Raw genomic sequence first — 62,450 nt, forward strand, 5'->3', positions numbered from 1 at the left:
GAGACCCATGATTACCTTAAAAATTGGAAATAAGAATTTTACTGGCTTATTGGACACAGGGGTGGACATTTCAATCATTATTGATCAAAACTGGCCAGAAACTTGGCCTTGGGTCACTCAGAAACAAAAAATTGTTGGCATTGGGGAAGCACACACAGCCAAGCAGAGCACGCACCCCCTAGCCTGTTGTGATTCAGAAGGAAGAAAGGGAGCTATACAATCTCCAATCATGCCCATCCCTGTTAATCTTTGGGGATGGGACCTATTAGCCCTTCTAATAGGATCTGCAGAGGTCACTCTACAGACCCCTTTCTAACAGTGGCCACTGTTACTATTCTTCCCCTACCCCTGACGTAGCTCTCTCAAGATCCAATTTGAGTAGAACAGTGGCCTCTGAAGGGAGAGAAATTACAAAAAGCCTTTGAATTAGTTGAAGAGCAACTAAAGGCTGGGCATGTAGAACCATCTAACAGTCCTTGGAATCTGCCCATTTTCATCATCCCCAAAAAGTCTGGAAAATGGAGACTTTTGCATGACCTATGTGCTATTAATGCTAATTTGCAATGTATGGGACCCCTTCAACAGGGCCTCCCTTCCCCCATGGTGATTCCTCAAGATTGGCCTATAATCACTATTGACTTAAAGGACTGCTTTTATACAATTCCCCTAGCAGAACAGGACAGAGAAAAAATTTGCATTTACAATACAAGCTATCAATAATGAAAGGACAGCTTGTCTATTTCTTTGGAAAGTGCTTCCTCACGGGATGCTAAACAGTACTTACCATGTGAGTATTATGTAAATCAAGCTTTGCTCCCCAGTAGAAAAGAATTTCCCAATTGTAAGATTATTCATTTTATGAATGATATTTTACCAGCAGCCCCAACAGAGCCAATACTTTTAAATCTATATACCTCTGTAATAAAGAATACACAGCTAAGAGGTTTAATCATTGCACCCAAAAAAGTACAACTTCCTCTCCTTGGAAATATCTTGGGTACATGCTAACTTTCCAGTCAGTAAGACCTCAAAAGGTTAAATTAAATACTAGCAACTTACATACCTTAAATGATTATCAGAAATTACTAGGTAATATCAACTGGCTCTGCCCCACTTTAGGCATTCCTACTTATAAGCTGCAAAACCTGTTTTATATCTTAAAGGGCAATACAGCCCTGGATTCTCACAGATATTTAATCTTTGCAGCAAAAAGGAAAATCGAGGAAATAGGACAAGCCATTTCTCAGACGCAACTAGATCGCATAGACACCCATTTTTCCATCCAGTTGTTTATTTTTCCCACCAAACACTCCCCTACGGGGTTAATAGGATGGATGACCCCAGGACTGCACTTTCTAGAATGGGTTTTTTTTAATTTTTTTTGCTCACATACTGGGACTAAAACACTCTCTCCCTATATTCAATTAATCAGTAAAGTAATATATTCAGACCACAAACAATGCAGTCAGTTGCTAGGTTATGATCTTGATATCCTGATATCATATGATCATCAAATTACTTTTTAAGTAAAAAGTATTTTGAAGCAGTTTTGTCTCTATTGTTAGATCTGCAAATAGCTCTCTCTGATTACACAGGACAAATAGAGCATGTTCTTCCTGCTGATAAACTCCTTCATTTCTTATCCCGTACTCCTGTGATCTTGCTGACAAAAATAGTTCACTCCCCCATACCTAATACTTTAACGCTGTTTACTGATGGTTCGGGTAAACTTGGAAAGGCGGCAGTCTGGTGGAGACCACATAATTCATTCACTCGATCTGGGTTTACTAGCACTCAGAGAGCTGAGATCAGAGCCCTGATATTGGCCTTGGAAACTTTTTCTACTCAGCTCATCAATATAGTTAGCGATTCTGCCTACTCTGTTTATTTATTGCAAAAACCTTGAAACAGCCCTAATTAAGTCCACTCTGGAGCCCACCCTGTGTGCTCTTTTTCTCTGACTTCAGCAATTGCCACATCAATGTACACATCCTATTTTTATTACACACATTTGAGCCCACAGCTCACTGTCTGGCCCATTGGCTTATGGCAATGATCAAGCAGACCTTCGGGTTATGGCATCACTGCTTGACCAAGCCACACAATCACATCAATTTTTCCACCAAAATTGGAGAAACTTATCTAAGCAATTTCAACTTAGCCAGAGACTGGCTAAACAAATTATCCTACAATGCCCAGATTGCCAGCTAACAGGCATGTCCCCTCCTTCAACAGGTGTTAACCCTAGAGGATTAGAACCTAATCAGTTATGGCAAACAGCTGTCACACACATCCCTGAATTTGGAAAATTAAGATATGTACATGTATCCGTTGATGCCAACACTCATCTAATTAGTGCACATGCTCTTCCTGGAGAGTCCACTATATATGTCATTAAACATCTTCTTTTAACTTTTGCATTTATAGGGCGGCCCAGAAAAATTAAAACTGATCATGGTCCAGCTTATGCCAGCTCACAATTTCAACAATTTTGTCACATGTGGAATATCCAACATTCCATAGGCACCCTGTATAACCCCTAAGGACAGGCCATAGTAGAACGTGCCCTCTCCATCCTTAAAAATATGCTCAACAAACAGAAAAGGGGGAGTATGGGTAAAGACCCTGCAACACTATTGGCACAAGCCTTATTTACCCTTAATTTTTAAAATGTAGATGACAAATTTCAATCAGCTATAGAAAAGCACTTTTTACTAAAACCTCTCAAGACATAAAACCTGCAGTTTTATGGAAAGATGTAAATAGTAATGTATGGTGTGGTCCAAATGAATTGTTAACTTGGGGAAGAGGGTATGCTTGTGTCCACACCCTCTCAAGTCCTCTTTGGATTCCAGCATGACACATCAAGCCATACCATGACGTACGTGGCTAGGACCCAACCCAGTACCAGAAATGAAGGAACTAACCCTGCGCAATCCAGGCCCTGGATGATGTGGCTTCCGTGGATGACACAAGCCTGAACATCACTTGGGGGATGCTGAAGAGGACAACTCAGGAGGCTGAAGGAATCCTTCTCCAGACACAGACACCATTCACTCCAGATAATTTGCTCCTTGCTATGTTTTCTGTTGTACATTGCAACTCACATAGGGTATTGATCCTTTATTATTATTATTATTATTATACTTTAAGTTCTAGGGTACCTGTGCACAACGTGCAGGTTTGTTACATAGGTATACATGTGCCATGTTGGTTTGATGCACCCATCAACTCATCATTTACATTAGGTATTTCTCCTAATGCTATCCCTCCCCCAGGCCCCCACGCCCAACAGGTCCTGGTGTGTGATGTTCCCAGCCCCATGTCCCTGTGTTCTTATTGTCCAATTCCCATCTGTGAGTGAGAACAGGTAGTGTTTGGTTTTCTGTCCTTGTGATAGTTTGCTGAGAATGATGGTTTCCAGCTTCATCCATGTCCTGGCAAGGACATGAACTCATCCCTTTTTTATGGTTGCATAGTATTCCATGACATATATGTGCCATATTTTCTTAATCCCGTCTATCATTGATGGACATTTGGGTTGTTTCCAAGTCTTTGCTATTGTGAATAGTGCCACAATAAACATATGTGTACCTGTGTCTTTATAATAGCATGATTTATAATCCTTTGGGTATATACCCAGTAATGGGATCACTAGGTCAAATGGTATTTCTAGTTCTAGATCCTTGAGGAATTGCCACACTGTCTTCCACAATGGTTGAACTAATTTACACTCCTACCAACAATGTAAAAGCATTCCTATTTCTCCATATCCTCTCCAGCACCTGTTGTTTCCTGACTTTTTAATGATTGCCATTCTAATTGGCATGAGATGGTATCTCATCGTGGTTTTGATTTGCATTTATCTGATGACCAGTGATGATGAGCATTTTTTGATGTGTCTGTTGGTTGCATAAATGTCTTCTTTTGAGAAGTGCCTGTTCATATGCTTTGCCCACTTTTTGATGGGGTTGCTTTTTTTTCTTGAAAATTTAAGTTCTTTGTAGATTTTGGATATTAGGCCTTTGTCAGATGGGTAGATTGCAAAATTTTTCTCTCATTCTGTAGGTAGCCTGTTCCCTCTGATGGTAATTTCTTTTGCTGTGCAGAAGCTCTTTAGTTTAATTAGATCCCATTTGTCAATTTTGGCTTTTGTTGCCATTGCTTTCAGTGTTTTAGTCAGGAAGTCGTTGCCCATGTCTATGTCCTGAATGGTATTGCCTAGGTTTTCTTCTAGGGTTTTTAAGGTTTTAGGTCTTACATTTAAGTCTTTAATCCATCGTGAGTTAATTTTTGTGTAAGGTGTAAGGAAGGGATCTAATTTCAGCTTTCTACGTATGGCTAGCCAGTGTTCCCAGCATCATTTATTAAATAGGGAATCCTTTCCCCATTTCTTGTTTTTGTCAGGTTTGTCAAAGATCAGATGGTTGTAGATGTGTGGTGTTATTTCTCAGGCCTCTGTTGTGTTCCATTGGTCTATATATCTGTTTTGGTACCAGTACTGTTTGCTGTTTTGGTTACTGTAGCCTTGTAGTATAGTTTGAAATCAGATAGCGTGATGCCTCCAGCTTTGTTCTTCTTGCTTAGGATTGTCTTGGCAATGTGGGCTCCTTTTTGGTTCCATATGAACTTTAGTTTTTTCCAATTCTGTGAAGAAAGTCATTGGTAGCTTGATGGGGATGGCATTGAATCTATAAATTACCTTGGGCAGTACGGCCATTTTCACAATATTGATTCTTCCTATCCATGAGCATGGAATGTTCTTCCATTTTTTGTGTCCTCTTTTATTTCACTGAGCAGTGGTTTGTAGTTGTCCTTGAAGAGGTCCTTCACATCCCTTATGAGTTGGATTCCTAGGTATTGTACTCTCTTTGTAGTAATTGTGAATGGGAGTTCACTCATGATTTGGCTCTCTGTTTGTCTGTTATTGGTGCATAGGAATGCTTGTGATTTTTGCACTTTGATTTTGTATCCTGAGAGTTTGCTAAAGTTGCTTATCAGCTTAAGGAGATTTTGAGCTGAGACAATGGGGTTTTCTAAACATACAATAATGTTATCTGCAAAGAGGGACAATTTTACTTCCTCTTTTCCTAATTGGATACCCTTTATTTCTTTCCCTTGATTGATTGCCCTGGCCAGAACTTCCAACACTATGTTGAATAGGAGTGGTGAAAGAGGGCATCCCTGTCTTGTGCCAGTTTTCAAGGGGAATGCTACCAGTTTTTGCCCATTCAGTATGATATTGGCTGTGGGTTTGTCATAAATAGCTCTTATTATTTTGAGATATGTTCCATCAATCCCAAGTTTATTGAGAGTTTTTAGCCTGAAGGGCTGTTGAATTTTGTCAAAGGCCTTTTCTGCATCTATTGAGATAATCATGTGCTTTTTGTCATTGGTTCTGTTTACATGATGGATTACGTTTATTGATTTGCATATGTTGAACCAGCCTTACATCCCAGGGATGAAGCCAACTTCATCATGGTGGATAAGCTTTTTGATGTGCTGCTGGATTCCGTTTGCCAGTATTTTATTGAGGATTTTTGCATCGGTGTTCATCAGGGATATTGGTCTAAAATTCTCTTTTTTTGTTGTGTCTCTGCCGGGCTTTGGTATCAGGATGATATTGGCCTCATAAAATGAATGAGGGAGGATACCCTCTTTTTCTACTGATTGGAATAGTTTCAGAAGGAACAGTACCAGCTCCTCTTTGTACCTCTGGTAGAATTTGGCTTGTGAATCCATCTGGTCCTGGACTTTTTTTGGTTGGTAGGCTATTAATTATTGCCTCAATTTCAGAGCCTGTTATTGGTCTATTCAGAGATTCAACTTCTTACTGGTTTAGTCTTGGGAGGGTGTAAGTGTCCAGGAATTTATCCATTTCTTCTAGATTTTCTAGTTTATTTGCATAGAGGTGTTTATAGTATTCTCTGATGGTAGTTTGTATTTCTGTGGGATCAGTGGTGATATTCCCTTTATCATTTTTTATTGGGTCTGTTTGATTCTTCTCTGTTTTCTTCTTTATTAGTCTTGCTAGCAGTCTATTTTGTTGATCTTTTCAAAAAACCAGCTCCTGGATTCATTGATTTTTTGATGGGATTTTGTGTCTCTATCCCCTTCAGTTCTGCTCTGATCTTAGTTATTTCTTGCCTTCTGCTAGCTTTTGAATGTGTTTGCTCTTGCTTCTCTAGTTCTTTTAATTGTGATGTTAGGGTGTCAATTTTAGATCTTTCCTGCTTTTTCTTGTGGGCACTTAGTGCTATAAATTTACCTCTACACACTGCTTTAAATGTGTCCCAGAGATTCTGATACATTGTGTCTTTGTTCTCATTGGTTTCAAAGAACATCTTTATTTCTGCTTTCTTTTCATTATTTACTCAGCAGTCATTCAGGAGCAGGTTGTTCAGTTTCCATGTAGTTGTGCAGTTTTGAGTGAGTTTCTGAATCCTGAGTTCTAATTTGATTACACTGTGGTCTGAGAGAGTTTATTGTGATTTCTGGTATTTTACATTTGCTGAGGAGTGTTTTACTTCCAATTATGTGGTCAATTTTAGAATAAGTGCGATGTGGTGCTGAGAAGAATGTATATTCTGTTGATTTTGGGTGAAGAGTTCTGTAGATGTCTATTAGGTCCATTTGGTGCAGAGCCAAGTTCAAGTCCTGGATATCCTTTTTCCCTTCTGTCTTGTTGACCTGTCTAATATTGACAGTAGGGTGTTAAAGCCTCCCATTATTATTGTGTGGGAGTCTAAGTCTCTTTGTAAGTCTCCAAGGACTTGCTTTATGAATCTGGGTGCTCCTGTATTGGGTGTAAGACAGTTAGCTCTTCTTGTTGAATTGATCCCTTTAACCATTATGTAATGGCCTTCTTTGTCTCTTTTGATCTTTGTTGGTTTAAAGTCTGTCTTATCAGAGACTAAGATTGAAACCCCTGCTTCTTTTTTCTTTTTTCTTTTTTCTTTTTTTTTTTTTCTTGTGCTTTCCATTTGCTTGATAGACCTTCCTCCATCCCTTTATTTTGAGCCTATGTGTGTCTCAGCACATAAGATGGGTTTCCTGAATACAGCAAACTGATGGATCTTGACTCTTTATCTAATTTGCCAGTCTGTGTCTTTTAATTGGGGTATCTTGCCCATTTACATTTAAGGTTAATATTGCTATGTGTGAATTTGATCCTGTCATTATGATGTTAACTGGTTATTTTGCCCTTTAATTGATGCAGTTTCTTTATAGCGTCAATGGTCTTTACAATTTGGCATATTTTTGCAGTGGCTGGTACCAGTTGTTCCTTTCCATGTTTAGTGGTTCCTTTAGCAGCTCTTGTAAAGCAGGCCTGATGGTGACAATATCTCTCAGCATTTGCTTGTCTGTAAAGGCTTTAATTTCTCCTTCACTTAGGAAGCTTAGTTTGGCTGGATATAAAATTCTGGGTTGAAAATGCTTTTCTTTAAGAATGTTGAATATTGGCCCCCACTCTCCTCTGGCTTGTAGGGTTTCTGCCGAGAGATCTGCTGTTATGGGCTTCCCTTTGTGGGTAACTGATGGGCTTCCCTTTGTGGTAACCTTACCTTTCTCTCTGGCTGCCCTTAATATTTTTTCCTTCATTTCAACCTTGGTGAATCTGATAATTATGTGTCTTGGGGTTGCTCTTCTCGTGGATTATCTTTGTGGTGTTCTCTGTATTTCCTGAGTTTGAATGTTGGCCTGCTTTGCTAGGTTGGGGAAGTTCTCCTGGATAATATCCTGAAGAGTGTTTTCTACTTGGTTCCATTTTCCCCATCACTTTCAGGTACAACAAACAAATGTAGATTTGGTCTTGTCACATAGTCCCATATTTCTTGGAGGCTTTTTTCATTTCTTTTTACTCTTTTTTCTCTAATCTTGTCTTCTCACTTTATTTCATTAATTTGATCTTCAATCACTGATATCCTTTCTTATACTTGATTGAATTGGCTATTGAAGCTTATGCATGCATCACGAAGTTCTCATGCTATGGTTTTCAGCTCCATCAGGTCATTTAAAGTCTTCTCTACACTGTTTATTCTAGTTAGCCATTCATCTAGCCTTTTTCATGTTGTTAGCTTCCTTGCGATGGGTTAGAATGTGCTCCTTTAGCCAGAGAAGTTTGTTATTTCTGACCTTCCAAAGCCCACTTCTGTCAACTCATTGAAGTCATTCTCTGTCCAGTTTTATTCCATTGCTGGCGAGGAGCTGCAATCCTTTGGAGGAGAAGAGGCACTCTGGTTTTTGGAATTTTCAGCTTTTCTGCTCTGGTTTCTCTCCATCTTTGTGGTTTTATCTACCTTTGGTCTTTGATGTTGGAAACTACAGGTGGGGTTTTGGTGTGGATGTCCTTTTTGTTGATGTTGATGTTATTTCTTTCTGTTAGTTTTCCTTCTAACAGTCAGGCCCCTCAGCTACAGGTGTGTTGGAGTTTGCTGGAGGTCCACTCCAGACCCTGTTTGCCTGGGTATCACCAGCAGAGGCTGCAGAACAGCAAATATTGTTGACTGATCCTTCCTCTGGAAGCTTTATCCCAGAGGGGCACCCACCTGTATGAGGTGTCTGTTGGCCCCTGTTGGGAAGTGTCTCCCAGTGAGGCTGATTAGGGGTCAGTGACCCACTTAAGGAGGCAGTCTGTCCATTCTCAGAGCTTGAATACCATACTGGAAGAACCACTGCTCTCTTCAGAGCTGTCAGACAGGGACGTTTAAGTCTGCAGAAGTTGTCTGTTGCCTTTTGTTCAGCTATGCCCTGCTCACAGAGGTGGAGCCTACAGAGGCAGTAGGCCTTGCTGAGCTGTGGTAGGCTCTGCCCGGTTCAAGCTTCACAGCTGCTTTGTTTACCTACTTAAGTCTCAGCAATGGCGGATGCCCTTCCGCTGCCAGGCTGCAGCCTCAGGTCGATCTCAGACTGCTGCACTAGCAGTGAGCAAGACTCTGTGGATGTGGGACCCACCAAGCCAGGCACAGGAGGGAATCTCTTGGTCTGACGTTTGCTAAGATCGTGGGAAAAGCACAATATTTGGGCAGGAGTGTACCCTTTTTTTTCCAGGTACAGACTGTCACAGCTTCTCTTGGCTAGGAAAGGGAAATCCCCTGACCTCTTGTGCTTCCCGGGTGAGACAATGCCCCGCCCTGCTTCAGCTTGCCCTCCATGGGCTGCACCCACTGTCCAACCAGTCCCAGTGAGATGAACCAGGCACCTCAGTTGGTAATGCAGAAATCACCTGTCTTCTGCATTGATCTCACTGGGAGCTGCAGACTGGAGCTGTTCCTATTCAGCCATCTTGGAAGTGACCCAGGGTATTGATCCTTTTTATGCTCTCACTTTATCTGCAACCTGTACCTGCTACACTCTATTGGGCTCATATCTTCGATCCACCTTTCTTTCACCCTGTCACCTGGGCAGAGACTCTCTTCCCAACCTTTAATAATGTAACTGCTTGGCTGGAAAGGATAGATTTACTTCCAGTGGGGTCTCTCAATAATGGCACATATTAGACTAAGGTGCCAGATAACACTACATATCACTCCATTATCCTCCCACTGTGTGTAAGTTATAAAGGTTATAACCCTTACTGTGTACCTGCCCAAACACAATTATGGCTACATCATGGCAAAAGAAATGCCTTAAAATCTAAGCTGCATGTAGCCTGAAACTGGGTAATGTAATCAATGCCTCTTTCCCAAACATTCCTTCTTGTGCTAAAGAACAAAGCTGGGAAAGTAATGGATTCCACTTTAGCTGGGAGGTCTGTCATGGAGACGAAGCCCGTAGCCTCCAGCTAGGCAATTATAATACCTTAGCTGGGCGTGGTGGCGCCTGCCTGTAATCACAGTTACTCGGGAGGCTGAGGCAGGAGAATCGTTTGAACCTGGAGGCAGAGGTTGCAGTGAGCTTACATGGACTTCACGCTGCCCTGGAATATGTAGGGGTGTGACAAGATGCACTGGCATTCCAACAGCAACTAAACTGCACTGGGAGTATAAACGTATCTGTGTCACTTCTTTACCATGGAATCAATCAATACATAGTTGGGATGAGGTGAAACAACACCTCTGGGGAACCTTTCATGACAATTTAACAGCAGATGTAAAGCAGCTTAAAACTAAAATTTTAGAATCCTTTCCCACTATAGATCTACACACCCAACAAACAGCCATATGGAAGAGTGTGCAAGATCATCTCTCCTGGTTAGAACCCCGCTCCTGGGGTTCACTCTTTGACTGAAAAAGAATGTTGCTAATTATACTCATGATTGTCTTATGTTATTTGTTAATTCTAGGATACAAAGCCAGAATAAGAGCAATGACTGTCTTGACTGACAGATCTGTTGCTGTGCACATCTGTACACTTCAGTCAACAGAACCTGATGCAAAAAACAGAAAAGGAGGAGATGTGGGGGTTCAGTCAAGATGGTGGGAGAAATTGTAAAATTATAGGATATAGACACAAACCTTCTTGGGATGCCAGAAGGTAATTGCAAAAAACTCAAGATAGAGTTATGGCTGAAAGTTGCATAATCCTTACCTTGAGTTAATTTCTTGGGACATGGATACAAAGGAATGTAGAGTAGTTTATCTAAATAGCTTGTTTACTCTTCTGGTCATAAGGCCAACCTTTCTTCAACTGCGAGTGCATAATTGCTTTCTACTCAGGGCAGGGGAGGGGGGTGGTCATCAACCAGGTCAATTACTCTCTAGTGGTGTTTACTCACGACCTTTGTCATTTAATCTTTATTGAATAAATGCCAGCTTTGCTGGCTGATCAGGGCCATGGCTGCAACTCTTTACAGCACCTTCCTTGGTGTCTGTGTGTGGCCTGGACCCTCAGCCTAACTGACAAGCAAGATATCTGTGTCAGTGTACACCTCTCTTCCATCACTGGGTCAGGGTCTACAGGTCAGACCCCCACAGCCTAGTTAGTAGTTTATCAATTTGTTTATCTTTTCAACTTTTTCTTTTATTGATCCTTTGTATTTTTTAGTGTCAATATTGTATTTTGTTCTGCTCTGATCTTTATTATTTTTCTTCTGCTGATTTGGCATTTTGTGTATTCTTGCTGTTCTATTTTGTTGAAGTGCATTGTTAGATTATCTATTTGAAATTTTTCTACTTTTTTGATGTAGGCGTTTATTGCTATAAACTTTCCTTTTAGCATGCTTTTGCTGTATTCCACAGGTTTGGGTATGTTATATTTCCATTTTTATTTGTTTCAAGAAATTTTTTTATTTCCCTCTTAATTTCTTTCTTTCTTTCTGTTTGTTTGTTTGTTTGTTTGAGGCAAAGTCTCACTCTCTCACTCTGTCACCCAGGCTGGAGTGTAGTGGCATGATCTTGGCTCACTGCAACCTCCACCTTCCTGGTTCAAGCGATTCTCCTGCCTCAGCCTCCTGAGCAGTTGGGACTACAGGCATGCACCACCATACCCAGCTAATTTTTGTATTTTTAGTAGAAACAAGGGTTTCACCATATTGGCCAGGCTGGTCTCAAACTCCTGACTTCATGATCCACCTGCCTCGGTCTCCCAAAGTGCTGGGATTACAGGCGTGAGCCACTATTCTGGCCTCCCTCTTAATTTCTTTATTTACCCAGTTGTCATTCAGGAACACATTGTTTAATTTCCATGTATTTGTATAGTTTTCAAAGTTTCTCTTGGTATTGATTTCTAGTTTTATTCCATTGTGGTATGAGGAGATACTTGATATAATTTCAATTTTTAAAAATTTGTTGAGGCTTGTTCTGTGGCCTAATGTATAGTCTTTCCTGGAGAATGTTCATGTGCTGATGAGAAGATTGTGTATTCTACAGTTGTTCATAAAATATCCTATAAATGTCTGTTTGGTCTATTTGATCTAAAGATCATTTTATGTCTAGTATTTCTTTGTTGATTTTCTGTCTAGATGATCTGACTACTGCTGAGAGTGGGGTGTTGAAGTCCCCCAGTAATATTTTATTGGAATTTATCTCTCTTTTGAGATCTAGTAATATTTGTTTTATAAATCTGAATACTCTAGTGAGTGTATGTGTATATATATATATATAATTGTTATATTCTCTTTCTGGATTGATCCCCTTATCATTATGTAATGACCTTCTTTGTCCTATTTTACTGTTTTTGCCTTAAAGTCTGTTTTATCTGATATAAGTATAGCTACTTCTGCTTTTTTTTTTACTGCATAGAATATCTTTTTCTATCCCTTTATTTTCCGTGTGTATGAGTCCTTGCAGGTAAAATGCATTTCTTGTAGGCAGCATATAGTTGGATCATATTTTTTCACCCATTCATCCAGTCTTTCTTTTCTTTCTTCTTGTCTCTCTCTCTCTTTCTTTCTGTTTCTTTCTTTTTCTTTCTTCCTTCCTTCCTTCTTTCCTTCCTCCCTCCCTCCCTTCCTTCCTTCTTCTTTTCTTTTCTTTTGTTGATGGAGTCTCACTCTGTCACCAGGCTGGAGTGCAGTGGCATGATCTTGGCTCACTGCAACCTCCGCCTCCCAGGTTCAAGTGATTCTCCTGCCTCAACCTCCCAAGTAGCTGGGATGATAGACATGCACTACCACACCCAGCTAGTTTTTGTATTTTTTACTAGAGATGGGGTTTCACCATGTTGGCCAGGATGGTCTTGATCTCTTGACCTTGTGATCAACCGCCTCAGCCTCCCAAAGCACTGGGATTTTCTTTCTTGCTTGCTTTCTTTCTTTCTTTCTTTCTTTCTTTCTTTCTTTCTTTCTTTCTCCTTCCTTCCTTCCTTCCTTCCTTTTCCTTCTCTTTCCTTCCTTCCTTCCTTCCTTGCTCCCTTCCCTTCCCTTCCTTTCTTTTTTTCTTTTTTTAGACCCAGTTTCACTCTGTCACCCAGGCTGGAGTGCACTGGCATGATCTTGGCTCACTGCAACCTCCACCTTCCAGGTTCAAGTGATTCTTATCCCTCAGCCTCCTAAGTAGCTGGGATTACAGATCCATACCACCACACCTGGCTAATTTTTTTTGTATTTTTAGTAGAGACAAAGTTTTGCTATGTTGGCTAGGCTGGTCTCAAACTCCTCACCTCAAGCAATCTCCCAAACCTTGGCCTCTCAAAGCACTGAGATTAAGGCATGAGCCACTGCATCTGGCCCAGTCTGTATCTTTTAAGTGGAGAATTTTAAAATTCATTTACAAAAAAAAAAAAAAAAAAAAATTTCATTTACATTCAAAGTAATTATTGATACATGAGGTTTTGTTTCTGTTATATTGTTAATTGTTTCTTCATTGTTTTGTATATTCTTTATTCTTTTTTTCTCTTACTGTTTTTCATCATGTTTTTTCAGTAGTCACACCATTTGTCTGGTTTCTTATCCTCATTTGTGTGTTTGCTTAACACTGAGTTCTATATTTTCATGTGTTTTTCATGATGGTAAATGTCATCTATTCATTTCCAGGTTTAGAAGTCTCTTGTGCGTTTCTTGTAGGGTCAGTCTAATAAATAATGAATTTCTTCAACTTTTTCTTCTCAGGGAAAGACTTTATTTCTTATTCATTTATGAAGGATAATTTTCTGGGTATAGTACACTTACTGGCAGTTTTATTGTCTCAGCACTTTGAATATAACATACCATTTTTCTTCTATCCTGTAAGGTTTCTACTGGGAAATCCACTGTTAGTCTGATAGAGGTAACTTTGTAAATGACTGAATGCTTTTCTCTTGCTGTTTTTAGAATTCTCTCTTTGTCTTTGACTTTAAACAGTTTGAATATAATGTGTTGGAAAGAAGACTTTTTGCATTATGTCTGTATTGGTATTTTTTGGGTATATCTGGATGTCTAAATCTCTTGATAGACATGAGAAATTTTCACCTATTATTTTGTTAAATAGGATTCCTAACCCTTTTGTTCTTTGTTTGCCCTCTGGGACACTGATATTTCAAATATTTAATCATTTTATGGTGTTTCATATGTCATGAAGGTTTTGCTCTTCTTTTTTTAAAAAAAATTTTATTATTTATTTGCTTTTTTAAAGACAGGGTGTCTCTCTGTCACCCAGGCTAGAGTGCAGTGGTGCAATCTCAGCTCACTGCAATCTCTGCCTCCTAGTCTCAAGAGATCCTCCCACCTCAGCCTTCTGAGTAGCTGGGACTACAGGCACACATCATGGTGCCTGACCAATATTTGAATTTTCTGTAGAGATGAGGTCTCGCTGTGTTGCCCAGGCTGGTCTCAAAGTCCAGAGCTCAAGCGATTCCAAAGTGCTGGGATTACAGGTGTGAGCCACTGCACCCTGGCCTGCTTTGCTCATTGTTAAAAGTCTTTTTTTTCATTATTTTTGACTGACTGGGTTATTTAAAGAGACATTTCTTCAATCTCTGAGGTTCTTCCTCTTCTTGGTCTAGTTGATTGTTAAGGCTTTCACATGCATTTTGTATTTCATTCAAGGACTTCTTCAGTTCCAGAATTTATCTTTGATTCTTTTTTATGTTATCTATCTCTTTGGTAAATTTCTCATTTACATCTTCAATTGCTTTTCTGATTTATTTATTCTGTTTCTTGGAGTTCTCTTATATCTCACTGAGCTTTGTTAGTATCACAATTTTGAATTATCTTTCTGGGATTTTGTGAATTTTTTTTATTGTACTCTGCTTCTGGAGAATTATTGTGTTTCGTTGAAGGTGTCATATTTCCTTGCTTTTTCATGCTTCCTGTGTCCTTACGTTTATATTTGTACATCTCGTGTAATAGTCACTTTTTCCAATTTTTTGAGTTTGTTTTCACTGGGGGGAAAAGCTATTCTCCCACATCAGCCTCCTGAGTAGTTGGGATCACAGGCACATACCACCACACCTGACTTATTATTATTATTATTGTAGAAATGGGATCTCACCATATTACCCAGGCTGATCTCAAACTTCTGAACTCAAGTGATTCTCCCACCTCAGCCTACTAAAGTGCTGGGATTACAGGCAGGAGCCACCATGCTGGACCAGATCAGTTCTTTGAGGAAACCTGGAGAATCAAATCTGAGTTAAGTCAGAGTTTGTCTCAAGGAAAGGAAACAGCTGGCAACTTGAAATGGAATGGCTTGATGACAGGTTAGAACCTGTGAAGTAGAAGTAACTCAGAAGCGCTCCTCAGGGAGTAAATAGCTCTTTCTCTTAACAGTTTCCAGCTCAGTAGAATTTAGAAAGGCTTCTAAGAGGCCAACCAGTCTTTTTGATCCAACATTAAATTGTAAAAACGGATATAGAAGCCAAATTTCACAGTAGATCTAACAAAGTAGCTAATGGGTACTATGCTTCTGAGAACCTGAACAGGCCTCTGAGAGCTGTAACTAGAAGAAAAGTAAAGACTCCAGACTCCAGCACCAAGCAGACTTGCCTTGGCAATTTACAACCTGAATCTCTAAGGAGAAACTATTTTAGCACACACCAAAACTATTCCCATGTGCTGACAGGTATGAAGACTTGTACTTATGTACTGTTTTATTCTTTTCTAACTCATTTCCATGCACTATTTCTATTTTTTTCTCCTTAGTTTTACCTTGCATGAGTTTGCTCACTTTTTATGCATACCTGTTTAGACTTGTACTTATATACTGTATTATTCTTTTCTAACTCGTTTCCATGCACTATTTCTATTTTTTCTCCTTAGTTTTACCTTGCAAGAGTTTGCTCATTTTTTATTCATACCTGTTTATCAATCCTAAAATACTAAAAGGATCCAGGCAGGGCAGCTCTAATTGGTGGCTGCATGGGTGCTACTTCCTGTGAGGCAGCAATTCTAACCCTAGTTGGCATACACTTCAGATTTTCTCAACAGCAGAGGCCATGACCTTCCCAAGAACCCACTTCAACCCTCAGTTTTCTTACGTCTATGTCCACGTGACATCTCTGATAACATTTTCCCACTATGATACAGAACTATTCTCTTGACAGCATGCCACTTCTCTTTTCAGAATTCAAGGATACAATATCTCTGTTTAATACCTCTCCCTTCTCTGCAACTCATTCAGGACAATCTCAGTACTTCTATTACCTGGCACAAGTGAGAATGCCTCACACTCAAATTAAGCAGAAGTAATAATTCTTGTCATCACAACTTTCTCCAGACCTGCTCCATCAGCATTTTACTCTCACTCTTAGAGCTTAGCTTCAACCATCAAACAGACAGTTGAGTGTTCAATAGCCCCTTTCTGGAACAGATTTTTTTAGTTGACTGTATTCTAACCCTGAGCAATGGAGCCCCTGGCTAAGAGAGAGAAGGTAAAGCAGAGAAGGAAGTGCTACAATGCTGCCTTTTTGGAGAGGAAATGGAGACAAATAGTTTTTATGGGGGCTAACACACAGCCTCCACTGTCCCACAATAAGAGCAACTGAGCTTAAATACTAAAAAAAAAAAAAAAAAGGCTTTTCTATGTGAGCTGAAAACAGAAAGAGAGAGCAAAAGTGAGGACGGACTGGAGTAATCTTGCTTGGAGTTCTCTCACCCTAAGGAAGAACCTTCTGTTCCTCTGTCATACACAAGTGCTTAGGGCTTACATAAGTCCCGTCTGCACTTTACTAGGAGCAGATCATCCTACTCAAGACAATAAAAAAGGAATCAATCATGTATCTTGCATATTTAGAGATATGTGAGTACACTTTTTTCATAAATAAAGCAACACACCCTTGCCTAACTTCCTAGGACCTCCATAATTGAGGTATAGTTATTTGGAGTCAGAGATTCTTAAACCAATCCTGGTTCTGATTTTTTCACTTCACCAGATCAAACTTGACCAGATTCTTTAATAGTTCAAAAATCACAACCCTTTGAACTATTGTACTCTTGGTTTCCATTTTCCTTTATACTACTGTGCAGGTGGTACAGATTTTTCTTAAAAATCTATGTCTGACAAACAGCTAAATCAGGAATGAACTTCCATTCACAATTGCTTCAAAGAGAATAAAATATCTAGGAATTCAACTTACAAGGGATGTAAAGGACCTCTTCAAGGAGAACTACAAACCACTGCTCAGTGAAATAAAAGAGGATACAAACAAATGGAAGAACATACCATGCTCATGGATAGGAAGAATCAATATCGTGAAAATGGCCATACTGCCCAAGATAATTTATAGATTCAATGCCATCCCCATCAAGCTATCAATGACTTCCTTCACAGAATTGGAAAACACTGCTTTAAAGTTCATATGGAACCAAAAAAGAGCCCGCATTGCCAAGACAATCCTAAGTCAAAAGAACAAAGCTGGAGGCATCATGCTACCTGACTTCAAACTATACTACAAGGCTACAGTAACCAAAACAGTATGGTACTAGTACCAAAACAGAGATACAGACCAACGGAACAGAACAGAGTCCTCAGAAATAATACCACACATCTACAGCCATCTGATCTTTGACAAACCTGACAAAAACAAGAAATGGGGAAAAGATTCCCTGTTTAATAAATGGTGCTGGGAAAATTGGCTAGCCATAAGTAGAAAGCTGAAACTGGATCCTTTCCTTACTCCTTGAATTAATTCAAGATGGATTAGAGACTTAAATGTTAGACCTAATACCATAAAAACCCTAGAAGAAAACCTAGGTAATATCATTCAGGACATAGGCATGTGCAAGGACTTCATGTTTAAAACACCAAAAGCAACAGCAACGAAAGCCAAAATTGACAAATGGGATCTCATTAAACTAAAGAGCTTCTGCACAGCAAAAGAAACTACCATCAGAGTGAACAGACAACCTACAGAATGGGAAAAAGTTTTTGCAATCTACTCATCTGATGAAGAGCTAATATCCAGAACCTACAAAGAACTCAAACAAATTTACAAGAAAAAAACAAACTTTTTGATGGGGTTCATCAAAAAGTGGGCAAAGGATATGAACAGACATTTCTCAAAAGAAGACATGCGTACAGCCATCAGACACATGAAAAAATGCTCATCCTCACTGGCTATCAGAGAAATGCAAATCAAAACCACAGTGAGATACCATCTCACACCAGTTAGAATGGCAATCGTTAAAAAGTCAGGAAACAACAGGTGCTGGAGAGGATGTGGAGAAATAGCAACACTTTTACACTGTTGGTGGGATTGTAAACTACTTCAACCATTGTGGAAAACAGTATGGCGATTCCTCAAGGATCTAGAACTAGAAATACCATATGACCCAGCCATCCCATTACTGGGGATATACCCAAAAGATTATAAATCATGCTGCTATAAAGACACATGCACACGTATGTTTATTGCGGCACTATTCACAATAGCAAAGACTTGGAATCAACCCAAATGTCCATCAGTAACAGATTGGATTAAGAAAATGTGGCACATATACACCATGGAATACTACGCAGCCATAAAAAGGGATGAGTTTGTGTCCTTTGTAGGGGCATGGATGCAGCTGGAAACCATCATTCTCAGCAATCTATCGCAAGAACAGAAAACCAAACACTGCATGTTCTCATTCATAGGTGGGAATTGAACAGTGAGATCGCTTGGACTCGAGAAGGGGAATATCACACACCGGGGCCTATTATGGGGAGGGGGGAGGGGGGAGGGATGGCACTGGGAGTTATACCTGATGTAAATGAGGAGTTGATGGGTGCTGACAAGTTGATGGGTGCAGCACACCAACATGGCACAAGTATACATGTGTAACAAACCTGCACGTTGTGCACATGTACCCTAGAACTTAAAGTATATATATAAAAAAAAAAATCTATGTCTGAGTGTGCAGAGCTTCAGCTAAAGTCCAAGCAGGGAATGGGAGATCTATCACCTTCCTTATTACAGAAATATTACTGATATTAATGCAGCCTAATGTTATGTTAAGTCCTTTGACAGGTATTTCAAACTATTGGATCTTATTAAATTGGTGCCAAAACAGATAGTTACAAGTGAGATGGAGAGACAGGACATTCTCTTCCCATATCCCTCTCTTCCTTACCCTATTTACCCCAAAATGCTGAGGCAAGAAATAATGCATACTCCTTTGTGCACTGCTCCTCCATTTCCCATTCTTAAATGGAGACATACTTACGGCATAATCTTCAGCCATTTGCTCATCTCTCTACACTCGTTCTCCTGCAGATCTCAGTCACTCTCATGGCATCAATCATTATGTCACAGAAAACCCGTTAGTGTACAGTCTCTGGCTTCATGTTAGTATATGTCCTGGGTGCGTCCATCTGGATGTTCCATCATTACCTCAAACTCGGTCCTTAATTTCTCTGTTAAAAACATCTCTTCCCTGCAAACCATGCTTTGTGTTCAGCATGCTCATCTGTCATCCAGCTTAAGAAGGATATCTTCTGGCCATTATTTGATTTTTGTACGAAAACAAAAGCTTTGTTATAGAAATCAGCATACTATTTTTTTTCAATCTGGAGAGAAGATATTCGGGTGACTGAAAGTATGGTCGGGTGTTAGATATAGATGTGCAAATGCTTTCTTGCTGTCCTGTCGGTCTCAGTACATTCACTTTATAGCTGCTGGCAATATCGAAGATTCTTTTTTTGTTTGTGTAAACTCTAATTTCTACCAAGGTGTCATGGATTTTTAAAATTAGTATTTCATTACAAATGTCTCAGCATTGGTTAATTTTTGCCAGGACCATTATTAATTAAGCAAATAAATTCAACAGCCATTTGGGAAGAAAAAGAAGGCCATCTTCTTTTTTCAATAATGTATTATGTAGTCATAGTCAATAGTTTCATTTATATAGAATGCATAGAAACTGTTCACACAATATCCAGCATTTTGTATTTTTCCAGTAGGGAACATTTCTTCACTGAATTCCACTTTCACATTAGATAATTTAATAGTTTTATGGAGGAAGTAAAATGCTCCCCCCAAAATTGAAAAATTCAGTTGCTGGCTTTCATGAACACACCTTATCAGGTGAAGTAATTCCCTTTTATTCCTAGTTTTCTAGGACTCTTTATCATGAATGAGCAAATGCTTTTTTTCTGCATCCATTTACATAAGTATAAAATTTTTCTTTTGTATTCTGTTAAGATGTGGAATCACATTGATTTTTTTGCATGTTAAACATGCCTTCCATTCCTGGCATAAACTCTTATGATCATGTTATATCATCCTTTTTAATATATTGTCAAATTCAATTTTATAATATTTTGTTAAACATTTTTGTGGCTATGTTTGTGATGTATGCATATCTTTAGTTTCCTTTTCTTTTAATGTCATTGTTTGGTGTTAGTATACTGGACTTGTAAATTATTGGGATGTGTTTTCTTCTGCTGTTTTATTGAAAGAGTTTGTATTGAGTTGGTATGGTTTCTTCCTGAAATGTATAATAGAATTAATCAGTGAAGCCATCTGACCTGGAAACCATTTGGCCTTCTCTGTGAGAAGGATTTTTAAAATTACAAACTTAATTTCTTTCATTGATTCAGATTCTTCTTGATTTAGTTTTGGTAATTTGAATCATTCAAGAAATGTTTCTATTTCATGTTGCTAAAATAAAAATTTTAGACAAATTGAATTTAACGGAGTTTATTTAGCAAAGAACAATTCATGAATTAGACAGCCCTCAGGACCCAGAAAGACTCAGAGAGCTCTATCCAGCAACATGAGAAGGCAGTGTTTATAGATAAAAACAGGAAGTGATACTCAAAAACAGCCAATTGGTTACAGCTCAGTGTTTGCCTTATATGGGCATGGTGTGATGAGGCATTTGCCTTATGGGGGACATAGTATGATCACTTGGCAGCCTGTGATTGGCTGAGACTCAGCTATTTATTACAACACTCTTAAGTTAGACTGTAGTTTGTTTGCATAATGCCATTATGTTAGGTGAGTTTGCTATGTAGGAACTCAAGATATGGAGAAAGATTTACACCACATTTAATTTAATTTAACAATATAAATTGTCAAATTTATTGTCATTTTTGTTTATTGGCATTTTCATAGTATTTTGTCATAATACTTTTAATGTCTGTATGATTTGTTGTGATGTACCCACTTCCATTCCTGATATTGGGGATTTGAGTCTTATCTCTTTTTCTTGATCCATCTAGCTAGAGATTCATTAATGTATTGAGCCTTTTTGAAAACCAGCAATTGACTGTTTATTTTCTTTACTGCTTGTCCATTTTATTGCATTTATTTCTGCTCTTATTAATCTTGGGATTAATTTGATCTTTTTTTCCTAGCTTCTAAAGATGGGAGCATAGATAATTGATTTTAGAGTTTTCTTCCTTTCCAATTATGTAAAGTTATAAATTATTCTCTAATTACTGTATCATACTAATTTTGATATAGTATGCTTTCATATTCATTCAGTTCAAAATATTTTCTAATTTGCCTTCTGACTCTTTTAAAATCCAGGTGATATTCAGTAGTATACTTTTAAATTTCTAGGTATTTGGGACTTTCAAGGTATTTTTCTGTTATTGGTTGCTAATTTAATACTATTGTGGTCCAAGAATGTATTCTGTATGATTTCAACAGAGACATGTATTTATTTATTTAGATATTTGTTTATATGTGTTTATGACCCAATGTATAGTCTGTCATGTGGAATATTCTTGAGCATTTGAAAATAATGTGTATTCTGCCACTATTGTGTGAAATATTCTATAGATCTTGATTAGATCACACTGGTTTATTGATAATGTTATTTAAATCTTCTGTGTCCTCACTGAGTTTTTTCCTAAATATTTTATTGTTTACTGAGTGCTAGAATACTAAAATATAATTGTGAATCTGTCTATTTCTGCTTTTATTTCTATCATTTTTGGTTTAGTGTGATTTAAGACACATTTTCTAAGAACGTACACATTTAGGGTTGTTATATGTTGGTAATAAAATGATCCTTTTATCATTATGAACTATCCTTCTTTCTCCTTGGTAATATTTCTTATTGTGAGTTCTATATTTCTGATATTAATACAGCCACCAACATTTCCATGGTTGGCATTATTTTCCTTCTCCCGTTCTTCGTTTGTTTGTTTGTTTGTTTTTCTTGTAAGTTCTGAGATACATGTACAGAATGTGCAGGTTTGTTACATAGGTATACATATGCCATGCTGCACCTATCAACCCGTCATCTAGGTTTTAAGCCCTGCATACATTCGGTATGTGTCCTAATGTTCTCCCTTTCCTCGCCCCCAATCTCCCGACAGGCTCCGGTGTTGATGTTCCCCTCCCTGTGTCCGCGTGTTTTCATTGTTCAACTCTCACTTATGAATGAGAATGTGCGGTGTTTGGTTTTCTGTTCCTGTGTTAGTTTGCTGTGAATGATGGCTTCCAGCTTTATCCATGTCCCTGCAAAGGACGTGAACTCATTCTTTTTTATGGCTGCAAAGTATTCCATGGTGTATATGTATTCTCTCATTCTTTTACTTTTTACCTGTTTTTGCCTTCATATTTAAAGAGGGCATTATGTAGACAGCATAAAGTTGGCCTATTCATTTTTTGTGCATTCTGACAATCTTTGCCTTTTACAATGTTTAGACCATATGCATTTAATTCAATTATTAGTATGGTTGTTTTTTTTTTTATCAGACAACAATTTTTAATGGTAGAATCTAATCCTTCCTCTTTAAGTTCTAATAGGAACAATGTAGTTGATGGCAATTTTCTTTTTTTTTTTTTTATTATACTTTAAGTTCTAGGGTACATGTGAACAACGTGCAGGTTGGTTACATATGTATACTAGTATGATTGTTTTAAACTCTACCATCTTACAGTTTGTTTTCTCTTTGTCTTATCAGATTTTCCCATTTTTATTTTGAATTAATTATGCTTAGTATTCTATTTTATCTTCTCCATTGGCCTCTTAGCTATACCTCTTTTTTTTTTTCAGTAATTGTCAGGAGTTTAAAATATTCATCTTAATACATTCTACCTTCAAATAATAACATACCACTTCACATGTAAAAGAAACTTACAACATTATACTTCCATTTCTCCCATCTATTATTTGTGCCATTGTCATCATGTTTTACTTCTGGGTATGTTATAAAGCCCCAAATAATTTTTACTTTAAACAATTATCTTTTTTAACTTAAAAAATCTAGAAAACGTGTTTTTATATTTATCCGCATTTTTACCATCTCATGCTCTTTTCATCTTAATATCCAATGAACACTCATAAAGAAACAAAATCCTTGCTCAATTAAGATATTTTTCTTCATAATCACAACTGTTCTCAAATCTTTGAAAGCTCTGGTAATGATGATTTAAGTTCTCCCACATGGAATGACTATGGCTGGTAAAAATTGCAATGAATGAGGGAATTTTTAAATTTTATTTCTTGGCTCTTAGTTTATCATGTAGAAAATATCCTCCATGAGATATTGCTATAATTACAATCCAGCCTTGGGAAGGGAGCTCAGGGACTGTGAATGGAATCCAAATCTGCCTGAAATCTTGATCCAGACAGACTTAATCTCTTCCCTCAGAGATTTCAAACACTGCAGTCTTCAAACTACATCCAAGAAAATCTTCATCCAAGTAAAATTTCCCCCAAATATCCTTTCTCTACCCCACCCTATCCTGTAGTTAGGGAAGAACCCAGGGCTGAATCACTATCCTCAGACCTTGCCATTCAGGTGGGATCAGAACCTTTAGTAACTTCATCTGCAACAGAGCTTGAAACCACACTTTCAAGAAATAGTATTCACATGTGACCTGTTCCTAGACTTCCAGTAAGAATGACTCAGAGTCTCCCAGCTCTAAAATACTGAAGTATTTATTGGTCTTAGGGTATTCTCGGGAAGGTGACAGTGAAGGATGCTTCAAAGGAGAACAAAGGATAAAAGGCTCAGTGAAGGGATAGTGTCCATATCAGTGCTACCAAAGTGTCAACATTTATTCATTACCTTCCATTTGTTGGAAACTTTACTAAGGAATGACTGTTTTAAGGCAACAGATAAGGAGAGAGCTTGAAGGGTCAGCAATTCAGTCAGCCACTGGGGTAGCAAACACATGAAGTGAGAAGAAAAGCTGATATGGAGTTTGTAGGGCAGCTGGAGTTCAGATCTCTCCTAAGTCCTCTTCTGTTCAGGTATTTTGTCACCTGCAGCAACACACACAGTTACTGTCATTCCTGGGTTCACTACTGAAGCCCAGACCCATCTTCCCCACTCCCTTTATACCTGATCTTCCCATTTCTCTGCCCTGTTCAGGTCCCGGGGAGAAGGTGGTCATCCCTGCACATGCCCTGGTCCTCCAGGTGAACAGCGCATAGGAGCCAAGGAGTTCCCTAAAGTCATCAAATTTCACCCTCAACCCTCAGCTGACTTTGAGGCCATCCTACATGCTTCTTGTCTCCAAAGTATCCTGACAAGGGTAAGGGCCACATTACTGAGGGCAGAGAAGAAGCTTAACCCTGCAATGAGACTTGGAAGGGACAAACATCCAAACCATATCAATGAAGGCAATGAAGGAGGGATACTTGCTCATATTGTGTAAACTGCTCTTTGAAAGGATTTCAAAACCAAGATAAATTTTCTAAAATGATCTCTGTTGAACATCTGACAGCAGCACTTCCTCCTTCCTGGAATTCTTTAATTCCTTGGCTTATGTGACAACATATTCTAATTATTCTGCCTCTCTGCTTCTCCATTTTTGTTAAATACTCTTCTTTTGATATTTTGTTAATCATGTATCTTTGCATTAATTTTGCTTTTTCAAGATATTTCATTAAAATATGATTCACTTTTATTACTGAGTTCTTTTGGTATCCCCCAAATTTTGCACCTAAGTCAAGTGCATCCCTTACATCACCCTAGTCCCAGCCCTCCTTTCCATACTTCCTCTTAACATCTGACATTCTCCATTCACTTTATTCTGTTATAAATCATTATAGATATAATTATAAATTGAGTGAACAAAGAAAAATAAGGAAGAGTTTCTCCTACTGGATACTAACACACACTAGAATGTCGTAGTAATCAAAATACTAGGACACTGGTACAAGAAGAGACAAACAGAACAGTGGAACAAGATGGAACCCAAACAGAGGCCCGTCTGTAATGGGAGCTTTCAGTACCGCAAAGGACATGCCATAAACTTATGGAGAAAAGGTGAACTATTTAGTAGTTGTGGGAACACTGGCCCTTTATGTAGAGAAAAATAAAACATGCTCCCCATCAAACGCAAAGATGAATCCTAGATGAATTAAAGTAATAAATGTGAAATTTAAAACTACAGGAGATATTTTAAGAGTATCTTTGATATCTCAGTACAGGGAAGACTTCTTTTTAAAAAGACACGCAGGCAGGGCACAGTGGTTCACACCTGTAATCCCAGCACTCTGGGAGGCTGAGGCGGGTAGATCACAAAGTCAGGAGATGGAGACCATCCTGGCCAACATGATAAGACCCCACCTATACTAAAAATATAAAAATTAGCTGGACATGGAGGTACATGCCTGTAATCCCAGCTACTTGGGAGGCTGAGGAAGGAGAATCTCTTGAACCAGGGAGTCAGAGGTTGCAGTGAGCTGAGTTTATGCCACTGCCCTCCAGCCTGGTGACAGAGCAAGATTCCATCAAAAGAAAGAAAAAGAAAGAAAGAAAGAAAGAAAGAAAGAAAGAAAGAAAAGAAAAGACAAACAAAACAAAACAAAACAAAACAAAAAACAGTTGATGGACTTGATTACAAAATACTAAGGATTTCTCTTCAATAAAGGAAACCAAGGAGAAAGTTGCCAGAAGTCCGATTAGGGGAAAACATTTGCAACGCCTACAACTGACAAGGGACTACTAGCAGAACTATATGAGGATCTCCTGCAAATCAATAAGAAAAATATAGAAGCCCACAGTATGGGCAAATAATTTGAACAGGCAATTTATAGAAAAGGAACCCCCAAGTGGCTAATCAGTCCCAATTATAGCCCCAATTATAAGTAATTAAAGAAGTGCAAAATAAAACAGCATATTTCTATATGCACATGAAATTGGCAAAAGTTAGAAAACTGGATTATGTCTGGTGTTGATGTACATTTGGGAGTTGCAGGATATTTCAGGTACTGACAAAGGAAGTACAGATGAGTATAGCCATTCTGATGAGCAGATGAGCAGTACTTAGTCAAATTAAGGAGCTGCATCTCCATGGACCCAGCAACCCCTTTCTAGGATACATACATTCCAGGAATGCAGATCAGGTCCACATGCATATGCAGGTCCATGTGAGATACAATCATCGCTTGCAATAATGGAGATCCAGGGATAATCCAGGAGCAATATAGATACGTGGATTGATATGATTTGGATATTTGTCCCTTCCTAGTCTCATGTTGAAAATTGATTCCCAGTGTTGCAGCTGGGGCCTGGTGGGAGGTATTTGAATCATGAGAGAGACTCCCTCATGAATAGCTTGGTTCCCTCTCTAGGGTAATGAGTGAGTTCTCACTCTATTAGTGCACATGAAACCTGGTTGTTAAAAAGAGCCTGGCACCTCTTTCTCTCTCTCTTTCTCCTTCTCTGACCATGTGATGCACCGGCTCCCCTTGCCTTCCACCATGAGTAAAAGCTTCCTGAATCCCCCAACAGAAGCAGATGCCGGTGCCATGTTTCTCGTACAGCCTGCAGATCTGTGAGCCAATTAAAGCTCTTTTCTTCATAAAGTAGGTAACTTCAGGTATTCCTTTATAGCAATGCAAAATGGACTAATGCATGGACTTATAGAGCAAAACATTATGGAAGATTTGGAAGAAACAAACTGGATGTACAAAATTAGATCTATAATTTAATGTCATTTTGGCTAATTAAAATACATGTACACTGAACACTAATACATATTATATAGGATCTATGCAAATGAAAGGAAACAGCAAATTCATTAAAATGTTTGCCTATGAGGTCGGGGTAAGAGGTTAGATATGGGAGTAACGACTGGGGATAAAAGGGACCAAATAAATCGAGAGAGATTGAGAGCTCGGAGGCACCAATGATGATAGTATAATGAACTGAGAAGTCCTTAACCTTTTGTACCTGATGTCCAGCATGAATAACAACAATAATAATGAATTAGATGTGGTCATCTGCATGGAAGTTCACTATCTAATGCTAAGAGAATTCCCAAAACACTTACAAATATAAAACATGGTGAGTGTTATGAAAAATAGAAAATATAAGATCTCAGGAGGGGCATTTTTTGTGTGGCATTGCCATGGAATGAGTCCAAGTAAAGACAGTAAATAGTACAGGTACCCACCACACTGTGTTGTAATTATGTATAGAAATATAGCTCTGCCTCCATTAATAGACAATGGACTCTTGGAGAATTTGAACTTGGTCTTTTCCTTCACAAAATAGGGTATATAGTATAGTGGATAAACAGTCTTGGATCTAGACTTTCTGGATTGGAAGCTAGCCCTACTACTTCATAGCTGTGGGAACTTGATCAAGGTGCTTAAGGTCTCTGTGTATGTAAAAAGATAGAAGTATCTCTCATGTGAAATGGTGAAAATAATAGTACCTACCTCAAAGACTATTTGTGAGAATAAAGTGAGTTAATAAACGTAAATGCTCAGAATAGCGCCTGAGCATATTAACTACTGTTAGTTATCAATGTTGTTGTTGTTATGCGGCTGAATGCTTTTAACCCATTAGAAGATCAATGAACAATTATCGGATTGAATTTTTCCTCCCTTCCTTACATTCTACAAATCCTAGACCCTCCTCTTTACATTCCCACCTTTACAGTACTTCACAGGGGCCCCTGGGCCCGGGGGTCACGGCCAGATCGCAGAGACTTTATGATGAGGATGGTGCCCACGATGATGCCCACTAGGCCCAGCACCAGGCCCAGGGCACAGAGCACAGTCTCCGTTGTCTCAGGCATCTGGATTGGCTCTTGGGCCTCTGGGGGAAGAATGAAGAGATAGGGTCAGGAGGTGCAGTGAGGGTGGTTCTGGTGTGGGATGGGTGTGGGAATTGAAGGTTATGGACAGTTAATTGGACATTAGGATGAGGAGAGGACTGAGACCTGGCCAGTGGGGAAAGCTGGTGCAGAGGACACCAGGTCGTTGGAATAGAGGATGCCAGAAGATTATGGAGAGAAAAGGAGCTGCATACCCCAGTGTTTGAGGAGCGGCTGGTCCAAGCCCCAGTGCTCCACCCTGCAGTCATAGTAGTCCTCGGCTGAGGGCACAAAGGTCAGGTAATGGAACTTGTGGAAGCTGTAATCTGTTCTGGGCAGGAAGAGGCTCTCAGCGACACCCTCAGTGACCGGCTCCCCATTGCACAGCCACGTGACGTTGAGCACTGGAGGGAAGAACTTGTCAATGTGGCAGATGAGGGTGTTGGGTTGGCCCAGCTCCACAGGCTCCTTGGGAAACACGGTCACCTCAGGGGGATCTGGGAGGAGAGAGCACCAGGTTAGGCCCCTCTTCTGGGATGAATCACAAAGGCTCCACCTCTGGGTGGTCCTCTACCTCAGCCTTAGATTTTATGGCAGCTCTGAATCACAGAGAGGGGTATCACACCACTGACCAGCCTCACTCTGCTCACCTTTCTCTCTCCTGAGAAGAGAGGATGCAAGCCCTTGCTGTAGTGGGATCAGCCCATGGCCACTAGGGGAAGAGGATCACACAGCAGGGGGCACTTAGGCTTCCTAGTCTAAGGGTGGCAGAGAAGCCCTCTCATCCCTTCCAGTTGGGCTACAGAGGAAGAGGCAAAGATAGGCAATACCATTGGCGGCCTGAGTGTAGTTGGAACGCTGGATCGTGATATTCAAGTTGTGGTTCAATATAGCAATGTTAGCCAGCCCGCCCTGAGCCTCAAAGGAAAAGGCTCGGCCAAACTCCTCCAGATGCCAGACGGTCTCCTTCTTGTCCAGATCCACATAGAACTGCTCATCTTCATCAAACTCAAACATATACTCCCCTGTTGGTCTATGTGTCTGTACAAACATGGCATAAGTTGATACATGGTCCGCTGCATAAAGAAAGTAGAGAAAAACATGACAAAATGTCAGTATGAATATGCAAGTGGTGAAAGCTCAAGAATGAATAAAGACTTAGGAATATAAAAAGGAAGAAGGTAAGAGGTCAAAGGCAGGACATATGGGGAAGAGAGACCAACACCATTAAGGAAATAATACAGAGCAGTTGAGTAGTTATAAAAAGAAAGGAGCGAAGAACAAAATGAAGTTTATCATTGATAAGTCAAGCTGCTTCCTGGTCTTTGAAAGTCTGGGCATCCTGACCCTACACAATAGCAATCGTAACAATGACAGCTAACATTTGTTGAGCACTTACTTGCGCCAGGCATCCTTCTAAATACTTTACATATTTCACTCGTTGAATTATCACAATAACCCTATGAAGCAAATACATAGCATACTATTTTACAGGTAAGGAAATGCAGAGAGGTTATATATTAATAACTTGCCAAGGTCATACAGCTACTGGTGGAACTAGTAGATTTTTTCTACCCTTAAGGTCTTAATTCTTCTAAGACACAGATGTAAAATTGTTTTTCGAGTCATGGGGTGGGGAAGTGGACATTTTATTTTTCTTATTGCAGAAAGAGAGAAAAAATAGAAAATTGGGAGGACAAAGAAAATATCCTTCAAATTTTCGTGTTCTTGACAGTTTTAAAGTTTCTGTCTTAGTTTATGAGCATGAAACTAGAATGTACAGCTTTGTTGATAATATTTTTCACTTGGGGCATATAAATTCAAAAGTACAGTACAGTTATTTTGGCATTTGTTCCAAACTTTTTGTTTCCTTTTAAAAAATATTTTAACATTTATTTTATGTTCAGGGAGGGGTACATGTGCAGGTTTGTTGTACAGGTAAAGTCATGACTCAGGGGTTTAGTGTGCAGATTATTTCCTTACCCAGGTACTAAGCATTCTAAACTTTTCTCACATTTATATTTTGATTTATGTTTTAGAGGCCAACTAGAAATTATTGCTGAGTTGGAAATACCTGTAGGATTTAATTTATTTTGTTTCTTAATCTGTATTAGTTTGCAAGAAGTAGCAAAGATAAGAGGATAAATGCAATTATCATCATGAAAGAAAACAATGAATGTATATGTGAAAGTCTGGGTTTAGAATGATAAATGCATGAGAGCGAGAAGGTACTACAGGGCTCATTGGCTCTCACCTCCCAACTCACGAATTTCCCTGTGAGTTTGCAGCCCTGACATGTGGGGACCCAGTCTGTGCTTGGCCACTTACAGTGACAGGGAGAATGACTCTGAGTCTCAGAGGAAAAGGCTCAGCCAAACTCCTCCAGACGGTCTCCTTCTTGTCCAGATCCACACAGAACATCTCATCCTCATCAAACTCAAAAATAAACTCCCTTGTTGGTCTATGTCTCTGTACATGTATGTACAATGACTCTCTGTCACTGTAATTGTAAGTGTCTGGAGGATAGGGTCTGTGTCTTATTTTTCACTGAGAATGACTCCCTGTCACTGTAAGTGGCCAAGCACAGAGTGGTATTTCAAACTAAACAAATTAAATTAAATCCTATAGGTATTTCACAAGGAAACTTAGCTTCCTTCTCAGTTTAAAGGACTCAAAGGACTCATCAGGAAAAAGAGGGTAAACTAAAAAGACACAACGTCCTCTAGCAATTATTGGGAACTCATCTTCCTAATACGTGAATGTTCCTTATAGTTTTAAAAATGCTTTTTAAAAAACACTTTCACAAGTTCTGCAGTCTAAAGATCAACCAGATATTAAACAGATTATTTTACTTAAAAATATCATTTCCATTTAGACAAAAATGTGTATTAAAAGACTACTATATGTCAAACACTGTTAGATGCTAAATATTCAAATAAAAATAACACATAGGTCCTGTTCTGCAGACTCGTACAATTCACAGAAGGAAACACAAGAGACAAGGCAATAGCAGGTTCAGAAGGATAAGTGCAGATATGTGGGTATACACAAGATGCGATCAAACAGCACATCAGGGAAAGGCTTCCTGGGGAACAGATGGCTTCAATGTAGGCATTCAGAAAACAGGGCAAAAGCCACTTCTCACAGGGAAGACAGCCTGACCGGGAGAAGATACTGAGTTCACTGTGGGGCTATTGCAGTAGACGATCTGGAAGTCATCTAAGGAGAAATAATACATAGACATTTGTGGATGATGGGTGGTCTCAGGAGAGGAGTTTAGGCCAGAGAACTGACAGTCATTAGAGGCAGGTGCAGGTTAGATGAGATTTTCCAGGAAGAGTGCCAAAAGTCAGAACTGCAGAGATCTCAGGGTACAATGAGAGAACATGATAATTAAGAGGTGATTTAAAGGATGATAAGGAGGATCCAGGGAAACAGGAGAAAAATAAGGACAGGGTAGTTCATCAGAAATAAGTGGATTACAGTGCAAATATTATCAGTAACTCAAGTCAGAGGCACTGAGAAGAACCCACTGGATTTGACCTTCTGCAGAGGTTCCTGATGGCCAAGATGAGAGGGTCCTAAGGGATGTACCGGAGGCAAGTCAGAAGCTTAGCTCCAAGTGTGAGGACACAAAGGAAGTGTCTCTAGGGTAGGATGTAGACTGAAGTCACGGTTGTTTTTTATCAGTTGATTTTCACTTATGTTTTTAAGGTAAAGGACATGTTTAAATGTTAAGAGACAAGGAACCACTGGGGGCAGGGAAGCCCTGAAGAGACAGCTGAGCTAATTAGGAATTTCTAGGAAGAATCCTAAAAAGTATTCAAATCTATGAAGAGATGCCCATTGTGGTGTTTATTGTAACATAACATTAGAAATAACCCAGGTGACCATGAACAGGGCAATAGATATTTCTGGTCTCCACAGCCTCACCTCCTGTTTATTCCACACATCTTAAATAAAACTGTCTGAGGCCAGTGTGCATCTTGTATGTTATGGATTCTAACCTTCCCCATCACTAGGTTTTGGGATGACAGCATCATACACAGGCTTGATGTCATTCTCCCTGATGTCAGCTACAGGAAGAAAGAGCATTCACCACGGCCCATCTCTGGCTGAGTCCTTGCAGCTATCCAAAGTCTAGGCCTCCCTTGCAGTCCTGGACCTCTCAGAACCCGAATCACAAGGCTATCAAGACCATGCAACACTGCTGTCTTGAGAGAGGAAAGCTTGTGACCACCCACAAAGACCCAGGAAGAGCCGTAGGGTCCTAGGAGAGATGGAGGATACAGGAAAACTCAGCACTTTCTCTCCTAATGCAGAGCCCATAGCTCGGAGTTCCTGTGAAGCAGCCACAAAAGACAGAGGTTGGGGATCCCAGAGAGATAGGAGGGGTGTGGGGCCCTGCAGGGCCCTGGTAGAAGTTCACTGTGTGCAGGAATCTGGGGGAGGCAGTGTATGACCCTCAGAGCTGGGTCTGGACTTCAAACTTGGCTCATTGATCTGCTGTGTAACCTTGGAAAACGTATTCATCTTTTTGAGCTTCAGTTTTTTCAAAATAATTTCTAAATGAAGGGAATAATATCTTCATTGAAGTTTCCTGTGAGATATAAATGGGGAAAGAAACTATGCAGGCGTGTCATAAATTCTGGCTGCTATTGCTGTTATTATTATGAGGGCCAGAGGGAACACAGACTATCATGAGGGTCAGACAGATCAATGAGCCCCTAAAATCTCTGATTCCTGAAGCAACAATTGATGTGAGCCTCCCCACCACTCACCCCGACGCTCTTGTGTCCTCCTGAGCACTCACCCTTGATGGCCCCAGCTCCTCGGAGACTCAGCAGCAAAGCCAAGGAGAGGGTTCTCAAGATAACAGCTCTGGTCTGGAACATTCTGTCTTCAGGGCGCATGTTATAGGGTCTATAATTGATGACCGCGAGCACAGGAACAGTGATAATGAACTAAGCCGGGTGGAGGCAGATGAGACTCTGAAACTGTGGGCTTCTAGCACTGGAAATGGTCAAAATGGGTGGAGAGGAGTCAGCATGGCTGGGCTTCACCAATCAGAGAAATCATAGAGCTGACATTCTCTGTTGCTGGGTAAAGAGGATGCTGGAAGGTGCTGGGGAAGAGATGGGAGAATTTTAGGTACCAGCGTGGTCAAGAGAGCTCCAGTTCACAGTTCGTTTTCAGAGTTAGAGAAAGAGATGTGGAAAGATAAGTCACACCTTCTTCTGATGGCAAATGTTTTCCATTATGTTCCTTCTCCCCACCCCCACCCCCATCCCAGGCAGTCAGATGATCTTTGATGGTTTTTGGTCACTATATTTTAAATCATGTTTTATGTTACGTTGTCAAGTTTACAAAAATATTCTGCTGATAATTAAGAATGAATGCTCTATCTAATAAAATATGTAATTAATCTTTCTTTCAGGTCCACCTCCCTGAGATATCTACTTTTAATTTAATCATTTCTGCAGAAGTGTTATAATTTCTATTTAGTGGTTTTAATTAACTCGAATGAAGTTGATCTTTAAGTATTTATCTATTCCTGGTTACCTTTGTTAGTGAAATTTCTAGATAACTTTTATTATTCAGATATCTTAGTATTTGACTTTTCCTGGTGTTTAAACAGGTATTTATCTTTAAATTACTAGTCATGTTATTTCATTTTCATATAAGAATACCCAGGACAGCATTACCTATGGTAACAATGTACACCCATATTTTGATCTTGTTTTTGAGAAGGGTTTCTCTAATGCTTTTCTGTTACAGGTAATGTTCATTTTTTTATTTTATATTGTCTTTACCATATTTAAGAAAATACTTTTCTAGTCTCATTTTAAATATTTCAATTTTGAGCTATTTCTTCGACGCTCATAGAGAAGATCACAAAACATTTACTATTTAATGTAATGATGAAGTACATAAATTACATTAATATTTTATCTTATTTGTGGTAGCCTTACCTTGCATAAATAACAATTACTAACAGATTAGCACATGAGAGATGCTGTTATTAGTGCTTTGCACGCTTTACCTCATTTAAACCTCACATTACACCTGAGGGAGGTATTATTAATGTCTACTGTAAAAATAAATTACCTGAGACATCATCGAGGAATTAAGTATCTGTCTAATTATGGCAGATAAATGACAAGGAGAAGAGTCCCATCCAGGCAATTACTAAAAACCTGAGCTTTTCTCCACAATCCTTTCCTGGCCCCTCAATCCTACTGGACACCTTCTACTACATAATTATTTTCTTCTCTTGCATTTTACATGCTAGCCTTCTATTTACATTTTAATTTCGATTTAAAGAAATTATGCCAATTTGATTCTTTTTTGAAATTAGAATTGGTGGTCCAACAGGATCACATTTACAAGTGTCTAAAGTAAGAAGTAATGTTCTTTGGAAGTTTGTAAAAATATTCACTATAAACAAAATAGAATCAGATGCTTTGAAGGAGGTGGGGTCTTTGATGATTCTTTTTTCACTTTCTTCCTTATTTGCTAGTCAATTTATATTCTCTATGGGCTTTATTTTTCCAAAGCAATTTCAGACCTATCAATCTCATTTGATCTTAAGAGTTTTGCTATAAGGCAGGTTCTATCATCTCCATATTGAAGACAAGGAATCGAAGTCCAAAAGAGGCGGTGTCCTTAAAGCTGCATACTTACATGGTAGGGTGAGTGGTGTGTTCATGCTCCCGGTGTAAGGTCCCTAGACTGAGCCCTGCTAACCCTGATGAGAGTCCTGTGGAAGAACCTGGTATCTCCTGCACATCGCAGGACTCACAGACCTCTGGGAGAAAGTAAATATAAATGGGTGCTAATCTTAAACACACCTTTGGACAAAGACAAGACAGACAGACTCCAGGCCTCATTTGAGTTCTGGGATGGATACTCTAATCCCTCTAAACCATGCCACTGACTGACCTTTTACACACTGAGATAGCGTTTCTTCCACAACAGACCATGTCCTGTGGGTGTGTGAGGTGTGGCAGAATTGGGGAAATGATAATCCCCGTAGATGGCCAGCAGAATATTTGAGATCAGCGTCAGAGCAAAGAAAACACATCATCTCCCCCAATCTCATGACTTACTTGACTGCTTAAAATGGGTGTCACCATCCTCCGTCTGTCATCTTAACTGCATCACAGGTTTTATATTTTCAGACCTTTCACACTAACCGTCTGCCCGGTGAGTGATGACTCATACAAAGCTCAGTGCCCATTGGTTATTTTCTCAGACTCTGTCCAATCCCAGGGTCACAGAAGACTACTTGGGTTCATGGTCTCTAATATTTCAGACAGGAGCTCCCTTTAGTGAGTCCTTCTTTTCCTGACTGCAGCTCTTTTCATTTTGCCATCCTTTTCCAGCTCCATGATGGTTCTGCAGGTTTCTGGGGCCCCCCAGACAGTGGGTCTGATGGCGTTACTGATGGTGCTGCTCACATCTGTGGTCCAGGGCAGGGCCACTCCAGGTAAGAGCAGAGCTGCCATTCCTGGAGGGTCTGGCTCAGGGAACAATTCCTAGGGGACTTTCTCTTTAAGGGATCAAATTCTGAGACAGGCTGCAGGGGCTCCCGCCCTAAGGCAGTGTCCTCCCTTCCCAGCTAGAGAAAGAGGTTCATCCCCTATAGGATAGCTTGCTACCCTACAGGCCTATTCTCTCTCCAAGGACATGGGTACAGCAAACAGAGAGAGGTGCCCAGTGGTCAGTATGCTTGTCTTTGGGAAAATGGGGCCAAGAGATCCAGGATAAACTTGATGGACAATGTTTACAGAGAGAGAGGTTGGCAAGTGCAGGCTCCTGGGCGTGCTCACATCTGCATCCAGCCTGGAGGGGACTCAGGCAGAGAGCCCTAAGCTGGAGTGTCCAGGCTCTGAGGATCATTGAGGATTCAGTGCTCATGAAGAATGCCTCTCATTCCCCAGGGTGGAGCAGGAGCCCACACCCTTTGGACAATGAAGGCAAGATGGGAGGGAGGGTTGGGGACAGGTTCTAGCCCCTGAAGGCATTCTCATTAAAGGTACTTCTCCCAGCCTCCCCAGAACTTGGTGAGAGTACTAGAGTGGGTTGAGACTTGTAGGAAGAATGAGATGAGGTTGTGTGGGTGCATGACAGGGATTGAGTGCAGGTTATCAGACAGCCGAGAAAGCAGTAACCGAGTGAAAAATATCTTCTTCCTGCCGCCTCCCTGTGGCTGGTGTGATATTATGGCATCTATGATCCATTGCTTTTATCTCAGGATACTCTCAGGATATTTCTAGTCCAAATTTACACCAACACTCTGAGAGGAAGGACTGCAAAGTAGGTACCTTAGTTTTCCACTGACTTCCACCTTTCCTGCTTAGATCCTTCCTCCTAGACCCCTCCACACCCCTCCTAGGACACACCTAGAAGGTACTGACATCATGTCACCTCCTCATCTTTCAGGGTAGCAAGGTTGGAATCTCCTGAATACAGCCCCTCAAACCCTAAAACCTCTTATCTATTACCTTGGGTTCATTGTCCGGGAAGGGGAGGAGAACTTGAACTTGTAGTCACAGAGGGGTGCTGAGAACTAACCAGCAGGACGGCTCAGCCCTGGGAACTGCAGAGGGGTGAGGCTGGGGAGAGAGGAGGTTGGAGCAGCGCTGGTGACACTGAACAGTGTCCAGCAGAAGGTGAGGGGATGCGGCACCCCCATCCCATAGGCAGAGCTGTTATGTGGGATGAGGGACAGTGTTGGGAGCCACCAAGGTAACCCAGAGGTGGAGGAACAGAGAGCAGAAGGGGGCATGTGATGCTGGGCAGTGAACGGGAGGAGGGGCAAAGGCTGGGTTGAGGTTTGTAGGGGGAATGAGATGAGGCAGCAGAGCCATGTGACAGGGACTGAGGGTGTGTTACCGGAGCTCCCTGCGTAGAATGAATGTTCAATCAAAACCTGCTGGAGGGAGAGCTGGAGCCATAGGGGAGTGGGTAGAGAGGGCAGGGCCGATTCCACAATGCCCTGCATGCTCTTACAACTCCACACACATCCCAAACTTCAAACAGGGCACAAGACAAAAGGCCCGAGGAGCCAAGCTGTGGCTTAAAGAGGCTGGGGGAGGAAAGCTTGGCTGAGACAATCCATAGGGAGCTAGAGGTTTTTACTATCTCCTGTTCTGAGTGAGAGATGAATTCATTCAGATCAGTGGTTTCAAACTGTGCTCTGGGCAACTCAATTGTTAAGAAACAGGATAAAGTTTCTTATATACAAAAAAAAAAAAAAAAACCACGAAAGTTTCAAATTATATCATAAAACCCCTCATCGCTTATGTCTACTTGGCAGGTAAAATTCCATTTCAAAAGTTAAATGTATTTTTAAAATTACCTAAGACTGGGTAAATAAAAAAAGAATTAAATGTTGCAAAGAAAAAATTCAAAATTCTTATTCTTGAGTGAAAAAATGTTCTCTTACTGGTGAATGAAGAGGAGAAACAAAGACTAACAAATGAAAATGGGAGAATCCACACTCAGAGCAGGGCAACTGAACAGGGAGGGGCGGGTGGATGGCAGAGGAGGAGGAATCTGGGCTCAAGGAGCTGGGGGGCGCTGGGCCTGGAAGTTTATGGGGCTGGGGCCCAAGGCACCAGGAGAAGAGGCAGGTCAGGATATCTGAGTCAAGGCCTGGGATCTTGCCTTAGCAATGACACTGGAGACTAAAGGTGGACTCTGTGGTGCCCCTGAGCCCAGCCCCACTCCATCTCCACTGTCCTCTGCAACCAGCTGTGCAGCTTCTGTGAGGGGTGATGTTAATAAACTGGAGAAGTTAATTTGTGGAGCATGAAACAGATGAGCAGAACAATCACAGTACCTTAATTTCCCCAATGTGCCCAAGAACAGAGCAGGCCTGAAGAGACTCAAACAGAAACAAACATGTGCCGCGTCACTGATACTTCTGTGTAGACACACACCTGCCAGACACTGCTCATGGCGCTCCCTAGGAAGAACAGCATGTGGGAAAGGCTGCCAACATTCTTTATGTAAAAATTACATCAATGCTCTCTTCCTTGGCGCTGCCTATGCAGCTGGCAGCCATCTCTTCCTCCGCATCATGGCCTCCCTCAGACTCCTCATGAAGCCCAAGATCCTCAAAAAGAGCATCAAGAAGTTCATGCAGCGCCACTCAGACTGAAATTTCAAAATTAAGTGTAACTGGCAGAAACCCAGAGGTCTTAACAACAGGGTTCATAGAAGGTTCAGGGGCCAGATCTTGATGCCCAACATTGCATATGGGATCAACAACAACAACAAAAAAACACATGCTGCCCAGTGGCTTCCAGAAGTTTCTGGTCCACAACATCAAGGAGCTGAAAGTGCTGCTGATGTGCCACAAATCTTACTGTGCTGAGATCACTCACAAAGTTTCCTCCAAGAACTGCACAGCCATCGTGGAAAGAGTCGCCCAGCCAGCCATCAGAATCACCAACCCCAATGCCAGGGTGCACAGCAAAGAAAATGAGTACAAAGTTCACGTCCACATTTTGTGTTTAAATAAAACCATAAAAACTGCCAAAAAATTACATCAATGCCTCTAAACCCAAAGGACTCCAGCCCCACAGGTCTCTGGTTGTTGTGGTGATTTTCATTGTTTAAAATATTTTCCACATCTTTTGACACCAAGTCTTTCTGCAGCCATGTTTGCAAATTAACTTTCAGGCTACAGTCTTTCTTATACCAAAGTTGAAGAAAGTTTTAAGAAATATATTTCTACATTTCCTAAATGCAAAACAACAGGAGCAGGTTGAGGAATTCTCAAGAAACTGGTAGAGAATAGAGAGTGCCTAGCTGTGGAAAAGAGAAAGAAGGAAGGGAGGGCTTCCTGGAGGAGGTGGCATTTGAACCAGGACTGATATCAGGATGGAAATGTCAGGCAGGGAGTTGAGTAGGGGGAGCAGCTCCGCCCTCCACGTCCCCAGCGCCTCCCGCCCCTGGTTTTTCTCCCAGCGACCTCACGTGAAACATCTCCCCCTCCTCCTCCAGCCGCCAGCAGAAGGGACTGCCTTCCCCTCAGTGTTCGCCCCTCCCTAGTGATCACTCAGTCCCCCTGAGCAGTGAGTCTCATTCTTTTCAGTAAATTCTCTCTCTGCGTGGTGAGAAAACAGGCCTGGAGAGGCTCTGCGACCTGCCTAGGACCACAGAACTCGGTACTAGGAAAACTCCTATTTTAAAATCCAGCCCTGAGTGGGAAGATTTGGGAAGCATCGTTAATATTGAGAGAGAGGGGGAGAAAGAGGATTAGGTGAGAGTGGCGCCCCCGCTCATGTCCGCCCCCTCCCCGCAGAGAATTACCTGTTCCAGGGACGGCAGGAATGCTACGCGTTTAACGGGACACAGCGCTACCTGGAAAGATACATCTACAACCGGGAAGAGCACGTGCGCTTCGACAGCGACGTGGGGGAGTTCCGGGCGGTGACAGAGCTGGGGCGGCCTGATGCGGAATACTGGAACAGCCAGAAGGACAAACTGGAGGAGATGCGGGCAGTGGTGGACACGATGTGCAGACACAACTACGAGCTGGATGAGGCCGTGACCCTGAAGCGCCGAGGTGAGTAAGGGCTTTGGGCCCGGGGTCCCAGGGCAGGCATGGGGGCCCGAGCCCAGGGCGCAGAAGCAGCCGGGCCGGCCTAAGGGACCTTAGTGCCAGGCGGAAAGGGGACTTTGGGCTGGGGATTCATGGGGGAGCCCATCCAGAGCATGTCAGGGGAGGGAGCGTGCGGACCTGGACTGGGCTGAGCATGGAGTGAGGAGGATGGGAGCAGAGAGACCCCCTGGACTTCATCAGGCCTGGCAGCTGACTGCATGTGGGGTGAGAAGAAAGGAGGCCACAGGAGAGCGTGCAGGGGTGTGGTGTGGAGATGGAGGTGGAGATGGCACAGCAGGCCATGCAGAGAAGAAACCTGCAGGGAGACGGCTGGGTTTGAGGTGCTTGAGGGGCCAGATGGATGGTCTGATGGTCAGGTAGACAGAAGGGTCTGCAGCCAGGGAGGAGACTGGGCTACATGAGACCACCCAGGGAGAGGGAACCCCGGGGAAGAGCTGGATCCCAGGAACTGGACAGTTGTGATTTGGCCAACACAGAAAAGTCTGTGAAAGAGACGAAAACCAAAAACAAACAAAAAAACCAAGTGCAGTGTGAGGAGAGGCCCGCAGAGAAGAGTCCTGGAAGCTGAGGGGAGGGGACCTCAGCAGCACAGTGGACAGAGGTGCCAGTGACTTGGAAAGGTCAGAAAACAGAAGATGGAAAGTGGGTTTGGAAACCAGGGACACCTGGGGAGAGCAGGTTGACTGCAGCGGTGGGAGCTGGAATGGGAGGGGGTGGATGAGGCTGAGATGGATTTTATTTGTCTTGGGCTCCCCATGGCTGGCACAGGGCAGTGTCTGAGCTCATTCATCTTTTCCTTCAGGAAGTCTGGGTGTAAAGGGATGGAGAGAGGTGAGGTGTGTGCAGTCAGAGGATTTCTCAAGGATGAGACAGGAGGGCCTTGGAGCTTTGGCTTCCTCCTGTGAACTTGTGGAGTGGGGAGCCTGGTGCACCAACCTGAGGGACCTGAGAGAGCAGCATCAGGGTGTGGGGTTGAGCCCTGGGACCTTTTCCTAGAGAGAGGAAAAAATGAAGGGAGGAGGAGGAGGAAGCTGGGAAGATCACACCTTTGATCCCCTTGTTCCTGGAAAGTGGAAGGAAGTGCACCTGCTAGGAGTGAGAAAATGGACACACTGGGTGGGGATGAGGTGAGTGACATGAGTTTAGGCAAGTTGCTGAGGTAATAGTTGAGAGAGGTGCCCAAAGAAAACTAATGCAATTGGCGAAAACTGTTACTAAGACTTTGTAGAGGCACAAATCAGCTACGTGGCAGCATTTTCTTTCACAGTAATCAGCTGCCAGATTGCAGAGAGCCCTGATGCCAGCCTAAGGAGTGTGGGTTTCTCTTCTAGGCCCACAGGTCCCCAACCTCACTCCTCCAAAGACTCTCCCGGAGATCCTCTGTGATGCACAGATCCCCAGACTCACTGCCCCCAGAGTCAGGTTCCCTGGGTGGGGAGGTCTGGAGGTCAATGTTTGTAATCAGCTGCCTAGAAGTTCCCATGTAGCCATATAAGTATTGTCAGAATACTGAAGATATTTGAAAGATGAAAAAGAGAAGGTTGGAGCCGTGTCTTCAGAACACTACTAAGGGTGTTAGGTAGAGGAGGGACGAGAGGCAGGGAGATGAGGTAGGAAACTGCTAATATTGTCTGGGAAATTGCTATGAAGGCATGAATTAGAACAGGGAAAACACAGAGGCAGGGGAGAGGTGGGAAAAGGAGGAAAGGAGCTGTGACAATTCCAATGTGGATGCCCACCCAAATCTAGAGGTAATTGAGCAAATGTTTTCTGGGCATTAGAGAAGGCAACTGTAACAAACAGGAATCATTGCCTTGGTGAAATGTATTTGAACTGGGTCAGAAATGAGGCCATTGGGTATAAAGCCTTAGCTCTAGCGCCCCCTGGAGGTCTCTGATGTGCTCCAGGCTGACCAGCTCCTGACAAAGAATACTGAGCAAGATGCCTCTCAAGGAAAGTTCTGATACCTTAAAACAGACACCCAAGTATTCCCCCTGATTTCATGGTTCCCAGGAGCTCTGTGGGGAAGAAATTGTACGTAATTCACAACTGAGATTTAGACATGGGTTGAATAGTCTAATGGATGTTGAGTTTACAGAGGTGATGAAGAGGTGCACCTGAAATAAACTCACATTGAGGGAAGAGGCTGGCAATGTGGATCAGTCTGTAAACAAGGCAAAAATACAATAGGGAGTGAAGGTTGTGGGTCAGTTCAAGACTGCTTTACACCTGGCCCAGCCCCATGTCAGGGTATTTGTGTTCTCCAGAAGTAGAAAGGAAAGAACTGAGTGATTAGGGACCTAGAAGACTAATTTGAAACACTCCTCTTGATGAGCTGTTCTCTAGGGGATTCCTCTGAATGAGCTGTTCTCTATTGGATTTCCCTAAATGAGCCGTTCTCTAGGCGCACTTGACCCTTTTCTGTGTTTGTTTTTTGTTTTGTATTTGTGTTTGTTTTTGAGACAGGTTCTCACACTGTCTCCCAGGCTGGAGTGCTGTGGCACCATCATGGCTCACTGCAGCCTCAACCTCCTGGGCTTAAGTGATCCTCCTGCCTCAACCTGCCATGTAGCTAGAACTACAGATACATGTACCACCGTGTCCAGCTAAATTTTTTTCTTTTTAGAGATGGGTTCTCACTATGTTGCCCAGGCTGGTCTCGAAACCCTGGGCTCAAGTGCTCCTCACGCTGCAGCCTCCCAAAGTGCTAAGATTATAGGCATGACCACCCTGCCTGGCCTTTTCTGCCTTCTGAGGAGGAAAAAGGTACTGGTGGCAGAGATCCAAAGAAAAGTTGCAGGTGGCAGTTGTGGAAATTGACCTGAGAACAACAGAACAAGCTGGGGCACAAATCCAGAAATGCAGAGGGAGGCAACACCTGGTCATCTGTGAAACCTTCACGGGACCTGAAGACACAGCACAGAGGAGGAACTCGGAAAGGACGGGATTTCTACTACTCAAGCATGTAGGGGCTAAGGATATTACATAAATGTGAAGATTTTGAATATTTGTAGGTGAGGTCAAAAAAATATATAGGTTATTTACAGAATAAGACATATCAAGCTCTCTTCATTTTCTTTGAATTTTCATGAAATAAAGTTATTAGATTAACAGGCCACCATAATTCCATTGTCTGTATATCTTAATTTCAAGATATTATTTGAGTAAATTTTGCATCCTTTGTATCAAGACAGAACTTTGAAAAGATAGGTAATTTCACAGTTGGTTAAATATTCTTCGCCCGAATTACTTTGGTTAAAATTTCTCCTAAATGCACTACAGAGTGCAAACTGTCTCCCTGCCATTCCCCTATATACTTACTAATTATTATTTTATTCAAGATCATGCATGCTCTACTTGAAGGTCTGTTTCTATCTTTTCAGTGCTACCCCTACCCACTACACTAATCACATTATTCCTATTTTCAACATCTAGGATCAATTACATAGTGAACATGCCTAAGAAATAATGATCTGGCCAGAAGCAGTGGCTCAGGCCTGTAATCCCAGCACTTTGAGAGGCCAAGTGGGCGGATCCCTTGAGGTCAGGAGTTGGTCAAGTGCTCCTAGAGAACCAGCCTGACCAACATGGAGAAACCTTGTCTCTATTAATGTTACAAAAATTAACCAGGTATGGTGGCAGGCACCTATAATCCCAGGTATTTGGGAGGCTGAGGAAGGAGAATTGCTTGAACCCAGGAGCTGGAGGTTGCAGTGAGCCAATATTGTGCCACTGCACTCCAGACTGGGCAAGAGAGCAAGACTCCATCTCAGCAAAAACAAAGAATGAAAGAAAGAAAGAGCAAGATTATGCCTCAAAAAAAGGAAGGAAGGAAGGAAGGAAGGAAGGAAGGAAGGAAGGAAAGAAAGGACAATCTCAAACGCTATTTCATTATTTTTCTTCTCCACTCCTAGTCCAGCCGAGGGTAAACATCGCCCCCTCCAAGAAGGGGCCCTTACAGCACCACAACCTGCTCGTCTGCCACGTGACAGATTTCTACCCAGGCAGCATTCAAGTCCGATGGTTCCTGAATGGACAGGAGGAAACAGCTGGGGTCGTGTCCACCAACCTGATCCGTAATGGAGACTGGACCTTCCAGATCCTGGTGATGCTGGAAATGACCCCCCAGCAGGGAGACGTCTACACCTGCCAAGTGGAGCACCCCAGCCTGGACAGTCCTGTCACTGTGGAGTGGAGTGAGTTAGTCTCTGATGACCCTCTAGACCCCACCTCTGAAGAGCAGGGACTCTCTGGCTCTGGGGTCCACTCATCTTGTCTTCTGCGTCTATACCCTGGGGCCATGTCCAACCCCATCTTTCTTCTGTACGGGCTCCTGAGCGTAGTTTCAAGCTGGGGCAATGGAGACTTGCCTGACCCTGGCCTAGGGGTCCTAAGGATTCATAGTTCCTCTCCTTGTCAGAGAATCTAGGGACACAGACACCTTTCTGAACTGACCTCACACATAGGAACGGATCTCTTCCTTCAGCATTTTAGCCTCTTCTCAGGCATTTTGAGAGGCAACTTCCAGAATCAGCATTTGCCACCTTGTTGAGGTCACACCCTCTGTTCCAGACATGAGGGCGGCTCTTTCTGAATTTCCTCTTAAGCAAGCTTTCCCCCCAACACTGTCCTCATCCTGATATGCTGCATCAGGCTCCAGAATTTCAGACAGGACATGAATAGGGGCGCAGCTGGTGAAGGTGACACTAAACCTGGGTCTGTCCTTCCCAGAGGCACAGTCTGATTCTGCCCGGAGTAAGACGCTGACGGGAGCCGGGGGCTTCGTGCTGGGGCTCATCATCTGTGGAGTGGGCATCTTCATGCACAGGAGGAGCAAGAAAGGTGAGAAGGCCTGCAGGGTGAGCGGGACTTACCTTCCCTGGCATATTCACACTTACTCCATGATGAGGGGTTCAGACAGAAAAGAAATGCCAGAAAGCTCTAGAGGCCATTGAAATCAGATAGTCGGGGAACAAACATGACCTAAAGCGAGAGAGGTATCCCAGGCTAGGATCTTAATGCAGCCAGATGCATGAGGTCCCAAGTACTCAGGCTCTTGCGAGGCATCCATTGAGTGATGGCCAATGGAAGTTGGTGGGATGGAAATGTTTCTCAAATTATCTGAGGTGGTTTCAATGGCTGAATATATAACCTTTCCTCTTTCATTTCAGTTCAACGAGGATCTGTATGAACAGGTAATATTCCTGCTTTGATTTCCTTGTGGGGTGGGTTGCAGGAGGATATGAGTCCTTTCTGTGCAATGTGGCACTGAGGCTCCTCTAGGAAGAGAATCTCAGGCCTGAACCCCTCTTTCAACCTCAGCTCTCGGGTGAGTGGGGAAAGAGCATTGCTTGGCTCCATTGCTGAAGGAAGCAGAGATCAACTCTGTTCTTTATCAGCCTGAGACAGCCTCTCACCTTAATTTTTCTCTCTTGGACTTAAAGGAAGGAGGCCTGCAACCTGGGATAACTTGTCCTTTACCCCCACAGGGTTCCTGACCTCACCGAAAAGACTAATGTGCCTTAGAACAAGCATTTGCTGTTTCATTAGCACCTGGTTCCAGGACAGACCTCCAGCTTCCGAAGAGGATACTGCTGCCAAGAAGTTGCTCTGAAGTCAGTTTCTATCATTTTGCTCTTTGATCCAAAGTACTGTTTCTCTCATTGGGCCTCCAACCATGTTCCCTTCTTCTTAGCACCACAAATAATCAAAATCCAACATGAGTGTTTGTTTTCCTTTAAAAATATGCACCAAATCATCTCTCGTCACTTTTCTCTGAGGGTTTTAGTAAACAGTAGAAGTTAATAAAGAAGTTCATTTTGGTTTATATGTAGGAAAGAAGAGAACCATGAAAATGGGGATGTGTTAACTATTGTATAATGAGGCCTGTTAGACATGGCACTCTTCTGAATTGACTGTATTTCAGTGAGCTGCCCCCAAATCAAGTTTAGTGCCTTCATCCATTTAGGTCTCTGACCTCTATTCTTAGCTATTCCATGGTGAGCAGACTGCAAATCTGCCTGATAGGACCCATATTCACACAGCACTAATTCAACATATACCTTACTAAGAGGATGTTTTATCATTACTATTAAGAAGTTAAATTAATATCAGAATTTAAAATTATAAATTTTCTAAATCTAATACACTTTAATCATTTTCTTTGCATGCCATCACAACTACTACTTAACCAAATATGACTTGGCCTTTCGAATGCATCCAGTAGACGTCATTTGTCGTCTAAGTTTGCATTCATCCACCAGCCTAGGCCTCCTGTCTTCATTTTCATACAGACAGAAATGCCTCTGCACTAGGGAAAGAGCAAAGAAATACGTGTAGCACTTTTCTTCAAACACTGGCCTTTTTGTTTTTTTTTTTTTTTTAACAATCCAACATTGTTATGTGTTTTGCGTCTCATATTGACACCTTTCAGTCAAGGTAGAGGACATGTTTGTTGTAAACTTTCTTTTTTGTGTAGAGGATGGATTCTTTACTCCTGATACACATAAGCAGTGCACAGCAGCTCTCTGATACGTCCAGTTGATGCCTTCAATCTCCCTGGCTTCTTACAAGCATCTTCTGGGCCTTGTGTGTCCCTGGGCGCCTGTCCCTGGTCAATTCGCAAAAACTACTGTGCTCCTCTTGCCCACCTCCCCTTGCAAATAATATCCACCATATGGGGACCAGCTGCCTCCAATTCCAAGAAAGGTGGGGCTGAAGGTACAGACTTGGGCTTCACTGGCACAGATATAAGTAAATATAGCTGGAGTCTACAGAGAGGATGGACTAAGTGAGGGAGTCAGGAAAGAGAAGCCACCCATAAGGATAACAAATTATGTCTCATAATCCTCTTAACCTAGGGAATAGGACACAATCATTTTTTCTTTTTAAAACATCCTTATCCCTGCTCAGCCTCGTTTCCTCAAAAACTATAAAGGAAAATGCTACTGACTTGTTTCTGTGTAGTAATTTCAGCTGTCACATAATGGGGTAATGAGGCCAGTATATAGTAAATAAATGAGGACCCTTTATCTGTCTTATTTTCACTTTGGCTTCACAGGAAACTTGTGAGAAACCTTTGCAGCAGAAAATTAATATGATTTTAATCCAGGGATTCAACGATGGAAGGAGGTCATGAGAATAGCAGAAAGTCTTCAAATTGAGATGACTATGAAATCCTCAGACCCAGAGCACATAAATTCTACCCTCAGAGCCACGAGCAGTCAACATTCCAAACCATATCCCATCAGAGTCATTCTGTTCCATGCTTGTCACCTGTACCCACGTTACAGGTTAGGGAGTACCCAGAGTGGAGTGAACAATCTCTGGACTAACACCCGGCAGGATCAGAAACTGAGGGATCTGCACCCACATTGCAGGAACAGGATATGTGCTCTTAGGGAACTGACGGTATAAGGAGATAAGGAAAGGCCCTGCAGTCACAGAAAGAAGGCATCAGACATGTCTCACTGTGACATATGCAGGTGTTTATGAAACTCTGGGATTTCTAAGGAAGAATACAGTGCAGAGAAAGGTCCCAGAGGAGACAAGAGCTGAGAGACCATCCAAATTGGGAACCACCTTGTCACTAGACTTCAAATTTTCAATATTTATAGTGTTTTCTAAGAGTCAGGCCCTTTGCTGAGTGCTATGTGCAGCAGGATCAAAGGCAGCCAGGAGGTAGAGAAGTCTTGAGGTACATCAGTCACTGGGGCTGAAGAGCAGCGATTCAAAGGAAAGCTGGGACTGGAGCTCTAAAGGAGAGATGAAGCTGGTGACTCCCGTGTGTCAGCCTCTGACTCAGAAAGATGAAATGCAGTAGAACACACCCCGTGGGCTTACTCCCAGCTGAGTGTTGTATCCCCCACCGCTTTCCACCTGGTCCCTTCATTTTCTACCCCTCACAGTCCCCTAAGGAGAAGGTGGTCCACCCAACAGATGATGCACCCCCAGATGGTGATCAAGGGGGACCCTAAGGAGAAGTCATTTCATCCTCCCTTTGTGCCCATTTGTCAAGTAGCAGTGAGGCTGAGCCGGGGGATGGTGAAAGTGGAAGGAGGTGGGAGTTGGGCATGGGCTGTGAAGATGCTCTTTAAAGGGATTCTAATAACCACTTGCTACCAGGTCAGTGAACACTTATCACAGTTGATGCCTTTTGAGCACATCACATTGTAAACTGTCCTTGAAAGTCCTGTGCACTTGGCTTATGGGATGAAACATCCTTCTAGTTCTCCTGTCCCTCAGGTTCTTTGAAGTCTCATTGAGCACCTTCCCTTCAACTCCTTTTACACAGTAAGAATAGGATCAGCTGTGCTAAAGTAACAAATACCCAGACATCCAGGTTTGGCTCATGCTACACGTCCAAAGTAAGTTGTCCGGGAAGCTCTGCTCATCATCTTACTCAGGAAGCCAGACTGACAGGCTTTCTCCTGCACCTCTGCTCCCAGAACCTCCCCAGAAGAATGAAGGGAACCTAAGAAATCATTCACTGGCTCTTAATGATCCCTCCTAGAAAGAACACACTTCTCACATCTCATTTTCCAATGTAAATCACATGGCTGCAACTAACTTCAAGTGAGTGGGAATCCTTGAAAGTGGAAAATATTTAAGAAGTACCTATTAAATAAATAATAAAATACTTCTACAAGAGATATTTATGGAAGACCTACTGTGTACCAGGAGCAATGCTAGGCATTATGGATATCAGTAGCCTTTGGCTCCTGAAAAGTTTACAAACTACCTCCTGGCCTAAGGAGAGGCACATGGATACTGGCAACAGTCTATTTCTTCACCCAGGTGCTAGTTACATGAGTGCTTGTGGTGATAATCATTCAACGTACGTTCTATTGGTTTGTGTGTTTCTTCCAAATGTCCCCTAGCTCACAATAAAAGGGCTTAAATAGAGAAGTAAAGGAGAATTTGGAAATTTGAAGCAAAAGCAAGAAGCCAACGAATCAAGCACAAATACTGAGTTTTGATAAAGATTGGAATAAGAAACATAATAAATGAGATAATAAATAGGACTTTTGCAACTGAAGTGTAATTAATAAGCAAAAAGTCAGGCTGAGAAACTGCCCCAAGGAAAATATGATGGAGCAAACAATAGAAAATGTAAAGGAAAAGTGAAGAGAAATGAAGGATAGAAACAGACATCTGACATCTTGATAATTAGACATCTAGAAAGTCAGGGAAATAGTGGAGGGAGAGGAAATAACTGAAAACATAATGTTTAGTCTTTATAGAAAGATGAAATAAGTTCATTCAAAATGCTGCATAGAATGTCAGACTATTTGTTAAACAATTTTGTTAGAGCGAAATGACTGAAAACAAACAAGATAATTATGTGAATTAAGAGGATGGAAAAGTAGAAAAACAGAAAAAAGAATATACACGTAAACAATAAGGACAAAAGCTGAATTCAATGAAATATAAAAATAGAGAAGACAAACAAAATCAAATTTTGAGGCAATGAAAACTTAATGAGACCTCTGGCAAGACTCCTAAGGAAAATACAGGAGATTCAGAATGAAAAGGGGAAATGACTATTTGTACACACATTTTAATAGGCAAAAATCTTACAACCAACGCTATACGTATAAATTTGAAAATTTAGATAAAATGGATACATTTCTAGAAAGATATAAAGGTCAAAACGACAGGAAGAAATAGAAAACTAAAATAGAGTAGAGAACATCAAAGAAATTGTCATGGGAAGCAAAGAATCGCCTTCCAAAAGGCCCTGTCCTGATCATATTGCCGTCAGGGGCATCCTCCCACATTTCCAGACGCAGATTATGCCTCTTACATGTGTGATTCTAGAAAACAGAATGGAACAGCATTTTTGAGATCATTTTATGAGGTTGGTTCATTCGTATTTCCAGAGCCAGTCACTGAATCTAACACTACATTATAAAAACAATCAGTTTTGACCAATTTAGATTTATTCTAGGAATGCAATGATCCTTCAGTGTCAGAAAATATATAACGTGGTTAACACATTAGTGGACTCCACAAAATTCATATTAATTTAAACTGAATTCAGCTCAAGACATAGACAGAATTTAATCAATTTCATGACGTGTTAAAGATAGTGAACCAAAAATCTATAGCTTATATATTTCAAAGAAATGAGGTGGATTCCCTGTGAGATTGTGCAAAAGATAGGATGTCCTTCGTTGCTGGAAATGTTTAACGTGGCATTGGGAGTTCTGAACATCCCTCTGCGGGCAGAAGAAAATTAAGGCTGTGTAAAATGGAGGAAGACAGATTGTGGGTGCAGATGAAATAATCTAATACTGGACAAGACTGCAGCCACTGTTGGTCCAAAGCCTGAGTTTAAATCCAAGCTTTGCACTTTGAAGTTGTGTGGCCTTCACCTCCCCCCGTGTCTGATTCCCCCTCTGTAACATGAAATAAATAAGAACCAACCTCCACATGTAAATAAGTGAACACATGAGAAGCACTTAGAATAGTGCCTGGAACACAGTAAGCAACCCAACGAATGTCATTTCTCATTACATTTGTTAGTGTTTTCATCCAGCCCAATGACACTAAAACATCAGTGCTCAAAGAGCCCCTGGTGAAGTGTTTCTCTTTCCCATTCTTCACCCCTAACTTTTTATCTCGTCTATTCCACTGTGTCCCTAATGCACCTCTAGGATGACTCACAGGAGCCCCTGGACCCAGGGATGCTGTCAGATCGCTTGGTCTTTGAGACGATGGTGCCATTGAGGATCCCCGCCAGGCCCACCAGCAGGCCCAGGGCACAGACCAGCATCTCCATGGTCTCAGGCACCTGGATTAGTTCCCGGACCTCTGGGCCACCAAGGGAAGACAGAGTAATAAGGTACAGAGAGCAGAGGCTGGCCTTGGGTGTGGGAGGTGTTGGGTATTTGAAATTATGAGATGGTGAAATTTGGATAAAGTGACCATAAAACATAGGATTGAGGAAAGCAGGTGCTGAGGGGTGATGGGTCCAGGAAATAAAGGTGGTGCCAATGCCGTGATGGCAGAGGGAGGGCACCCCATACCCCAGTGCCTGAGGAGAGGCTGGTGCAGGTGCCAGTGCTCCCCCTGGAGGTCACAGGTGTCCTCGGCCGTGGGAAGGAGGATCGGGTAGTGGAACCTGTGGAAACTGAGCTTCTTGCTGGGCAGGAAGATGGTCTCTGCAATACCCTCAATGACTGACTCCATTGTGCAGCCACGTGATGTTCAGCGGCGGCAGGAAGAACTTATCAACATGGCAGATGAGGGTGTGGGGCTGGCCCAGCGCCACAGGCTCCTTAGGAAAGACAGTCACATCGGGGGGTTCCAAAAGGGGATAGAACCCAATGAGCCTACCGCCATTGACTGAGTCTCAAAGGTTCCACCACCCCAAGCCCTATATTCACCAGATTAGGGGCCACCTCTCCCAGGCCCATCCTCCTGCTCCCCCAGGGATCCTGGGCAGGGTCACAGCTTCTCATGCTCCTGACCTGGGCCCCTCAGCCCAGTCTTTCTCTTGAGTAAGAAGAAAACACCTCCCCCTCTGCTGTCCTAAGAACCCAGCTGTGTGGACCCAACACTGCTCGCTCTCAGGGAAGGGGCTCATTCATGAGTGGGCAGCATGGCCTCTAGTTCTCTGTGTGGCAGAGAGGCCCTCCTATCCCTCCAGTTGGACTGTAGAGGAACAGGCAGCTATAGGCAGTGCCATTTGTGGCCGAGGCCTGTTTGGACCATTGAACCGGGTGTTCAAGTGCTTCCTTGCCATGACGATGCCAGCAATACGCCTCTGAGCGCCACAGTCAAAGGTGTGAATAAACTCTGGTAGATGCCAGACCATCTCCTTCTCATCCAGGTTCACATAGAACTGCTCCTCCTCATCAAACTCAAACATATACTCTCCAGAGGGTCTGTGTGTCTGCACAAACTCTGCATATGTTGACACATGGTCTGCTGCATGAAGGAGAAGAAGATGGAGAATGGATGAATATGAAAGAAGCTATACAGAATGCAGGAAGCAAACAGGTAACAGGAAGGTTATTGGGAACATGAAGGAATAACACAGAAAATGAGAAATGCAAAATGAAAGAAAAGAAAAGAAGTGAGAAGAAACAAAGACAGAAATGACCCATGGATGATATAGGTTGTTTCTCTTGTCCCCGAAGACTTAACATCCATCTATGATAATGATAATATTGAAGACAATAAGATAATATTTATTGGGCACTTACTATGTGCTAAACTTACTCATTGAGTCTTCACACCACCATGTAGAAGAAATTATTTTCCATAGTAGGGAACTGACCCCAGAGGTAAAGTAAGTTGTCCAAGTCACACAACTCCTGGTAGAAACAATATTGAGTAGTCCTCCTGCCCCACTCCCACAGGATCTCAGAAACCCTACAAGACAATACATTAAAAATTACTGATCTAGCCATAAAGCAAGGCAGGGAAGTGGAAGGATGGAATAAATATTTCAGAGTGGAAAAAAATCGTGAAGGACATGAAAATACCTCCAGAGTTCTAGTGGCATTTATTGACTTCAAGTTACATTCTTACTTTTAGAAGAAAAATGGTTCCTTATATAATTTTATCCACAACACTTACATCTTAGGCTGAGTAAATTTAAAAGTATTATCATTCACATAACATTCACAAAATTGTCTTGTGGAGTGTAGTTTCACCTGGAAATACAAGTTGTTGCATTTGAAACACCTATGGGATAGTATCTTAGCTTTACCTGATACGTAAGAAGCAGCAACTGGTTGATAACAAAAAGTGAATTATTATTACAGTGAAAAAGTAAAGATGAGAGAGTTTGGGGTTCAGCCGGAAGAGGAAGTGAAGCAAAATGACACTGCATGGTTGATGGTCCCTAAGAGAGGATTTCCCCTCCCCGACCAACACGGGGAGAACCAGTCCTCTACTTAGATGCATAGAGTGACAGCAGGTTCAGTGTCGCACACAGATGGTGAGGGTCCCCCACTGAGTTTAGGGTCTGAGAATTACTCACCTACAGAAATGAAGCCCAAAGGGAAAAAAAATACATGGTGTATAGACTGGGCTACACAGATGTAATTGGTTCAGCTTAGGCTACTTTATATTTATTATATTCACAAAATCTGAAAACTAAAAGTTGGCACATTTTGAAGCAAATTCCACACTTCAAATATTAATTTTCATTCAGTTAAATAAATGCTTATTGTGAACTTTCACTCTCCAGGTAATAAGGATGTAACTCTAAAGATAGGGACTTTGTCCTCAATCTACTTGAAATTCAAGAACAAAAGAGACAAAGAAAAGATGATTGCTTCATGTGTGGTTTGATCACCACTGAGTATCACAAGGTATACCAAGAGCTACTTAGGAACAAAGTTAAAATACGATTTAGGAAAGGTTCCTAGGGACAGTGTTCACCTGCAGATAGCAAAACAGAGAAAGGGGAAATGGCTTTCCAGCAGGAGAAGCAGGCTCAGGAGCAGAGAGGCATAAAGCTGCAAGGAGAACTGCAGTTCTTCAGTGTGACTGAAGCCAGGGGAGATGTGGACCGGGCTGCACTGTAACCTGCCTTGTGTGCTGATGGCAGGTGTTTGCATTTTATCCACAGGACACGGGGGAAACTGTGAAGGATCTTAAGCAGGAGAGTAACATGGTCAGATTTGTGTTTATATGGGGCACCGATAGGAAGGATGGGCTGGAGGAGGCTGGACTCAAGGAAAGACCAGTAGGACTTTTAAGCCCTCTGGTGGGAAGTAATGAGGGCGTAGGCCGGGGCAGGAACATGGGGTGAAGAGGACAGCAGATGGGTTTGATGGCAGTAATGACATGAGAGGCCATAGGAATCACTAAATCATCTGCCAGAAGTAGGGATATGAAGAAGTCTAGAATAACCAGGCAACGTGGAGAATTGTGGCATCAGTGACTGCAAAGGTGATAATGAAGTGATTGAGAGAAGATAAAATTTTCTGTTTGGGACATACTGAATTTTAACTTCTAGGGAAACAAATGTAGTTGATTTGAAGGCAGTGAAATAAATGGATGGGTGTCATGCTACACTAGGTTAGTGACATAAACTGGAAGGAGGCTCATGGTGGGTGAAGTTCTAATTTTGGGTCAGGTTACTCAAGAAAAGTACACAAAGTCAAGATAGCAGGGATCTGAGTGTGTGCTCCTGCATCCAGACAAATACAGACATGAAGACAGAGGCTGAAAAGGAGAGGACTAGAAAGTGGTAGGAAAACAGAGAGGAAGTGGATTCATAAAAGACAACAGACAAGAGAAAACTTCCAGGAAAGAGGCGAGGATGCATCTCAAATACACTAATGACACACATAAGACAGAAACAGAAGAGTGACCACTGGCTTGAGTTGTATAAAAGTCATTAGTTGCCACCATGAGAGCAGCATCAGAGATGAGGGAAAGAAAAAGGGAGAAGTGCATTGGGTTGAGGACTGAATGAAACGGGAGAAAATCGATAATAGGCTGGGCACAGTGGCCCATACCTGTCATCTCAGTGATTTGAGAGGCCAAGACAGGAGGATCACTTGAGGCCAGGAGTTTGAAACCAGCCTAGGAAACATAGTGAGAGTCCATCTCAAAGAAAACAATTTTTGATTCCCTGCCTTCCATGAGCAACACAGCAAACATAAGCTCTGCAGATGTGCTCAGACTTGAGCCTGACTCACTGAAGAGAGTCTGGTGCTGCCAGGCCTCAGACACCAGATTATAATCAGCCTCTTCCCAGATCCTGCATAAGTGAGGCCCACTCTGTGGGGCAAACAGTGCCCAGGGGTGGTACAGGCCCTACAGAGATCACAGACTGTTCACCTGACAAGAAATATCTTGAGGAACTCACTTCACAGATCCCTCAAGAAAGGAACCACTGCAGGAGAATATGCAGAAAACCGAAGGAATTCATAGATCCTTTTAAAGTGAGGGGCCACTGCAAATTCCACCAGACAGATGAAAAACTGTGCGTTTCCAAAGAATGAGAGGGGAAAAACCTGCCTCCGAACACATATCCCCACTGGGGAACCCGAAAATCCAGTTTACAGGAAAAGGATTTAACTTTACCTAGACCTGAAACAGACTTAGCATGAAAAATAAAAGTAGGCCAGGCGCGGTGGCTCACGCCTGTAATCCCAGCACTTTGGGAGGCCAAGGCGGGCGGATCACGAGGTGTCAGAGATCGAGACCATCTTGACTAACACCGTGAAACCCCGTCTCTACTAAAAAGACAAAAAAGTTAGCCAGGCATGGTGGCAGGCGCCTGTAGTCCCAGCTATTTGGGAGGCTGAGGCAGGAGAATGGCATAAACCTGGGAATCTGAGCTTGCAGTAAGCCGAGATCGCCCCACTGCACTCCAGCCTCAGTGACAGAGTGAGACTCTGTCTCAAACAAAAAAAAAAAAAAGTAGATGCAGCAGTGGGAAGAGTCTTGTAGGTATGCCCAGTCTTTAGCTCAAACCTAGGGATGCCATCCCTGACTATATATCACAAGGGCCCTGGAGGAAGGCAGATGGCAAAATTTGGAAAGGGTCACAGTGTGAAAGAAGCATCCAACTGAAATTTGTTATAATTTTGACTGGGCACAAATCCTCTGGAGCAGAATCTGGGGGCGAACAGGAACTGCTGGAGAAAGAGCAGAAGTTACTGCCAACATTGTGGGCAGAGAGGGAGGCACATGGCCTGAGAGCTGTGCTTGCTTTCTAAGCAGGAAACTTACAGCCTGGAGTGAGGTCTGAGTCCCTCCTGAAGGCTGCCTGGAGATAAACTCAATGCTGTTAGTGTGGCACAGCAGGAGCAAGACCTGCCTCGCCCACTGCATGGGAGCTGGTTGAAGCCTATTGCTACCAGCTTTCCCCCACTTCTCTGGTGACAAAGGCAGCCATAATTCCCTCTGGAACATAATTCCATTGGCTGGAGAAAAACCTCCCACCCCATCCCTCACAGTGGCTGCAGCAAGCCCCGCCCAAGGAGAGTCTGAACTCAGACCTGCCTAACCCTGCCCACACCTGAGGGCATTTCTCTACCCACCTGGTAGCCAATCACAGAAGATGTAAACTCTTGGGAGCTTTATGACACCGCCCATTGCCTGAGAAACCGAATGTTTATCTTGGCCAGCTTAGGGCAAGCTTATATCCCCCTTCTACTATTGTAGCTGGTGCTCTCTTGAAAGCACCACATCCCGGCTGGAGGCCAAACAACTCAGGACATTACAACAACTCATGACAGAATAACTGCTCCAAGAAAGGAGAAAACAGTTAATTCCACTCTCTGAAAAATCCTGACTAACCAGTGGTTCTCGGTCTGTCCACATGATAACTGCACTGCTAGCATAACCAGCATTTGAGAAAGCCACCACACTAAGTCTATCTACAACCAAGGACTCTCACAGAGTCTACTTCACTCCCCTACCACCTCCACACTAGACCCCAGCAATGGATCCAAACTAAGAAGAAATCTCTGAATTGCTAGATAGAGAATTCAGAAGGTTGATTTTAAGCTACTCAAAAAGATACCAGAGAAAGGTGAAAAACAACTTAAAGAAAAATTTTAAAAACACAGGATATGGATTAAAAATGCTCCAGGGACATAGATATCATAAAGAAGAAACAATCCAACTTCTGGAAATGAAAGACACACTTAGAGCAACACAAATGCACTGGAAAGTTTCAACAATAGGATCAAACAAGTAGAAGAAAGAACTTCGTAGCTCAAACAGCAAGACTTTCAAATTAGCCCAGTCCAAAACAAAGAAAAAAGAATTTTAATAAATAAAGCCTCCAAGAAATTTGGGATTATGTTAAATCGCCTAAGAATAATTGGCATTCTTGAGGAAGAACAAAAATCTAAAAGTTTGGAAAACGTATTTGAGGGAATAATCGAGGAAAACTTCCCTGGCCTCGCTAGAGATCTACACAACCAAATACAAGAAGCTCAAAGACCACCTGGGAAATGTATCACAAAAAGATTATCTCCCAGGCACATAGTCATCAGGTTATCTAAAGTCAAGACAAAGGAAAGAATCTTAAGAGCTGTGAGGCAAAGACATCAGGTAACCTATAAAGGAAAACCTATCAGATTAACAGCAGCCTATAAACCAGAAAGGATTGGGGTCCTATCTTTAGCCTCCTCAAACAAAATAATTTTCTGGCAAGATTTTTGTATCCAGCAAAACTAAGCTTCATAAATGAAGGAGAGATACAGTCTTTTTCAGACAAATGCTGAGACTGCACTACTACCAAGCCAGCACTACACGAAATGCTAAAAGGAGTTCTAAGTCTTCAAACAAAACCCCAAAATACAGCAAAATAGAACCTCCTCAAAGCATAAATCTCACAGGGCCTATAAAACAATAATGGAAAGAAAAAAAATAAGGAATTCAGGCAACAATTAGCACAAGAAATAGAACAGTACCTCCCATCTCCCTATTAACATTGAATATAAATGGCCTAAACTCTCCACTTAAAAGATACAGAATGGCAGAAAGGATAAAAATTCACCAGTCAAGTATCCGCAGTCTTCAAGAGTCATCTAATGCGTAAGGACTCACAAAAACTTAAGGTAAAGGAGTGGACAAAGATATTCCATACAAATGGAAAACAAAAGCAAGCAGGAGTAGCTATTCTTATATCCGTCAAAACAGACTTTAAAGCAACAACAGTTAAAAAATTCAAAGAGGGACATTATATAATGATAAAAGGATAAGTCCAACAGGAAAATATCACAATCCTGAACATATATGCACCTAACATGGGAGCTTCCGAATTTATAAAACAATTATACTAGACATGAGAAATGAGATAGACAGCAACACAATAATAGTGGGGACTTCAATACTCCACTGACAGCGCTAGAAAGTCATCAAGACAGAAAGTCAACAATGAAACAATGGACTTAAATTACACTAGAAGAAATAACAGATATTTACAGAACATTCTACTCAACAACTGTAGAATATACATTATTCTCATCAGCACATGAAACATTCTCCAAGATAGACCACATAGTAGACCTCAAAACAGGTCTCAATAAATTTAAGATAATCAAAATTATATCAAGTACCCTCTCAGACCACAGTGGAATAAAATTGGAAATTAACTCCAAAAGAAACCCTCAAAATTATACAAATACATGGAAATTAAATAATCTGCTCCTGAATGATCTTCGGGTCAACAATGAAATCAAGATGCAAAATTCTTTGAAGTGAAGGATAATAGTGACACAACTTGTGAAAACCACTCAGACACAGTAAAAGCAGTTCATAGCATTAAATGCCTGCGTCAAAAAGTCTAAAAGAGCACAAATACAAAATGTAAAGTCACACCTCAAGGAACTAGAAAAACAAGAACAAACCAAACCCAAACCCAGCAGAAGAAAAGAAATAACAAAGAGAGGAGAAATAAATGAAATTGAAACAAAAAAAAAATACAAAAGATAAATGAAACATGAAGCTGATTATTTGAAATGATAAACAAAATCGATAGACTATTAGTGAGATTAACCAAGAAGAGAGAGGATCCAAATAACCTCAATTAGAAACAAAATGGAAGAAAATACCACTGATATTACAGAAATATAAAATATCATTCAAAGTTACTATGAACACCTTCACACACACAAACTCAAAAACCTAGAGGAGATAAACTCCCGGAAATATACAACCCTCCTAGAATAAATCAGGAAGAAATAGAAACTCTGAACAGACCAATAAAAAGCAGAAAGATTGAAATGGTAAGTTTTAAAAATCTGCCAACAATAAAATAATCACAGGTTCACATGGATTCACAGCTGAATTCAATCAGACATTCAAAGAAGAGAATTGGTACCAATCCTACTGAAACTATTCCAAAACATAGAGAAAGAGAGAATCTTCCCTAAATTATTCTATGAACCCAGGATTACCCTAATACCAAAACCAGGAAACTAACAAGAAAACTACAGACCAATATCTCTGATGAAAATAGATGCAAAAATCCTCAACAAAATACAAGCTAACGAATCCAACATATATCAAAAAGATCATACATGATGATCAGTTGGGTTTCATGCCAAGGATGCAAGGATAGTTTAATATGCACAAGTCAATAAATGTGGTATATCACGTAAACAGATTTGAAAACAAAAATCTCAATAGACACAGAAAAAGCATTTGACAAAATCCAGCATCACTTTATGATTAAAACCCTCAGTAAACTTGACATACAAAGGTCATAACTTAAGGTAACGAAACCCATCTATGACAAACCCATAACCAACCATATACTGAATGGGGAAAAGTTGGAAGCATTCCCCCTGAGAACTGGAACAAGACAAGTACCGGAAATCCTAGCCAGAACAGTCAGACAAATCAGTAAATAGGAAATCAAACTGTCGCTGTTCACTGAGGATATGATTGTATACCTAGAAAACCATAAAGACTTATCCAAAGAGCTCCTAAATCTGATATATGAATTCAGTAAAGTTTCAGGATAAAAAATCAATGTACACAAATCAGTAACACTGCTACACACCAACAGTGACCAAGCTGAGAATTAAATCAAGAACTCAACCCCTTTTACAGTAGCTGCAAAAAAAATAAAATACTTAGGAGTATACCTAACCAAGGAGGTAAAAGACCTCTACAAGGAAAACTAAAAACACGGCCGAAAGAAACTATAGATGACACAAACAAGTAGAACCACGTCCCATGCTCATGGATGAGTAGAATCAATATTGTGAAAATGACCATATTGCCAAAAGCAATTACAAATTCAATGCAATTCCCATCAAAATGCCATCATCATTCTTTACAGAACTAGAAAAAAAATCCTAAAATTCATATGGAACCACAAAAAAGCCCACATACCCAAAGCAAGATTAATCAAAAAGAATAAATCTGGAGGCATCACATTACCTACAAGGCTATAGTCACCAAAACAGCATGGGAATGATATAAAAACAGGCACATAGACAAATTGAACAGAATAGAAGTCTCAGAAATAAAGCCAAATATTTACAGCCAACTGATCAAACAAAAACATAAAGTGGGGAAAGGACATCATATTCAACAGATGGTACTGGGGAAATTGGCAAGCCACATGTGGAAGAATTAAACTGGATCCTCATCTCTCACCTTATACAAAAATCAACTCAAGAGAGATCAAAGACTTAAATCTAAGACCCGAAACCATAAAAATTCTGGAAGACAACATCGGAAAAACTCTTGTAGACATTGGCATAGGCAAAGAGTTCATGACCAAGAACCCAAAAGCAAATGCAAAAGAAACAAGATAAGCAGATGGGACCTAATTAAACTAAAAAGTTTATTCAAAGGAAAAGAAATAATCATCAGAGTAAACAGTCCACAGAGTGGGAGAAAATATTTGCAAGCTATACATACAAAAAAGGACTAATATCCAGAATCTACAATGAACTCAAACAAATCAGCAAGAAATAAACAAATAATCCCATCAAAAAATGGGCTAAGGAGAGGAACAGACAATTCTCAAAAGAAGATATACAAATGGTAGACAAACATATGAAAAAATGCTCAACATCACTAATTATCAGGGAAATGCACATCAAAACCATTATGTGATTTCAAAACCACTTTACTCTTGCAATAATGGTCATTAGTTAAAAATCAAAAAAATAATAGATGTTGGAGTAGGTGTGATGAAAAGGGAACACTTCTACACTACTGATGGGAAATTAAACTAGTACAACCACTATGGAAAACAGTACAGAGATGCCTTAAAGAACTAAAATAGATCTACCATTCGATCCAGCAATCCCACTACTGGAGGAAAAGAAGTCATTGTATGAAAAAGACACTTGCACACACATGTTTACAGCACCACAATTCACAATTGCAAAAATATGGAACCACCCCAAATGTCCATCAATCAATGGGTGAATGAAGAAAATGTGATAGATATATATATATGAGATAAATGTGATATATATATATGAGATATATATGATCGATGTACCTTAAAATACTACTCAGCCCTAAGAAGGAATGAAATAATAGCATTTGCAGCAACCTAGGGGGAGTTAGAGACCATTATTTTAAGGGAAGTAACTCAAGAATGGAAAACCAAATATTGTATGTTCTCACTTATAAGTGGGAGCTAAGCTATGAAGACACAAAGGCATAAGAATGATATAATGGACTTTGAGGACTTAGGGGTATGAGTAGGAGCTGGGTAAGGGATAAAAGACTACACACTGGATACAGTGTACATTCCTCAGGTGATGGGTGCACCAAAACCTCAGAAATCATCACTAAAGAACTTATCCATATAACCAAACACCACCTGTTCCCCAAAAACTATTGAAATAATTTTTTTAAATAAAACTTTTATGGGAAGGACGCTCTGGAGTTCTGAGGAGGAGGCATGAGCATGTGTGAAGAAGGCACAGATGAACACATAGGAGGGATCTCTGAGAAAATAATGGCTACCAGGTCACTGCTAGACTCACCGCAGGGCCTTCTAAACCAGGGGGCCCCTCCAGGAGCATACCCTGTGGAGTCAAAGGTTAAAACTCAGAGGCGACAGGGCCAGCACACCAAACCCCACTCGCTTCTCCTCTTTCCACCACCTCAGCCCTGTGACCAGCATCACTTACAGGTTCCAGCACTGCAGGCTCTCTCTTCTCTCCCTTCAGCCCCCGGGGTCCATGGGCAGCCTGAGGGAGACACACATGTAACCCCAGTGGGGCCCGTGAGCAGCCAGGACACCAGGCCTGCCCCCATCTCAACTCCAACCTTGATTCTTAGGTCCTCTGGAGACCAGACCAGCCCTACACCCAAGCCCCACAGGCCTCCCCTAAATACCTCTGTTCACAAAACTCTCAGGCCTGCCAAGGAGACCTCAGGGTTCCCAGCACCCTAGTTCCCAGTCCCACCTCAGCAAACACAACCTCTCCAAATCCTGGAGAGCCTCTTTCAGAAAGAGGACTTTGAGTCTTTAGGTCTTTCTCCAGAAAAGAAAAAGTATATGCCGTTATGCACAAAATTTTATTTAGAATTTGAAGGAGTTCAAAAATGTAAAAACCCCACACAAGTTAAGTATCCATACTCCAAGTAAATTTGGAGAGCATTCCCCAGAGATATTCCAAACTGAGGCCTCATAACTGGCTTTTGCAAAAGATATAGTTCTTGGGCTCAGTTATCCAAGCCCCAGAGCAGCCCCCTACAATACACCCCACAGTTCCTCTCCCAGCAAGGATGCTTTGCCCTTCCTCTGGCCCTCATGTACACTCCAAGCCAACCAGTTCCCTCCCTTGCACACCTCCACTCAGATGCCTGTTCCCAATCCAGGCCATAGCCAAGATAAGGGTAGGGAGAAGGTGAAACATTCACCACCACCCCAACTCACCAAAACAAAGATCTTCAGAATGCCCCTCTCCACCTTCATCCTGACAGCAATGATCAGTTTCAAAATTCTCCCATATCCAACATCAACCCCAAAGACCCAGACAGCAGCATAAAGGAAAGGCAGCAGAAGGTTAAGGGTGCCAAGAGTGGGAGGTGTGGGATGCAGCAGCAGGGTAGAGAAGGCATCCATAACTGCAAGGCAGGCAGAAGATGGAGCAGAGTAGACAGGAAGCAGTCCCACTGACAAGGAATACTGGAAGATATGAGAGCAACTAAGGGACACAGAACAAAATGACAAATACTTGGATGCAAGAGTGATGCCAGGGCCAAGGAAAATTAAACATAGCCAAGATGGCCACAAAACAATCCGGACAAACAGGAAGTGGCTGTACAGACAGGAAGCAGCCAAGAAAAGAGGATCCAGGAAGTGAACTTTCAACATTATGGCTACCATGATCCAGAGTGAAAAGAAAGGCACAAAACAGGTAGAATGGGACTCCTGCAAAGGGAATTATGCATGCGAGGCTTGGTGGGTAGATGAGCAGGAGGTACAGAGTAGATGGAATCAGATGAGTGAATAGATAGATGAGTGGAATTGAATAGGTGGGTGAATGAATGGTTGGATGGGAAGTGAGTGGGTGAGGAGATGGGTGCATGAGTGTATTGAAGG

At 41.6% G+C, this 62,450-nt stretch overlaps 2 protein-coding genes across 3 annotated transcripts; one reads left to right on the forward strand and one right to left on the reverse strand.

Annotated features, from left to right (window-relative positions):
• Positions 1–23,659: 23,659 nt before the first annotated feature.
• LOC101018895 (HLA class II histocompatibility antigen, DP alpha 1 chain) lies at positions 23,660–32,814 on the reverse strand. 2 transcript variants are annotated; one of them, XM_009204894.3, is made up of 5 exons: positions 32,609–32,814; positions 28,626–28,871; positions 28,011–28,292; positions 27,631–27,797; positions 23,660–24,004 (listed from the first exon to the last, which is right to left on the reverse strand). In XM_009204894.3, exons 1-4 carry the CDS (start codon positions 32,706–32,708, stop codon positions 27,643–27,645), a joined length of 783 nt encoding a protein of 260 aa, XP_009203158.2. In that variant the 5' UTR covers positions 32,709–32,814; the 3' UTR covers positions 23,660–24,004; positions 27,631–27,642.
• A 2,259-nt stretch (positions 32,815–35,073) lies between these two features.
• Positions 35,074–45,815, forward strand: LOC101018551 (HLA class II histocompatibility antigen, DP beta 1 chain). Its single transcript, XM_031667661.1, has 6 exons — positions 35,074–35,284; positions 39,113–39,376; positions 43,348–43,629; positions 44,165–44,275; positions 44,605–44,628; positions 44,923–45,815. Exons 1-5 carry the CDS (start codon positions 35,185–35,187, stop codon positions 44,622–44,624), a joined length of 777 nt encoding a protein of 258 aa, XP_031523521.1. The 5' UTR covers positions 35,074–35,184; the 3' UTR covers positions 44,625–44,628; positions 44,923–45,815.
• The last annotated feature ends 16,635 nt before the right edge of the window (positions 45,816–62,450 follow it).

Source organism: Papio anubis, chromosome 6 (assembly GCF_008728515.1).
Source record: "Papio anubis isolate 15944 chromosome 6, Panubis1.0, whole genome shotgun sequence".
Taxonomy (NCBI): domain Eukaryota; kingdom Metazoa; phylum Chordata; class Mammalia; order Primates; family Cercopithecidae; genus Papio; species Papio anubis.

What these genes read in the sequence shown, in the direction of transcription:
- LOC101018895 (XM_009204894.3), bottom strand. Translation starts at nt 32,708, where the DNA reads ATGCGCCCTGAAGACAGAATGTTCCAGACCAGAGCTGTTATCTTGAGA. An exon ending in AGGAGCTGGGGCCATCAAGG is followed by an intron (nt 28,872 to 32,608) that starts GTGAGTGCTCAG and finishes TTCTTTATGCAG; the next exon opens with CGGACCATGTATCAACTTAT. An exon ending in GCCGCTCCTCAAACACTGGG is followed by an intron (nt 27,798 to 28,010) that starts GTATGCAGCTCC and finishes TTCTTCCCCCAG; the next exon opens with AGGCCCAAGAGCCAATCCAG.
- LOC101018551 (XM_031667661.1), top strand. Translation starts at nt 35,185, where the DNA reads ATGATGGTTCTGCAGGTTTCTGGGGCCCCCCAGACAGTGGGTCTGATG. An exon ending in CCAGGGCAGGGCCACTCCAG is followed by an intron (nt 35,285 to 39,112) that starts GTAAGAGCAGAG and finishes CCCTCCCCGCAG; the next exon opens with AGAATTACCTGTTCCAGGGA. An exon ending in CGTGACCCTGAAGCGCCGAG is followed by an intron (nt 39,377 to 43,347) that starts GTGAGTAAGGGC and finishes CTCCACTCCTAG; the next exon opens with TCCAGCCGAGGGTAAACATC.